Source organism: Pongo pygmaeus, chromosome 16 (assembly GCF_028885625.2).
Source record: "Pongo pygmaeus isolate AG05252 chromosome 16, NHGRI_mPonPyg2-v2.0_pri, whole genome shotgun sequence".
Classification (NCBI taxonomy): Eukaryota; Metazoa; Chordata; class Mammalia; order Primates; family Hominidae; genus Pongo; species Pongo pygmaeus.
This window is the reverse complement of record NC_072389.2, coordinates 74,534,188-74,595,135: the sequence shown is the minus strand read 5'-3', so window position 1 is coordinate 74,595,135 and position 60,948 is coordinate 74,534,188. Positions and strand designations below refer to the sequence as shown.

General features: G+C 46.5%; 1 protein-coding gene and 1 pseudogene across 2 annotated transcripts; both read right to left on the bottom strand.

Annotated features, from left to right (window-relative positions):
- Nucleotides 1-8,179: 8,179 nt before the first annotated feature.
- Nucleotides 8,180-44,324, bottom strand: NOX5 (NADPH oxidase 5). Of its 2 annotated transcripts, none has more exons than XM_054451455.1 (15): nucleotides 44,201-44,324; nucleotides 42,489-42,639; nucleotides 39,070-39,280; nucleotides 37,616-37,850; nucleotides 35,398-35,551; nucleotides 34,969-35,147; nucleotides 33,695-33,877; nucleotides 31,903-32,035; nucleotides 28,072-28,214; nucleotides 24,077-24,121; nucleotides 23,406-23,530; nucleotides 23,032-23,113; nucleotides 21,891-21,990; nucleotides 15,439-15,605; nucleotides 8,180-14,365 (listed from the first exon to the last, which is right to left on the bottom strand). In XM_054451455.1, the coding sequence occupies exons 1-15, from the start codon at nucleotides 44,318-44,320 to the stop codon at nucleotides 14,234-14,236; spliced, it is 2,160 nt and encodes a 719-aa protein (XP_054307430.1). In that variant the 5' UTR covers nucleotides 44,321-44,324; the 3' UTR covers nucleotides 8,180-14,233. The 2 variants fall into 2 exon arrangements, with proteins under 2 accessions (XP_054307430.1, XP_054307431.1); XM_054451456.1 differs by having other exon boundaries at nucleotides 13,793-14,365; nucleotides 39,070-39,364; nucleotides 44,201-44,320.
- A 2,486-nt stretch (nucleotides 44,325-46,810) lies between these two features.
- Nucleotides 46,811-48,631, bottom strand: LOC129014264 (broad substrate specificity ATP-binding cassette transporter ABCG2-like; annotated as a pseudogene).
- Nucleotides 48,632-60,948: the final 12,317 nt, after the last annotated feature.

Below are 60,948 nucleotides of genomic sequence, written 5' to 3'. Positions count from 1 at the left end.
CTCCCCCTTTGCCTTCTGCCATGAGTAAAAGCTTCCTGAGGCCTCACCAGAAGCCGAGCAGATGCCGGTGCCATGCTTATCCAGCCTGCAGAACCATGAGCTAAATAAACCTCTTTTCTTTATAAACTACCCAGTCTCAGGTATTCCTTTATAGCAATGCAACATGGACTAATACCACCCACCCCCCCATAGAAAAACTCCTGCTTTCATAAAAGATATCAGTTCTTTCTCACTGAGGTGAAAATGATTGATATAGTTTGACGCACTACTTCTGTTGCATTTACACTTTAGTGGAGAACATACTGTGTTTGGTTAAATCACAGGGATGAAAGTCTAATTATGAAATTTCAGGCATCAGCAAAGCTAAACCAGGGGCATTTGGGCCAATTGAGGGTGCTTCACTGATGCTGCTGAAATAAACATTTTTAGGGAGCTGGCCCAGTCTTCTCTTCCCTTCCCTTCCCTCTCTTCCAGTCCCTTCTTATCTCTCCTCTTCTGTCTCTGCTCCCCTGCCTCCCCTTTCTTTCTCTCCCTCCTCTACCTCCTCTCCTCTGTCTCTTCTCTGTCTTTCCCTTGCTTAAATGGCTATCTAAGTCCCTGATGATTCAATGTGATTACGTTTCCATAGGCAGGTGTGTGTCTTGTTTAGTCACATTAAAAATAAATCACTTGGCCACACACAGTCGATGCATCAATCTGTTACTTTCCTCTGCTTTCCAGGAACAGATTGCTCAAAAACCAGACGACTGTTGGGTGAAATGCGAGTGGGGAAAGGAGTGAGATGAAGGGAACAGAGCCCTTCCAAACTCGCCCTTCAGCCTTCCTACCCAATCAGAAAGGAAATCAGTCATGCCCACAATCCTGCCAATAACACAGTGTAGCGGCTGCATTCTTTGGACCAGTGACAGTGAGCTGTAGAAGAAATCTCATTTGGAGAAGAGACAGGGGGCTTGTGTTTACTGAACATCTACTACGAATCAGGCCCCGTGCTTTCTTTTGCATCTGTTCTCTTCCAAAGGGTAATCAGGATTCTGGCTGAGGGACCCTGGACTATTTCACCTTTCAGGATCTCAGTTTCTTTAGACCAAAAACATTAATTCTTTTTTTTTTTGCACTTTTTTTTAAAAGTAAACTTTAAGTTCTGGGGTACACATGCAGAACGTGCAGGTTTGTTACATAGGTATACAAGTGCCATGGTGGTTTGCTGCACCCATCAACCCATCATCTACACTAGATATTTCTACTGATGCTATCCCTCCCCTAGCCCCCCAACCCCAAGACAGGCCCCAGTGTGTGATGTTCCCTTCCCTGTGTCCATGTGTTCTCATTGTTCAGCTCCCACTTATGAGTGAGAACATGCGGTGTTTGGTTTTCTGTTAATTTGCGAAGAAAGATGGTTTCCGGCTTCATCCATGTCCCTGCAAAGGACATGAACTCATCCTTTTTAATGGCTGCATAGTATTCCATGGTGCATATATACCATATTTTCTTTATCCAGTCTATCATTGATAGGCATAATTCCTATTCTTTAAAAAAATTTTTTTTGTAGAGATGGGGTCTTGGTATGTTTCCCAGGCTGGTCTCAAACTCCTGGGCTCAAGTGATCCTCCCACCTTGGCCTCCCAAAGTTCTGGGATTATAGGTATGAGCCATCACACTAATTCATATTCTAATAATTCTTTTTGGCATCAGGGACAAGTCTTGGGGTTACTCAGACCTAGCTCCACCCTTTTGGGTAAATTACTTATTATCTCTGAGCCTCAGTTTCTTCCTCTCTAAAATGGGGATGGGAATCAAGATCAAATGAAATAATGTATTTAAGACATCTTTTTAAAATGGACAGCTAATAGTGATGGTGTTTAATCTTTCCTTCATAATATGCACATTTTCACCCTCTTAGAGATTTTTTAATATTTTTTACAGGTTGGAATGGTGGTTTTCCAGGTGGTATGAGTGTGTGTGTCTGTGTGTGTGTGTGTGTGTGTGTGTGTGTGTCTGTGTGTGTTCTTCTTATTCTTGATGAAAACAGTCTGAGGAACAGACAGCTGAGGTTTTTTATAGTAATCTCGGCACTAATGACAACCAGACCCTGGCCTCCATAAATGCTATTGGGCATTCAGCCAAGGGGTAGCAAGTATCCCAAGATGTTCCCTAGCAAATCAGACCTCCCCTAGTGAATCACATCATCTTTGTGTGATCCCCTCCCACACTGAATCTGAGCTGGCCTGTGACTTGCTTTAACCAATAAAGTGTGTTGGAAGTGACACTAAGCTGTTTGTGGTCTAAGTTTTAAAAATCCTCAAATCTTATACTTTTGCACTTTGGGGATCCTCGAGTCAATATGTAAGAAGTGTGGTCTCTCCGTGCTGGAGAGATCACATAGAACAAGTGGAGAAGGAGAGACCTTGAGAATATATGGATAGAGGAAGAGAGGGAGGAAGGGAGGCCCAACTGTCCCAGCTTCACAACTGAGCCAGGCCTCCATCCACCCCCTCAAGGCACCAGCAAAGTGAGTGACTTATCCTGGATACTTCAGCCCAGTACAGTCCCCAGATGACCACAGCCCCAGCTGCTATCATGTGCAACAGAAGAACCACCCACCTGATCCCAGTCAACCTATGGACTCACGAGAGATGATAGAATGGTTGTCTTAAGCCATTCACTTTTGCATTGGTGTATTACAAAGCAACAGATTATTGAAAAAGTCAGCAATATTTTTGAGCTTTCACTATGTACCAGATCATGGACTCTCATTAGGAGATATACAGAGGAACTGCTCGCAACTTCCCTCAGGAACTTAGTTTGGGCAAGAAGATTGTACAAAGGCAAGTATAAAGATTCTAGACATTTACTAATCCACACACAAGTGTGTGCTTGGAACTATGATGTAAACAGACTGTTTAGTGATGGGGTCATTGGGGTTGGGTTAGGGTTAGGAACACTCCTACAGGGAGAGAGTCTTGAGCTGGATTTTGAAGGAAAGGGCAGGTGACAGTTCAGACAATGGCTGGGGTTGGAAATGGGGGGCATTGACAGCAACATAGCAATAAAATAGGAGCACGTGGAGTGGGAGCGGAGAAACTCAAGTTTGATGTCAGCTGGATATAAAAATAATGGGTCTCAAAGGGGATCTTGCCAAGTCAGGTTCTAGGCCTGAAGCAGGGACCTCAGGAAAGCTGGTTATTTCATGATCTTCATTTTCTTCATTCCATTTGGTAAAAACCTACTTGTGAATGGCAGCATAATCCCTTTATAAATGCCCCTGACTGTGGAGTCTCCTGGGGGAAACTTCCTCTTCAGCACCCATTGGAGGGGGGCTCAGAAAGATGTGTTTAACCTGTTTATAGAGGACCCTTTTAGGCCTCCCCCAAAGACAGCCCCCAAGGGGTGGGGGTTATAAGAGCCCCTCTGTGTGGCAGATGAGAAGCAGAGAAATAAGCTAGGGAAGCACAGCCGAGACCAGAGCCAATTGATTGGTAGTTGGCAGGTTAATGGCTCACATCAGGGATAATGCAAGGCTGTAGCCATATGGCAGGAATGACTTCAGGGTTTTCCCTTTTTCCCTTCTTTGCTTCTCTCCCTTTCTAGTGTTTGGTGGGGCTTTGAAGCTCTCCTGCCTGGGAAGATCTGGGTCATGCTTGAATCCTCAGCTCTGGGAGTCAAGGCAAGGCCAAAAGGTGATGACCTGTACTACGAAATGTGGACTCATAGGAAAATGAGCCATTCTGCCAGTCCCTTGAGGAACAGGGGTGCAAGTGCAAGTTGGAGGGGGCAAGAGGCAAGTGGTTCCAGCTCTGGGCAGAGAAAGACTGAGGGGTCAGGAAAACAGGTGGCTCATGACAGCATCTTTCTTCAAATTTTAGGGTGGTGCCTTAGTTTGTGATTCTACCCAGTTTACTCCATTTATAAACTTAGCATATATGGTGATTATTTTTCACAGTTACTGAGTTAGGCATATGTTCAGTTGTAAGTAACAGAACTCCCAGCTGACAGTGGCCTAAGCAATGTAGACCTTCCCTCAACCCACAAAGGATGACTGAGTGGCCACCACATATCAGGTGTTGTTCTAGGAGCTGGGAAAGAGCAGAGAGAAAAACAAACTTCTTGCTCTCATAGAGCAAGAAGGCAGCCCGGATCAGGGCAGGGCCTTGTCACTGTCCTGAATGCCTGGGGCTTCTACCTCATGGGCATAGGAGACCTCAGGATGTCCAGGAATCTCAGTCAAGACAGGAAGCAGGAGAAAGAGGTGGACCAGCCTCCCTTGTTCCTTTCAGCAGAAGGGCAAAGCTTCCCCAGAATCCCCAGCAGATCCCTCCTTACCGTCACTGGAGAACCAGGCCTGTGGCTACCTCAGAATTTTCATGGTTAACTTGGTCACCGTTTATGACCTGGGGCTGCCCAGAACAAGGCAGGGTTCAGTTTGCAAGGGAGAAGGGAGAAGGAAATTGGGCAGGTAGTGAGAGTCAGGCTGTCTCTGTGTTTGCAGGGGAGGTGGACACTGGAGAAGGTAAACATTCCATGGCAAATATATCATTGCAAACAGTAAGGAAGTAGTGAAATAATTGTAAAATGGCATTGAAACAATCCAAGATAAGGCAAAAAGTCCTTATTGAGTGCTTGCTGTTTCCTACGGTCTTTTCCAAGTAGGACATGTGAAGAGGGAAGGAATGATCCAGCCTCGGGGGGCTTTCAGACTGGCAGGAGATGACATGCACACATCTGAAACAACCTATGCCCAGAGAAAGTGAAAAGGGATCTGGTGGCAACTGAATGCATAGTTCAAAGCAGTCATTGTCATAGGCACTTTCCCTGCCTGTCCTGCCCACGCTCCTAGGGAACATGCCCTGCTCACAGCTGCTAAAGGTGTTGACCCATGAGGTCCAGGCCCATCCCCATCCCACTAAAAGGTGTTAAAACAAAGAAGATCCACTAAAAGCTGTTAAAGCAAGGGTGTGTCTGGTCTCATCGCCTGATTTTAGTGCTTTTAACACTAAAAGGTGTTAAAAGCAAGGAAGATCCACTAAAAGGTGGATGGGACCAAACACGCCCTTGCTTTACACCTTTTAGTGGATCTTCCTTGCTTTCAGATTAAAGACAGACTCCTTGGCACAGCCTCGAGGTCCATCACTGTGCCTGTGCTCCTCTCTCACTGCCTCCTGACCTTGCCTCCAGCCACCCCAAGATGGGCTGATCCCACCCAGCAACTCACACTTCTGGGTCTTTTCACATGCCTGGACTCGTGTGCACAGATATACCCTCCCCCTCCCGTTTTCCAGCTGGTGAAGTCCCATTCCTCCTTCAAGACCACTGCCTGGGGTCATCTCGCCCTGACCCTGACCTTGCTTTCTCTCTCCTTCATGCTGCCCCAGCACCTCATGAAGACTGTGCTGGCATCTGCCCCTTGTATTGGCACCATGGGCCTGTGTGTTTCCTTCTCACTCTAGGGCAGGGCCTGTGCTTCATCTTGGTATCCTTGTTAACTGATACAGTGCCTGACACGAGGCAGACACTCAGCCAATGCCTGTGGGGTGAATGAATGAATGAGTGGTTCTCTAACGGTGACAGAGTAGGTCTCACCTGATTTAGTAGGGCTTTCCTCCCTGGGAGTTTAGCCTCAGTGCGGCTCTGGGTCAGGGGTCAGGTGCTTTATGGAGCCCTTCTGCCCTCTGCCCCTAAGCCAACCTTATTTCCTGCTTACTGTCACCATCATCCTCTTCTCTAGAGCCAGCATCCCCTAGGAGCATTTCCTTGTTTTCCTCCTCTGGAGAAGAGGAGCCCAGAGCCAAGGAGCAGAGGGCTGCAGAGCATGGCTCAGATTTGATAAACAGGCAGGAGATTTCAGCAGCAATCAGGAGAGGAAATCACATACATTATCCCCGGAATTCATAATGCAGCGCTAATGAGCTGGAGGGGCTGGGAGTTGATCTCCACCCACCTCTTGCAGCCCAGGATCATCAGTGTTTGGAGAAGGATGCAGGGAGGGGCAGTGCCGTAGCCTGATGGTCCTCCCAGGAAGGGAAGGCATTTATTAGGCCTCCAAATGTGGCTTGGTCACAAAGGACGTGAAGATGAGGGGCTGCAGAGACCTCCAGGGGGCAGTGGAGCTGCGGAGGGGTGCATGCAAGGTGGGGGACCCACAGCGACCTCCCTGTTGAATAACCTTTCCCTGAGAAAGTCCTAACATCTGGGAAATTTCTAAATTACATTATCATTGAATTAGTATCTATTGAGGCTTGTCATAGGCAGGAACAATGATCAGCATTTATTGAACCTTTGTGCCCCAGTGCTGATAGTTTACAGTTGTACCTTATCCAATTCTCTACCTCCTCCCCAAACGCACACACTCACACCACGTGCACTCACATACATTCTCACACACCACGCCCCCTCCCACACACATGCCCCACAGTGAGGTGGGCATTGCTGCCCTCACTTTACAGGGTACAGGGAGAACTAAAACACCAAGCATTTCATGACTTCCTGTCATCACACAACTCCTGGCATGTGCGCCCCAGTGGATTGACTCCAGGTACCCGTGCTCCTCTCTGCACTTACTCTGCTGCTTCCCTGGTTTATTTTCTGAGAGCACTTACTCTCCGCAATGTCATTGTTTATTCATCTGTTTACTTGGTTTTTGCCTGCCTGCCTCCATAGAATGTAATTGTGATGAGGATGATGACAGACAACATTGACTGAAATATACTATATGCCAGGCACTGCGTTAAGCACCTCATGTACATTCACTCATTTAATCCTTGCCGTTACTCTACCTAATAGTACCAATCTTATGATCATCCCCATTTTACAGTTGAGAATGCATTCACTGGGCTAAGGCCTGGAATACAAGAATGAGTATGGCTTGGATCCCCATCTGATCAAATGAAGCGGTGGCTTCTTCCCTCAGGGTAGCAACGCCTTGGGGAGAACAGGCTCCTGCCATGCCCCTGCCAGGCATATCTTCCTCCTCCCACTCTTGGCCCGCCCTAGAATGGGGTTTTCAGGGGGCTCTGTTGAGTAAAGCAGGTCAGTGATGCCCTCTCAGGCCTTTGGGCTAACTGTCCCCATCCAGTGTCCCTCTGGCCTCTTTCCTCTGTGGCATCTGGCAAGGGCCCCAGGCTCCTGGCCTGGTTGTTCACGCACAGAGTTATCCACAGACACCAAGTGCCAGGTCCCCCGCCTGCCCCATTCTGCTGGGTGATTGATGGGGCCACTCTTGCTCTCAGTCCCAGAGAGCTCCTTTGAATAATAACTTTGCAAAATTACCTCTCTTTTTGCTTTCCCTATCTCTGATTCATTTGCTTTTTTAAGTCATTCATCTCTTTTGAGTTAGAAGAAGAAAGAGGGAGAAGAATGAAGAAAAGAAGGAGGAGGTAGCACAAAGGAACCAGAGACTATGAGCCCCGCCTCCTCATTTTTTTTTTGAGATGAAGTCTCCCTCTGTCTGCCCCCGGCTGGAGTGCAGTGGCACTATCTCTGTTCACTGCAAGCTCCGCCTCCTGGGTTCACGCCATTCTCCTGCCTCAGCCTCCCAAGTAGCTGGGACTACAGGTGCCCGCCACCAGGCCCGGCTAATTTTTTTGTATTTTTAGTAGAGACGGGGTTTCACTGTGTTAGCCACGATGGTCTCGATCTCCTGACCTTGTGATCCGCCTGCCTCAGCCTCCAAAGTGCTGGGATTACAGGTGTGAGCCACCGTGCCCGGCCCCCACCTCCTCATTTTACCAAGGGGGAGCTGGGAGCAGCTCTGTCACCAGCCTGTCCCATCTTAGTGTGATTTTAAGGTAGAGTGCACCTCTGCCAGTGGATTTGTAGGGTTTGCAAATTCAACCTGATCCCTGGCTATGGAATGAAAGCATGTGTGGGAGATCTAGAGCTGGGGGGAGGCGAGATCTTTCTAGGGCCCCTGAAGGTGCACCTTGAAAGGCAGCCGCCTGCTCTACCCACCTGTACCACTGGTCCTGTCTGCCTGCGGGGATGGTGGGATGTTCTAACCCTTGCAGGGGAGCAGCAGAGAAGATAGGGAAAGGAATGAGATGGAGGCTCAAAGGAGTCACAGCAGCTCCCCAACACTTATTCTGATCACTAGGCACTGGGGAGACAAAGCCCACAAGGAGTTCACAGACAAGTAAGTAGGCAAATACAATACCGTCCAATACATGTGTAGGTACAAGTAGGTACGTACAGTACAATCCTACGGAGGCTGTTTATTCTGTGATGGGAGGGACCAGCAAGGAAGTCTTTATGGATAGGCTGATGATAAAGTGTTCCGAAATCTCAATCTGAAAGTGGAGAAGGGTGCTCCAAGTATCAGGCAATGCAGAAGCAAAGGCTTGGAGGTGCGAAGCTGCACAGTGTCCTGGGGGAGCACGAAATGATGTTATTTAAAGTACAAAGAGCAAGGTGGACATTGCCAAGACCTGACAGGTAGGCAAGGGCCAGGTAACACTGGCTGTAATGGTAGTGGATCTTCATCCAGGGCTTATGTGGGGGAGGGCTTGTGTACCAGACTCAGGAGTTTGATGGCTATAATAGGAGAGTCCTCCAAAAAGAAGGTGTGCAGTCAGACCCACAGCAGTGTGTGGAGGATGGATCAGAGCCAGGCTGCAGAAAGGAAGACCAGTTAGCTGGGTGGTCTTCCAAGCTTCCTTTCCTGCTAACTGGTCTTCCTTTCTCCAGCCTGTCTCTGCTGCACCAGTCCAGGCTATAGGCAATTTAAGGACTGAACCAAGGCAGGGCCAATGGGGAAGGAAATGTGCTTGAGAAGCATTTAGAATGCCATGTTGACAGGCTTGATGAATGGCTGAAGGAGGAAGATGGGGGAGATAGGGGAGTCAAGGGTACCTCATGGGGTCACCAGCTGAAACAGATCATAGCAGTGGAAACATTCATGAAACACGCCAAGCACCTACTAGGTGGTGACGCTATTCTAGTCACTGGGGACACAGAGACAAATCATTCACTGTTCTTGAACATTCTTTAGGGTTATTTAAAGACAAGCTTAATCTGTATATATAAACTCATGTCCAGCCAAATTTGGGTAAATCTCAGATTTTTTTTCCTTTACCAAAAAATGCATCCTTTTCTTTCCTGCCACACTGAAACTCACTACCTTTCTTTCTTTCTTTTTTTCTCCAGCAGGCTACACTCACACAGCTAGGGTAGTTTAAGAGGGCCCACTTGTCCCTGACTAGTATTAGGGCAGCCCTTTTGGGGCCATGGCTGGGTGGCTAAGGTTGGAGGCTGGAAGCTTCCTTGAGAGTCAAGTCTCTTTCCAGCCATCTCTGCCATTCAGCTTGAATATTTTTCCCCCGGGATGCATTTCCTCATAAAATAAATGTCTTGTCTGAATTAATCTTATTTTTAAAAGGAGAGAGTCATCACACTGTAAAGACAGATCATAAAAAGATGCATCAATCTGTCAGGAAGGCTAGTTAATATGAGTATTTGTTTAGCACAGACAGTGTGCCCTGAGGCATCTCAGCTCCCAGGCTGGGCTGGTGCTGGGCTTAGCCCCTGTGCATACAATTTCACGTGTATGCCCACGGCCTCCACAGTCCTTCTGGACTAGTTTTGGGCCTGGACAGGGCCTTTTATTTTAATACTTAGGCCATTCAGGGCCAGCAGCATATTGATAATGGGCACTATAGGAGCCTCCCTTTTTGAAGAGCCCAGGGAGTGACCCCTGACGTGGAGGGCCAGTCCCCTGGCTTAGGCCCGAAATACTTTCACTTGAAACCAAATCAATATTCAGGATCTTAGACAACACTGCAGATAATCTCTGCATTTTGTTTTACTCTTAAAAAGTAGATACAAGCCATACAAAAGTACATAAATTAAAAAGTAAAATATCACATGAGTAATACAGGAAGTGAAACCTTACTCAGGTAACACACAAATACAGGAAACAGATAAGAGGAAAACATTCAAGTCCTCCTTTGCTTCCTCCACAGTTAACCACTGTGAACTGCTTGGCATTTGGGCATCATCGGCCATCAACAAGAAAACGCATCAGGATGGCTGGCTGACTCTTCTCCTTTCACCAGATGTTAACAATGCTGTAGACACATCTGGGCCCACAACAGATAAGGGCTGTCTGGGCCCAAGACAGATTAAGGCTGGCTTCTAACTATCTTTCCGTGTATTTTTATGTATTTATCCCCATATGGTATACATATATCATTTATTTTCTGTGTTATAAATAGGATTATATCAAACACTTGGTACTTTTTTTTTCTTTTACATGACATCCTATTTTGGGTTTCTTTTTAAAATAAAACTATAATATTAATAAAAACTTAAACTTTACAGAAGGGCAAAAAGTAAAACAAAAACAAAAACACAAAATCCTTTCCTTCATTGTATCCCTCCATTCCCACTCCCCAGAGCACACAGATAAATATATTTTCATGTATCCTTTTATACACAAGTGCTTAAACACATACACACTTGATCTGTTCACTTTATAATAAGAAAGTGAGAACTCAGAGAGGTCAAATGATACACCCAAGGTCACACAGCAGACTGCGGCAGAGGCAAGTGTAGAACTCAGTGCCCTGCCTCCCAGAGGGCAAAGGTTTGTCCACTGTGTCTCCAACAGGTTGGCCCAGAACCAGTCTCGGCTAATGTTCCTCATCCCTCCCTACCTTCGACTTTGTCTGCCAGCCTGGTGACTCTCCATGTTGCCCACGCCCCCTCCCCTCCCACGAATACCCCTGGCTCAGTGTATTAATAGCCTGCACTTGTGCCGCTCGTCCGGGAGGGCCCTGCCTGATTGGTCATTTCAGGAATGCCTGCTGTCTCCGTCAGCGCTGTCCTCACAGAACAGTGCAATGGCACCTGGCAAAGTGGTTCAGTGGGCTTGTGTTTGTGCTTTTGTTCCCCAAATTACAAGTGACAATTAGGTGCAAAAGACTCTTTGTAAGGATAATTCCATTTAAGTAACCCCTTGCCCTGGGAGGAACCGACATCTGGTCTACACTCTGTGCTAGGCTTCAGGTCCCCATGTCTGGCCTTGGGGAGTTTGCAGCTTCATGGGGGAGGAGGGGCACATGTGCCGATAACTGGCCTTTGCTCCTTCTCTCTTCTCTTTGTGTGTGTCAGCCTTATCTGTCATGGGCCCAGATGTATCTACGGCATTGCCAACATCTGGTGAGAGAAGAAAAGTCAGCCAGTCATCTGGATGCATTTTCCTGTTGATGGCCGATGATGCCCATCTGCACACCTGGGAAACATCCAGATGGTCAGACCATGCGTGCCGTGCGCTCACATGTGTGGTCCTGCTGCCTTCGATGACATGTCCACTGAGGCAGACAGAACCTGGACCTGTGAACTGTCCCTGAGCCAGGCCTGTTCAGCTCAACTTGACCTCACCGATGGACATTTTGTTGCACGCAGAAAAGAGGAAAGCCCAGAACTGGACACCGGGTATGGGGAGGGTAGAATTTGGGGGGAAGGCAGCAGCAGTGAGAAGCTGCCAGCTAGAGAAACTGACCTTGAACATGAAGTCTCTTGACTTCACAGAGATGGAGCCTGGAAGTTTTGCCTCTAGTGGGGAGCTTTGGAACGGGGCGCTGTCTTCCTAGCCCCTTTCCCTTTGATTAACTGCCACTCAGGGACCAGTCTCACTTCCTGGGAAACAAACCCTCTTGAGATCCGTGATTCTGCAGCGCCCTCTCGTGGGCAACTGGAATCTGTCTGGAGAGAAAAACCTCAGGACACGGGCATATGGTCGTCACACATGTGGGCATTCATGGATTTTAGAATCGTTATGTCCAAGTCCTTCCACCTGCTCCCACCCACTATATTATTAAGTCCTAAACGAACAGCTGACTATTTGTATATGCGGGTGGGAGCCTGGTGGAAATCTGTTACGAGAGAGCAAAGGACTGAGGACAGGGCTCAAATGTGTTAAGGCAGTGTAGACAGAGACGGGAAAGAATCCAAAATGGTGACATGCATGTGTGTGTGCACTGAGTGCATGTGTGAGACATCCTGTGCTAAACAGATTCTGCCACGTTTCCAAATGATTTGGCACAGCCTGTTTACATCCTCCAACCTTAAGTCAGAAGACCCTCTTTAGTTTCCTTCTGTGTCCCAGAGAGCGTTTTGTCCAAGCCTTCCCAAGCCTGATGAAGAGGGGAAAGTACAGACTCAACAGAGGGAAAGAGGTTCCAAGAGTGTGTGGCCTCAGGCTGGTAAAACTCCAGGTGTGAGTTTCCCCGGTGAGTTGTGTGCCTCCCCAGGCTTGCTGGAAATTAAACATGATCCGGTTGGAAGGCCCCAACACCAGGTCTCCTGGCCTTGCTGACTCCCGGTCCAGGGAGATGGAGGCTCGGTGCAAGCGCGAGCCCCGCTTTCCACCCACCCAAACCGAATTAGCCTCTCCTTGACTGCAGGCCCCACTCCTCCTCTCGTATTCTTCTTCCCGCTCCTCCTCACATCTTAAAGACGACATCCTCACTCCTATCCTTCTCTGTCCCAGTCCTCAGGGTATGTTTTGCCCTCCCCTCCCCAGGGCCTGCCTCAGCTTCTTCCTCCACCATCCCCTTGCTATTGCTCCTTTCAGAAGAGAGCTTTCCCCCACCTTCATTCTTCCATCCACCCAACTAGCTCATCCCCTGCACGTCACACCCACCCCCACTGCTGCATCCCAGCCCCACCTTAGATAAGGGACATCATCGTCCAGGTTATGATCGGGCTTCTTTACCTCCCCCTTCCCAACCATGGACTTCCAACCCATGGAAAAGAAAGGTACCAGCTACAATCCCATTGGAAAGTGCCTGGTTCCAACCCCATGATGGCAGCCTTGGGGAAGGGTGCTTTACACTGTCAAGAAGAGAACCTAGCAGGACTGACTGCAAGGTGGAGGATGCCCAGGAAATGTGGGGCTCACAGGAGCTCACAGTGTGGCACAGATGGAAATGTCCAGCTCAGATGGAGGAGGTGAGGCCCACCCTGTCCTCTGCCCAGGGCCGCTCCTCCCCACAGTATGTGCTGAGAGAGCCTTTGCTGCCTCTGCTGTTCCCTCCTGCCCAGACAGGGACAGACGCAAACAGAGGCTGGAAAACAGAGACAGAGGGAGCCAGGATGAAGAGAAGTGATATAGACACACGAAAGCCTGGAGCAGCAAGGAGCTGTACTGAGGTGGAATGTCTTGAGCACTTGGCATCTCATGTCACCTCACAGCAACTGTGACTGAGGGATGGCATCAGCCCATTTCACAGATGAAAAAAACAGACATGGGGAAGCTTCCAGGGCCACACAGCCAGGGTGTGGCTGAGCTGAGCTTCCAGGCTTAGCCTGCTTCATCCCCAGGCACTTGGCCTTTCCACGACAGAGAGAGAGGCACACAAAGAGGCTGTCTCCATCCTGTTTCTCAAGCGACTCAGCACACAGAGAGAAGGAAGAGGCCAGGATACAGCCCAGAGAGGCTCTGAGGGATGGGCCAGGAGAGAGGGAGATGGGGAGACAAAGACACAAGGGGGGCAGGGAAAGACGCTGCTTATTTCTCCCTATGAAAATGGATTTGGTGGAAAATACATATTCCAGGTTTCATTCCCAGATCATCAGAATCAGAATTTCTGGTAGTGGGACCAAGGAATGTGCATTTAAAGAAGGCTCCTCCAAGTGGCAAGGTGTGCTGAGATATTTGCACCTAACTTGAAAATGCATCCAAAAAATCAGATAAATTGACAGATGGAAAGAAGGAGGAGGAAGTGATGGATACTATGTGATAAACAGAGCAAAATATTAACTGAGGAGTCTAGGAAGTAGGTAACACTCTTCACTGTATGATTCTTCTCACTTTCTGTATGTTTGAACAATTTTATAAGATGCCGGAGAAACAGGCTTCCAAATGACTGTGATGATTGGGCAGGTTTGGGACCGTGGAGGTAGGGGAAGGCTCCATCAGAAAATGTTTGGAGGAGTGGTTGCCCTCTGCCCCCTCGAACCCCACCCCCAAGCTCCCATCACCAGCCTCTGGTTTCCTGTTTCACAGAAACCCCAGAATCTATAGCAGACTGAACAAGGCACTGTCCCTTCCCCTGGGTTCTAGAGGAAGTTCATCTGCCCCTTGGGGTCTCCTGTTCTCTGTGTTGAGCAGGATTAGGGGGTCCCTAGGCTTTGTCTTATTGGGTGGGTCGTCTGAGGCTGGTCCCTGTGGGGACATTTATACTAATGCAATGAAGCAGACCCACGGTGTGGATTTGGGGCAGAGCTTGGAGAGGTGAGGCTAGAAATTCTCTTGGAAAAATCTGAAGCCGAACTTCTCACAATGGCCCTTCAGCACCTTGGCCAGAGCTGGGGAGCCACAGAAGAAGACCTGCACCTTGCCCTTCTTCTCAGCAGCCACTTTCTGGAACACCTGGAGTCAGTGGGGTTGAGGAAGAGAAGAGGGAAGATAGGTGGAGCTGCTGACTCACCAGTGACACAACTGCCTGGAGGTAACAGCATAATGGGTCGGCAGCAATAAGCATTCCCATTTTACACAGGGAGCTGCACGGCACAGCTGCTGGGTTTTACAGCAGAGTTCGACACCCAGCCGTTCAACTAAGAGCCATTTGTTCAACTGGCAACATGACCCAGAACCCCAGGTAGAGGACCAGGGCCAGAAATAAATAAGACCCAGGCCCTCCACTCAAGGATCTGCAACTGTGGGAGACAGGCACTAAATTAGACATGCAGAGAGATGCATACAGTGCTCTGGGACTCCCATGGGAGTCTGAACCTGGTGTTAGTCCCTAGCGCTGGCCACCTGCTGTGATTTAAATATCTTCCTGACGTCAGTCTTTCCCCCAGTGAGGACCCTTTTCTACCCCAAATTCTGCTTATGAATTGCCTTTTTCTGAAAGTCCTCTTTGATGCCCAAGCACTCACCACGGACATTCCCCTCCCACTCAGCTGTCGTGACCCAGGCATGGGGTCATCTGCAGCACTTTTAAAAGCATCACCTTCTGGGCCACTTCCTGCAAACTGCATACCCTGACAGGTAAGTGTTCAGGGAAGAAAAATAATAATAAAACCAATTTGAGAAATCAAATAAAAGGACTGCAAATGATTTCATGTCTCTGTGCCTCAGTTTCCCCATTTGTAACAGGAGATGATAAGATTTGGTGTTTTTCCAGGTCTTTGTCCACTCAGACCTTCTGACACTGGTCCATAGGGAGTCAAGGCTGCAAGGGTCTTTGAGGTCATAGAGACTAACTTCCTCTCTGAACAGATGGAGAAACTGAAGCTAATGACGGAACAAAGGCTAGTGATAAAGCCAGTGTAGATGCCCTGTTTACCTTTTACACCATGAGGTCCCTTCTGGACTCTGGACTTAACCTCACACTTTGCCAGTTTGCCCCTGACAGCTTGGGCCTTGTCTCCCCACCGCTGCCTCGGGATCTCAGCTTCATCCATACCTGCAAGCTGCAGGGCTCCAGTTGGCATTACCTTGCTCCAGTCAGGCCGCCCAGGCTGGGTGCGCGTCTGCAGCCCCGTGATGGAGTCTTTCTTCTCCTTGTTGGCCAGGAGGTCAAGGGCCATCTGCAGGCCAATGGCCTTCATGTCATTCTTGCCCAGTGCAGATGTCATGTACATATGCAGCTCCAGGAAGCGGCCTGTTGGGCAGGGGACGAGGGCTGCACTGAGGGTCTAGTACCCATGATGGGCACTAGTGGCAGGGCAGGATGCCAACCACTACCTTATCCTGGGGCTTGGAAGGAGACCCATAGGTCTTTTGCCCAGGATCTGTCGTGTAACCAGTGCCATGGAGAGGAAAGGCAGCCCGTTGCTTGAGCTGGGCCTACTATGTGCATGGCACACATTAGTTACTTTATATGCACTAAGGTGAGCCTCACAACCACTCCAAGAGTTAGATCTTTTATATTTATTTATTTAGTATTTTTGTGGAGATAGGATTTCACTACATTGCTCAGGCTGGTCTTGGACTCAAGCAATCCACCCGCCTCAGCCTCCCAAAGTGCTGGGATTACAGGTGCGAGCCACCGTGCCTGGCCAAGACTTTTTGTATTTATAGAAGAAATGCAACCCAGGGCAGTGAGCATGGCAGTCCCTGGGCTCCAAAGCTCATGTCCTTCCATGCCTCACATGTCTGTCCTCAGCCTGGCTGGGGACACAAGTCACACACACATGAAAAGGTAATTTGGACTAAAGGGTCAAGGGTTGAGTGAATGGATCATAGCGTGAAGGCTACTGATATGCAGGGAAGGGCCGATGCAGACAGAGCTGCTTCCCAGAAGGGATGGGGACTGGGTTAGGTCTGGGATGAGGGGTGAGAGTAAAGGCAGAGGTGAAGGGAAGGCATGCTAAGAAGGACTAGTGTGAGCACAGAGTGAGAGGCTGGAACAAATGCGATGTTTGCGGGGCAAGGTGTGGTGCCCGGCTGGAGCCGCATCCTCGGATGGCAGCAAAAGGAAATGAGACTAGAAACAGATTGAGGCCAGAATGAGAAGGGTCTTGAATGCTCAGCTAGGAGAGAGGGGAAGGTTGAGAGTAACTGAGCAGGGTGTAACATAATGAAACAGCACTTTAGGAAGGGGCATCGGAGAGCTGAAGAGACGGGGAAGGAGACTGGCACGAAGGAGCCCACAAGGCCAGAGCACCTGCAGTTCTGCGCCACAAAGTTATAGGTCTGCTGGGATACTGATCCTTCAGCACTCAGGAGCTCCCAGGTGGGCACCTCTGTGTTCCATACCCAGACATGACATACGAATGTTATCATTTTTATGTGTGCCATGATGAGAAAAAGATTGGTGAGTGCTGCCTTAGGCTTGAGCATCGGTTCAAGCCAGAGTTGGCAAGGCCTGATCTAGGATGTGGGAAGGAGCATTCCTGAGCTGACAATCACCTCATCCTTCTCCTCTCCCTCTCTTCCCCTACACCCGGACTAAAGGAGCTTTGTCATTCCAACCTGCTCTCTATTGTTTCCTAAGTCACCATCAGCTCATTTTTCATTTGGCCTAAGGTCTCAGCGGCTGTTACAATGCAAATGGCCCTAGGAGGGATAGCACATTTCATGTCACATGTCACTTAACCCCTAGTCACGCTGGATGGTGTGGGAGGGAGGGAGATGTATTATGAGATGCCCACCTGGGGGACCCCTGCTTCTTACCCTCCCTCAGAGTCACCATACCCATACCCCAGAGAGGGGGTAAGAGGAGAGAAGGGGAGACACCATGGTGGGAGGGAGAAGATAAAGGGGCTGTGGAGGATGACCTGGCATGGTTCTCACTCTCTCCATCCAGCTGTGTTTGAGATAGCCATCTCATTTCTGGGACACTTTCCTAAGAAAATCATCCAAAGCAAGGAAAAACTATGTGCACAAATATATTAATTTCAGCATTTTTATGATTATGGAGAATGAGGAATAAACAAAATGTACAGTAGTAGGAGCTTGGTTAAATAATTTATGGTATAACCACTAACTATACCATTCATTATATAGCCATTAAATACTACTACTACTTTTATTAAACAGTTATTACTACTAGTACTTCTACTACAAATAAATGTATTAAGCAGTTACTATTACCACCACCAGCACCACTAAATTTATCAAGCAGTTTATTAAGCTCCAGTCACTGTTCTATGTGTTCTGCAGATGACATCTCATCTAATTCCCATGACAATCCTATGAGGTGGGTACTAGTAGCATCCAGATTTTTCAGATAACTGCTTTCAAGGCAAACTAGTTAAATAATATGCCCAAGGTCCTATACCTATTAAGGGTAGAGTAAAGATACAAACTCAGACAGAATAATTGATGTTTAAGCTATAGAAATGAAAAATTGTAAACCAAAAATTATTTAATGCAAACCTTGATGTATAATTAAAGTTGAAATCAGAAGCCACAAGTTTCAGCTGCAGTTAATGAGAAACACTGAAAGAAATTTGATGTGATAGAGTTGTTGACTCGAGTGGCTTTGAGAATGCAAAGCACTGGATTAGCTGTTACCCTTTGTTTACACAGATTAGGAAGAAGCAAACAGCAAATATTTATGTGCCAGTAACTAGAAAATTTAAATTAAATTTAAACTTTTCCTTTAGCTTGTCATCATAAAATTGAGTTTCTCATGAATTAATATACGTAATAGCATTTAGAAAAAAGAAGTCAATCCTATATAAATATTTGCTGTAATTGTTATTTACAAGAAAGGGCAAGGAGCTTTACTGAACTAGTCTAAGCTTGAAGAGTTATCTTCCAAAGACTGTTGACTTGAACTTTAAGGCTCTGAATGTTTGTTAAACTAGATCTGTTTGGATAGTTTCTTATAGAAAACTGTGTTTGATTACTTGAATGTATAAACTGTGTTTATCAGAGGAATTTGAATTCACTCATGACAACCTTGTGATAATTAAATAGTCAAATACGATCTAGTTCTAACGAACTCAACAAGTCTAAAACACTACGCCAATTCTCTTAAAAAGTTAGAAACATATCTAAAGATATTTCTCCTTGTATAAATTATAAGGAAAACAAAACAATGACTTTAACAGATTAACATTTAAATATAGTGTAAACCCTCAGTATTCCACAAAGATGTCCCATGAAGACTATGATATGATCCAGAGAAAAATTTTATCATACTTAATAATGATGAGAGTAAATGCTTAGTAAAAAATGTAGAATACAGGAAACACTGGGGCAGTGAGAAGGGAGAGAGGTTGGACAGGTTGAGGGGAGGACATTCAAACCTTCTATTTTTTTTTTTTTTTTTTTTTTTTTTTTGAGACAGGGTCTTACTCTGTTGCCCAAGCTGGAGTGCAGTAGGGCTATCATGGCTCACTGCAGCCTCAAACTCTTGGCCTCAAGTGATCCTCCCACCTCAGCCTCCCAAGTAGCTAGGGCTACAGGTGCATGCCACCATGCCTAGCTAGTTTTTTAAAAAATATGTTTTGTAGAGACAGCATGTGCCTGTGTTGCCCAGACTGGTCTCAAACTTGACCTCAAGCAATACTCCTACCTTGGCCTCCCAAAGCACTGGGATTACAGGCGTGAGCCACCAGGCCAAACATTCATTTTTTATAAAAGTATAAAAGAAGGGACCAAACAGTTAAAGACTTCATATATGTTAAGATATTTAATCTCTTTTTTTTTAAAAAAAAAAAACAGGAATGGAAGGAAAAAGCGTGTCTAATCTTTCTTAGATCACTCTCTAAACTTTTTGATTGTCATTTCATCAGAAAAAAGGTTGAGCACTCACCCCCAATAAATATATCTCTTTATCCATGTTTGTCTCTACTCACAGCTTGTGTACATCAAAAATGTATGTTGCAGGCCAGGTGCAGTGGTGCATGCCTGTAATCCCAGCACTTTGGGAGGCCAAAGCTGGTAGATCACCTGAGCTCAGGAGTTCAAGACCAGCCTGAGTAACCTGGAGAAATCCCATCTACAAAAAAATGAGATTATCTGGGCATGGTGGTGCACACTTGTAGTCTCAGCTACTTAGGAGGCTGAGGTGGGAGGATCGCTTGAGCCCAGGAGGCAGAGGTTGCAGTGAGTGCCACTGCACTCCAGCCTGGGTGACGGAGCCAGACTCTGTCTCAAAAAAAAAGAAAAATTTACACTGCCATAAAACGAACCACATTTACCCTTCCACCTGAAACAACCAGAAAAATGGACAAAACACATGAAACAATGGTTTCCAGACATTGGTCAGCAAGTGGCACGGGACTATCATTGCTGAGAGAAGAGAAACAGATGAAGTAAGCCCTACAATAGCCCCGCTTATTGCCTGATGCAGTCTCCTGAGGAGAGGAGAGGAGAGGAGACAGAAACTGGCATTCACAGAAGCCAAGACAGCCAGAATGTTAAACACAAGACTGGAAAAGTGAACTGCAGAAAGGAAGAGAGGGAAGGAGGGAAGGAGAGAAGGAGAGATGCAGGCAGGAGGGGAGGCAGGGAGGAGGCTACTCACTCGCTCTGAAAATCTGCATAGTTTCTCCTAAGTCTCCGGCTGGGCATTAATTTGAATGTGTGAAAGAAAATGACCAGAAAAACTAGGATGAACGATACCTCGAGCTTAAACAGCTGGGAATAGTTTGTGTTCTCACTAAAAGTGAAGAGGCTTTGCCATATATAGGGCATTAGGTAGAGTCCTCAGAAGTGTATCACCTTAGTACTAGGGCTAAATTAATCCCACACTAAAGGCTGCTCTAGACTCACCCCAATAAAAGTTAAAAGTGAGCCTCAAGAAGATCCACAGTCTTACTGTGCACCAGAACAAAGTGCAGTACTATTTAAAGAAATAACACAAAATCCAGGCCAGTGGCTCACGCCTGTAATCCCAGCACTTTGGGAGGCTGAAGCGGGTGGATCACTTGAGGTCAGGAGTTTAAGACCAGCCTGGCCAACATGGTAAAACCCCTCTCTACTAAAAATACAAAATTAGCCTGGCGTGGAGGCGGGCGCTTGTAATCCCAGCTACTTGGGAGACTGAGGCAGAAGAATTGCTTGAACCTGGGAGGCGGAGGTTGCAGTGAGCCGAGATTGCACCTGGGCGACAGAGCTAAGGTGTTTGCAGTCAAAAGCCAAAAGAGTTTCTCACCAGCAGACCTGCATTACAAAGAACCATCAGTTCTTCAAGCAGAAGGAAAACTTTCCCAGATGGAAATCTCGATCCAGGCACAAAAAGTGAAAAGACCCCAGAAACAGTAAATATATGTATAAAAATAAAAAATTTGCTTTTCTGATTTTTAAATTTCTTTTTAAAAGATAATTGGACAAATGGTGGTACACCCATAAAATAGAATACCACTCAGCAATGAAAAGGAATGAATGACTTACTGATACATGCAACAACACAGATAAATCTTGAAGGTATTATGCTAAGTGAAAGAAGTCAGATGGAACAGACTACATATTATATGATTCCATTTATGTAAAATTCTGTAAAAGTCAAAATTGCAGTGATAGAAAGCAGACCAGTGGTTGCCAGGGGTTACAAGTCAGGGGAGGGTGTTGACTGCAAAACAGGAAGAGGAAATTTTCAGGAGTAATGGAAAGAAATGCTCCCTATTTTGATTGCAGTGGTGGTTACACTACTGCATGCATTTGTCAAAATGTCATTGTATTTATTGTACGCTTAAATTGGTAAATTTTATGGTATGTAAGTTATACTTCAAAAGCCAAACACAAATTAGTGTGAATAAGAATCATTTGAGGAGCATGTTAAAATGTATATCCCTGAGCCTGACTCTCAGAGAATCTATCTGATTTGAAAGATCTGGGGTGAGGCCTAGGAATTTAAATTTTCAACATGTGCCTATTCTGAATTAAAAGATATGTCATGAAAAAGATAAATTACAAAAATAAAGAAATATATTTTTATAAAATATGAATAAGAAAACAAAAATTGGAAGGGAATCATTTAAAATGCCTGATGTCATCTGGATAGCCTGGACAGCTGGATGAGATTATGAGGGCTTTTTCTTCCCCCTTCTATTTTTCAACTTTACAAAATGTTACATTTTAATAGAACCTCTCCCCCCATCCTACTTCTCCAGAAATGGAATAAACACCTCTTAAAAAGACTCTGAATTAGCCTGGGCAATATAAGGAGATTTCATCTCTACAAAAATTTAAAAAAAATTAGCGGGAGTGGTGGCCTGCACCTGTGGTTCCAGCTACTCCGGAGGCTGAGGTGGAGGATTGCTTGAACCTGGGAGGTGGAGGCTGCAGTGAGCCATAATCATGCTACTGCACTTCAGCTTGGGCGACAGAGTGAGACCTTGTCTCAAAAAAAAAAAAAAAAAGAATCTGGGTTCACTTTAATGGTTAAATGGTTCATTTTAGGTTACGTGAGTTTCATATCAATAAATTATAAAGAAGCTGAAGGCCCCTGCCCTACTCCTACTGCCCTCAGGCCCTGTCCCTCTCTTACCATATTGAGCCTCCTCAGCCTGGTCCATCTCCAGTTTAGTCAGCAGGCTCACAAACCACTCGAAAGACCGCTGGTCTCTGTTGATCCAGATAAAGTCCACCTACGGAGAGAGGCCCTTCAGCTCAGAGGCTGGGTCTCCCTCATTTGCAGGAGGCTCACATCTGTAATCCCTGGGACCCATACGACCACCCTGAAGTAAGCAGGGAACATTCAGATACCCATTTAAGGGAGGGAAAAATCAAGGCTCATAGAGGTGAGCAGCCATGCCCAGATCACAGAGCAGCATAGGACCAGAATCAGGTTTCTGACCCCAAGGCGGGGATTTTCTCTAATATCTTCTATTGTTTACAACAAACAGTGTGTTGAAATACTAGCTTAGGATAGCCAGAAAAACATAAATTACTTTTTAAGAAACTCTTCTAAGTGGCCTATACAGGATGATGAATTTTCAAAAGGCAAACATGTTTTCATTATTATTTGATTATACTATTTTAATTATTATTATTATTATTTCTTTTTTGAGACTGAGTTTCACTCTGTCACTCAGGCTGGAGTGCAGTGGTGTGACCTCAGCTCACTGCAACCTCTGCCTCCTGGGCTCAAGTGATCCTCCCACCTCAGTCTCCCAAGTAGCTCGGACCACAGGTGCTCACCACCACACCCAAGAAATTTTTGTATTTTTGTTAGAGATGGGGTTTCACCATGTTGCCCAGACTGGTCTTGAGATCTTGGGCTCAAGTGATCTGCCTGCCTTGGCCTCCCAAAGTGCTAGGATTACAGGCATGAGCCACCATGCCCAGCCAGTATGTTTTCATTCTTAAAACCACCACAGGGTCATGGACAGGTAGCATCATGGCTGTAACTGAATCCGGACTGCCTGGCTGTCAAGCTATGCAGCCTTTAATGAAATGTTCAGAACACCTCTCAGAGGTGATGGGAACGTTGAGGCAGAGGCGAGGCTCAGACATTCAGGAGGCACCAGGATAACTCATTTAAGAGAATTCAGGGTATTGTGGGGAAAGAAAGATCCCATCAGGGATCACCTATCCGCTCCCACCTTTGCACAGGAGGATGGGCTCCTATTTTAGGAGGTGTCCAGGGGAGAAGGTCTGAAGGCCTGACTGCAGGAGGTGGTACTCACCTTATGGAGCTTCATGTTGTCTTGGACACCTTCGATCCAGGAGTGCTGGCAGCTGGGGCAAGTATGCTTTCTTTTCTGGTGCCTGAGGGGAGGCAGGAGGAAGTGGTTGTAAATTTGGGGCAAGACTTTTCAGGACCCCAGAGAACAGTTCAGGGGACAGGGAGCAAGGATGGGGTGGCAGAGCCCACTCTATGAGGAAGGGGAGGGATGAGACACAAAAAGGAGAGGGGGGCAGAGCAGGAGAGGAAAGAGAGAGAAGAGCAGAGAGAGACAGGTGAAAGGAGAGGAAGGAGAAGGAATAAAGGCAGGAGGAGCGGGGAGGGTGCCTTGGGGCTCTGACCCAGGATGCAGGCAGAAGCACACTGTTCACCCACCTGTACATGATACTCTGCAGGATGGAAGCAAAGGGGGTGATGCCGATGCCTGCCCCAATGAGCACGGCGTGCTCAGAGGCAAAGATCCTGCGGGTGGGGGTCCCATAAGGCCCATCGATGTAGCACTGTGCACAAGAGGGCATCAGAGAAGAGAGATGGGGGGTGACGCTGGTCTCCCCTGCTACCAGGGGATGTCCCCAGGGCTTCAGGACCCCCTTTATACATAGAAAGACATCTCCTGGGCTGGAAGCCAGGTCTACGTGGCTCCCACTCCAGTGCTCTTTCCACATCCTGTGCTCTCAGCACCAGTCTGGAGAGAGCTCTAGGTGTTAGAATGTAGAGCTAGTGAAAACAAGGACCCAAGCCACTTCCCTGGGGTGTGTACCGTGGGTGCTCAGGAGACAGGGACAGAGAGCACGTAGCCCTGTACACTGCACACCCATCCCTGCTTCTGGTGAAGAGACAGGCCGAGGGTGAGGCTGAGCACCCTTGGATATAAAGAGCAGGGGGAGGGATGTGGTTACATGACCCGGATACCTGGGTGTCAGCCCATGGGGATTTGAGGAGCTTGAGTACCCACAACCACAACAGCCCGTCCTTAAAGGCAAAGACTTCATTTCCTTTGGTTGGGGCAGGCGTTCTTGCTCATGTCCACCCCTGCAGCCTCTCACCTTGATGTTACAGAATTTGTGTTTCTCCAAAAGTATCTCAGAGCCCTGCAGGGAGTAGAGCAGAGAGTTATGGGTCTTGGAATGGACAGTGTTAGGCATTTCTTAGAAGTTTCTTGCCCTTGCCAGTCTGAGCAACTTTATAAAAAGGGAATTGCTTTTTCTGCCCAAATGATTCAGGGAACATGAAGCCCTTCTGAAGGAGAACATCAGGGATGTGCTGGTAAACTGACCTCTGGAGAAGGAATAACAGTCTTGATTGTTAGCTTCTGCCCATTTCTGTGGTGTAAATCCTGCCCACCGTGGCTCCCACCATAACAACTGTGTTTAATAACCAGCTCACGAAATTCCTGAAAATTTAACAGTGGCTCCTATGGTCCAGCACAAGTCAGTTTCAGGGTGCGACTGGAGAGCACTCCCCTCCTAGCCTGAAATATTCTTTTCCTTCTGCCTAAAACACCCTTTCCTCTTCCCCAGCTGTCAAATTCCTTCAGTGCACACTGTATCCTTCATTGTCCAGCTCATTTGAAGTTGCTCTTCCTCTTCGAAGCTCTTCCCACCTTCTCCAAGCAGAGAAGCGAGGGCCTCCCCTGGCTCACAGCTCCCTGGGCCCTAGGGCTTTGCTCTGGGGTTCAGACAGTGTGCTCCTAGGGGAAGGGAGCAGGCCTCCTCTGTCTTCCTCAGGACTTAGAGCGTGGTAGACAGTCAGACAGCCCTGTCCGAGTCAATGCTTTTCCTTCTGGAAGGTGAAGGAAGCAGACCCCAGAACAGGCCTGAAGGAGCCTGTGCTATTTCCCGCTCTGCTGTAGGAGGCAGAGTTAGGAGTGACCTTCGCAATCATCAAGGCTGAGAGCATGGGAAGGACGTGCCCACATTCCCACAGAGCTCGGGTAGAGCCTGGGTCTCCTGCTGCCTGTCCAGGATCGTGACATCACGCTGTGTTGCTTCTTTGTCCAGAGATGACTGAAGGCTGCTCCCCTGGTGTGGCGCATGAACTCCTGGCGGTGATTTGAGAGTTATGCTGTGAGACAGCTCTTCTCCTTTCAATTTTCTTTAGTCCTTCTGATGACAACGAGAAAGCCTTCCATTCTGGCTAATGCATCGTTACCACCTCTCTAACACTTACTAATCTCTTCTCCTTTTTTCCTTCCTTTTTATAAAGTGAGAAAGGCAAGAAAGAAAAGAAAGAAAGATTGAAAGAAAGAAAGAAAGAAAGAGAGAGGGAGGGAGTGAGGGGGAGAAAGAGGGAAGGAAGGAAGGAGAGAGAGAGAAAGAAAGAAAAAGAAAGAGAGAGAGAGAGAAAGAAAGAAAGAAAGAAAGAAAGAAGGGAGGGAGGGAGGGAGGGAGGAAGAGTGTGGAGCACCACCTCTGGCTTGGAGCCTTAGCAGACAGGCCATCTAGCAAGAATTTAATAACACTGATTCTCATTGTTTTTACTTTCGGAGCTATCCTGTGTGGCATGCGATACTAGTTTTCCATTAGCGATAATAATCTTATGACTCCTTTTGAAATACAATTAAGTTTAAAGTAATGTTGGGATGTAAGAGAAATACTAAGTAGAAAGTATTACTGGGGCAGTTCTTACGCAAAAGTTAGGAAGGTAGCAGGCAGATGATTGGCTTCAGAGACATCCAAGTGATGTGTCATCCTTCCTGAACATGGCTTACCCTTAAGGCATGTTCCAAGGACCCACGATCCCTGGGAAGATAAGCCAGCTGGCCCTCCTGCCTCTAGTCCCACCTTCCTCAGCCTTACTAGGCCACTGTCTTCAGAAGAGGCTTCCCACTGTGTGTGAGTCTCCTCCTTTGTCTTCATGTACACCAGGTCTTCATCCTGCGGCCAGGGATCTCCCTTGGGCCTGTAGGATGTCAGCTCCAGTGACGTCCCTGGATGCCACAACTCCCTGTGCTGAGATGCAGGAATGGATGAGTGGGGGCTGTACACTCTGCTTTGTTTCAAAACAAATTTCTTTATTAATTAAATCACAAATTGATAATGTTAGCTTTAAAAATTCAGACATAGAAACTATTAAACAATAGTGAAAAAAGTATCAGAGCACATAACTACTCAACATTTTCTCTATGCCCTTACAGATTTTTTTCTAACACAGACATAGGCAACACTTTTACATAAATGGAGCATACTTTTTAGTAACCTGCTTTTTCCACTTACTACATCTTGACTGGTTTTCCAGGTAAATACATTTAAATTGACCAAATCATTTTTTTAGGAGATTTAATATTCTATTGTAAAGGTGATCAGCAATTTATTTAGGTATTTTCCTATTGTTGGGCATTTTGATTAGCCTCATTTTCTTATTATTGAGAACAACCACACTCTCTGAAATAGCACTTTTCCCATCCCTACCTCTTGACACTGACTTATTTATCTTTATAGCATTTATTATCACCTGACATATTATGCATATATTTTATTTCTTCATTGTCTGTCTCCCCACTAGAAGGTAAGCAGTGACTATGCCTATGTTGCTTACTGATAGATCTCCAGCATCCAGAACAGAACCTGGAAAACAGCAGACGCTGCGCTCCATAAATATTTGCTAAATGAACAAGGAAATTACTATATTTTGTTGCAGCTGTCCAATTAGCTTTTTTTTTTTAGTTGGAGCCTCACTCTGTTGCCCAGGCTGGAGTACAGTGGCGTAATCTAGGCTCACTGCAACCTCTGCCTCCTGGGTTGAAGAGATTCTCCTGCCTCAGCCTCCCAAGTAGCTGGGACTACAGGCACGCACCACCACGCCCGGCTAATTTTTGTGTTTTTAGTAGAGACGTGGTTTCACCATGTTGGCCAGGATGGTCTCAATCTCCTGACCTCATGATCCGCCAGCCTTGGCCTCCCAAAGTGCTGGGATTACAGGCGTGAGCCACCACGCCCGGCCCCCAGTTAGCTTTTAAGAATACATCTCTAAAATGGAGTTGCTGGGTATGTAGATATACATATTTAAAATGCTGACACATATGGCCAGGCTGCCTGCCAAAAAGATTATGCCAATTTATAGTGGCAGAGGTGACTGAGGTCCCAAGAAAACAGCTTTTAGTGTATCTAGCCCATTGATCCACAGTGTGCCATGACTCATCTGATTTTGAAAGTCAGCTTCCTCCTTCAGGAAGTTTCCCTGATTAACAGCCAAGAATGTTCTGCTTCTCCTACCTATCCCTGCATATCCCAGACTGTTGCTCCTGGTGTGGTCCTAGAAAGGTCCCCTGGTCTGGCCAAGCAGGATCTCACCTGGATTTCAACTCTGGACTTTAAATTCCCCAGTGGCAAGGTAGAGTTGGGCCAGGCCTGGGGACATCTCCTATGGCAGGGTTTTCATATGTTAACCTGTCTCCCAGTCATGAGGCACAGTCTACTTAGTTTGAGTTCAGCCACCCTCGGCCTCAGCGTCTATTCTTATTTCTTTAGCAGTTGCTCTGTCTCTCTCTGTTCCTCCAAAGCCTTGATGGCACCAGCAACTCATCAGCTTTATAGGTTTCATCAAGGCTCAAAAGAGAATAACATTGCTGATGGTGATGATGATGATGAGGGGCCCACCTGGACCAGGCTGCCTATTTCAAGCAATACTTTACATGCATTCATTCAGTTGGTTTTTAAAATAGTCACAGAAGAAAGGTAAGTAACAGAGGAAACTACTTCTATTTTATAGATGAACAAACCAAAGGACATGCCCAAGGCCACACAGTTAGAAAGTATTAGAGCAGAGACCTGGAGGTGGGTTTTTCTGATTTCAATTTCCACTCTCTTTCCATTGCTCTCTCCCCCTTCTAATGGGGGACATCAGACTGGGAAGGATCTGGAGTGGTCAGACTTCGAGAAGGTTCTTGGACCATGGAGTTAGCAGTTGCCTAACCCCCTTGTGCTGCCATCTGTGTACACAGCAGTTGCTCAATAATTGATGCTCACTGAGAAGAAGGAGGCAACTTGGTCTCTGTGGACTTGCCAGCAGAGTGGACCCCTTCCCTCCAGTAGCCACCTACCTTGGATGACCTTTGACTCTTTCTCATTGTCACACTCCTCGACAGCCTCTTAGAACCACGGCCCAGTGGGTCTGTTGCCTTGAAGGACTCATACAGCCTGTTTGTCCACTGGCCTTGGGACCGAATGTGCAGCCAGATAGTGTCTGAGCAAGAGAAGAGTGGGAGGGGAAAGGAGGTCCATAGCGACTGGCACCAGGGAGCAAGCCTCACCCCACTGGAGGGATTGGTGCTGGGCCTCAGCCCTCCAAGTCCTGGTTTGAATGTCCTTCCTCAGGGCCAAACTAGCAGCCATAGCCACAGGACATGGAGAGCTGATCTCTTTGGGGCAGACCTTGAGATCTTTCTTGATGAAGTCAACCTGAGCTTAATAAGGGTACAGACTCCTGTACCAAGGAAAGGATCAGAGCAGCTCACTAGGAATTTTCTAAAGGCGGGGACCCTGCCATCTTCATCAGGCCAAGGTCTCACCAAAACAGGCCCTCCTGCTATTCAATGGCTCTGCACACAGTAGGTGCTCAGTCCATGGTGGTACCAACTGCTTTCATGGTACCCATGCCTGGGATGTAGCAGGTGCTTACTAAGGTCCTCTGTTGAATGAGGTCCTCTGTTGAATAACTGATAGAAATGTGGTGTGAGGTGACATGACTCTTCTGCTGAGTGGTACCAAATAGAATCCACAACATCAGAGTGAGGAGGATGCAAGAGATCTCCTGCTTTGAACTCTTGCCCTTTTCCTTTTTTTTTTTTTTTAACCATGGATTCTTTTAGCAGTCCTGTGAAGGCAGTGGATAGTCTCCTTCTCAGAATAAGGGTCGAAATACATGAAGCAGGGATGGCCAATCTTTTGGCTTCCCTGGGTCACATTGGAAGAAGGATTGTCTTGGGCCACGCATAAAATACACTAACACTAACAATAGCTGATGAACTAAAAAGAAAAAAAAATCACATACACACACACAAATCTCATCATGTTTTAAGAAAGTTTACGAATTTGTGTTGGGCCACATTCAAAGCCGTCCCGGGCCACAAGCGGCCCAAGGGCCACAGGTTGGACAAGCTTGACCTAAAGTAACATACAGAGAAATTACATATGAATCCAGTTATAATTAGTTATCAAAATGTTAAAAAAAAAAACAAATTTGTGACTTAGGAATCCATGTGCTTCTTTGTTAATACATGAATTAATGAGCTCTAGCAGGACCCAACGAGCCCTGGGAATCAGAAGTAGTAGTGAGCATAAATACTCTTGAAGCCTTGGCCACAACTGTAACATATAGAAAGGCATCCATGGTTTTTACCGTGAAAAAGTCAGAGGTATCATTAATGCTCCTGGGGTTTGTTGCTCACATTTATCATTGAAGAAAATGCTAAATTTCAGTTAGAGGTTAGTGAAAATAAAGATGTCCCATTCAAGTTGATGAAGGAATTCATGACCTGGTATTACCCTGTATTTTACAGAGGCTTAGAGAGGTGCTTCAGTTTATGAGGAGTGGATTGAAAAGTCAGGACTGGAGCTCAAGTTCTAGGATCCTAGCTCCATCCACCTCTCTGAGGTTTCCTCCTTCGTTCAGGTATCAGCATCCCGAGTCGCTTGAAGTGCCTCAAGCAATGACTCAGACCTAGGAGGTCTCCAAGAATGGTGGTTGAATTCATTCAGCCACAGCTGCTAAACTGAGTTCCACTCCTGACTCTAGTAAACGAGCTTTGTAAACGAAGTTGGTATATTACCAGCCCCCACATGAACCCTCTCAGCTCAGGGCAGGAGATGTTCCCAGGGTCCAAGGACAGGCAGATTCCAAACTGAGACCCAGAAGAAATCCCTTCAAGTACTGGTGAAGGTCGGGCATGGTGGCTTACGCCTATAATCCCAGCACTTTGGGAAAGGCGGGTGGATCACCTGAAGTCAGGAGTTCAAGACCAGCCTGGCCAACATGGTGAAATCCAGACTCTACTAAAAATACAAAATTACAAAAAAATTAGCCATGCATGGTGGCGCATGCCTGTAATCCCAGCTACTCAGGAGGCTGAGGCAGAAGAACCCGGGAGGCGGAGGCTGCAGTGAGCTGAGATCACACCACTGCACTCCAGCTTGGGTGACAGAGTGAGACTCTAAAAAAAAAGAACTGGTGAAATGTAACAAGTTTGGAAAGTTAGGGGAGAAAAAGAATTGTTGAAATGCATGACACGCCCATATTATATTAATAATAGTCAATAACCATATTAGTATCCATACACTGGAATACCATGCAGCCACAAAAAGGAAAAGCTGTATATTCACTGATATGCAAAGATCTCCATGACATACTGTTCACTAAGAAAAAGTGTGCTGCTATGAAACACTGCCTCTAGTGTGAGCCCATGTATACAAAATCTCTCCATCTGATTAGCCATGTAGATAGATAGATAGAGAGAGCTGGAAGCCTATTCACCAAATAATTGGCAATGGTTTTCCTTGGATAAAATTATTTGAAGGATTCTCATTTTCTTCTGCACATATTTTGATATTGTCTGAGTTCTCTGAGAGCTTAGACGTTCTTTACAAAGTAGAAAAGAGAAGGAAAAAAATAGGGAGAAAATAGCCTCACCCTCTCCAACCTCTAACTTTGTTCCGAGGTACATTTAGGGCACAATTCAGGTGATTCCAAGGTAGAGGGTATGCAGCCCCACATGGGGAAACCTTGGCCTTGGGTCTACATCGTGAGCTGAGGGATCTGGGCCAAGGATCCTGCTGGGCTGGGTCTGGGAGGCATCCTGAGTGACACTAAAGCTTGTAACCAGGATGAGTCAGAGAACCCCCAGCACCCAGGACTGGGCACCCCTCATGAAGCCAAGCAAGGGTCTTACTGTAATAGATCACTCAAGGCCTTCCCTGTTGGAAATGTCAGTGCAAGCCACCCTTGCCATACTTGGAGGCACCTCTCGTGGTGGGAAGGCCAATCACTGGCTTGGCCAGAAGGGCAGGGGTCCAGGTGGCAGCTCCAAAAACAGCCTGGGACCAGAAGGAAGGCACGTGCACGGGTGAGAGTCAGAGGACAGCTGAGCAAAGCATCAGCTGAACTGTTCTATGCGTGCTGGGAACCCAAAAAGCAGTGGGAATAGTTCAGGGCTGGAGAAGGGTGTGAGGGATTCTGCTGCCTTGGGGCTCTATACAGCCCAAGTCCAGGTGGGAGTAGGGAAGCCTGGTCTCTCATCGCAGCCCTCTTAAAAATGCCTATATCCTCTACTGAGCTGGCTACTCCTCTGCTTAAGAAGCATTCCTGGCTCCCAACTGGCTGCTCCATCCATCTGGATTCCAACTTTGCTTCTGAAGTCCTCCTTAGTCCCATCCTAGCTCTAACTGGCTTTGCCAGCCACATCACCTGCCTTTCACGCTCTTCTTCTCTCTCTGTATGTCCCTCCCTTCTTTCCTTGCTACTCCACCTGCCCACCCGCCCCATCCCCACCCCCGATAGCTCTAGCTACAGGAGACTCTTCTGAGTTTCCAGGTCCTCATGTTTTTACTTCTGCTTTTCCCTCTGCCTCCTCCCCATCTCCTTCCCTATCTGGTAAACTCCTACTAACCATTCAAAGTCCAGCTGAATGCCCCTGTGTCTGCAAAGGCTTCTCCCCACCAAGCCAGGCCCTCCCTGTAAGACTTCAGTGTAGCTGGTACAGCCCTTGCCATGCCAATCGGTGTCTGCATGCCTGCTCCCACTTCAAAGAGAGCTTTTTGAGGCTGACTTTGTGTTTCTGGCCTCGTTCAGTGCTGTGTTCCGAGTTCCCAGCCTGTACTTGGCCCACGGCGGGAACTCAGTGAATATGTGCAGAGTGACTGGAGGAGGCGACCATTACCTTTCTGCTCAGGAGCACTGCTGATGGTGAAGGGGTGCCACTCATAGCGAGCGATGGTGGGGATGTTCAGATACAAGTAGTCACCAGGTCTATAGTGAAAAAAAGGGGGCCGCTTGATGAGGAGATGAGTGACCTGGGAAAGAGGAAGGAGATCTGCATCATTCCTGCAGGCCCAAAGCCACCAGGGGCTACAGGACAAGAGGGCAGAGGCTGGGCTGCCCTCCTCCTCCATAAAACAGGCATGCCCCGAGACACGACACTCTTCTGTGCTTCTGAGTGGGGGCCCACCTCAGCAGCCAACCTGCCAATCTGGAATTGGGCAACAATCCTAGAGGGGGCAGCCAGGCTGTGTCTGAATTGGGCCCCCTGGTTTTACCCCACTTCTAAGGGTGTAAGCACTGCTTTTTAGTGGACCCTCTGTGACGTATCCCCTGTGATGCCTCCCTGGCTACTCCAGCCCTTTCTTGGAACTTCAGCCAGAGCATGGCTAGCATTCTAACCATCAATGGGCATCTCTCCTTGGATAACAACATCCTTCCAGACAATTGCTTTGGAGCACTGTGTTATCTCTAGGCCTCACAGCAATTGTATGATGCGGATATTATTTTCTCTCTACTTTAGGGACAAGAAGAAGAGGCTCAGAGAGGTTAAATAACTTCCCAAGGCCACCGGGTAAGAAACCGTGGGATGTGAATGCAGCTGAGGCTGTTGGATGCCAGAGCCTAGACACACAGCAGAGCCTCATTCTTCAGCCTCCCGGGTCCTCTAATGTAGTGTGTCCAGAGCTGAGCCCACCTAGAACTGCCTGCCTTTTCTCCATAGATGGTACCACTCAGACACCTGGGAGACGTCCTAGACTCCATCCTCTCTGTTGCCGCAAAACATAACCAGTTGCTTCTTGAGTCTTTCTGTGATGTGCACCTGCCTCCATCCCATGGCCACTGCCTCAGCGTCAAGGCCCTCATGAACTCTCATCTTTGTATTTGCAAGAACCTCCTTACAAGCCCCCTCCAAGCTACCTTCCACAGAGCAACTAAAGAAATCTAACTAGAATATAAATGGTCACAGCTTAATACCACCACCTCCTCCCAGAGTGCTCAGGGGTTCCCCATGGCCTGCGGGGTTGGTCTCCCAGCTCAGGAGGCCCTTCATAATCAGGCCTTACTCACCTCTCTGGCTTCTTCCTGGCAACTTGGCTCCAGCTATGCCAAATTACCTGTGGTCCCCCAAGCACAGCATACCCTTTCACAATTCTGTGTCTTTACTGTGCTGTTCCTCCTGCCAGCAATACCCTTCCTTGTCTTCTCTATCCAACAAACTCTTATTCATCCCTCAAAACCCTGATATGGCATCTTCTCCCTTATTCTGAAGCTTTCTCTGACCTCCCAAAGACAAAGGGTTTAATACCTCCGGCAACACAGCCCCGCACTGTAATGAAAGGGCTGGCTTCCCTAGAAAGTAGGACAGTGCAGAACCTTCTCTATTTTTCTGTAACCTAGTTCAGGGCCTGGCACCCTATAGGCACTAATAAATGCTTACTGAGCTGAAGCAGATTGTTCTCCCCAAAACTGGATTTTAGAGGTGTATTGCCTGCCCTGCCATTCATCTTCCTAAAGCTTCCCTCCTGGAGGGCTGGACTGGGTCTCGCATTTTGCTTCTCTCCTCCATAGCAATGGGGCTGCAGCTACACTATTCCCTATTTCCTTGGGGGTCTGACAGGGTACCTAACTGTTCCACCCCACAAACTGTCCCTTGGGGTGAGTTGGAAAAGCCCTCCACTCCGCCTTTGTACCTTGGAGGGGAGGAGGTTGACTTCCATGATGCACACGGCTGCCATGCGGGACACTGCCAGTCCGATGGCCTTCTCCAGGAAAAACAAGATTCCAGGAACCAGCAGCCACTTCCAGAAGTTGGGCCCATGAAAGATGAGCAGAAGCCACACGAGGAGGTAGGACAGGTGAGTCCAATAGAACACCTATGGGGGTAGGGGGGCAGTCAACTTCCAGAGCTTAAGGCCTGGGGGGTGGAACAGAGCCAGGACTCAGGGTTATCCTCAAAGCCAGGACAGTGCCCAGAGCCTTGACTCTCTCCCAGAGATGGAGTTGGGTAAGATGTTGGGGCAGGGAAGCTTCTTTTTATGGGTGCTTGGCCAAAGGAGGCTGTAAGGGAAGATTCCTGATACCAGAGGCAAACATCTGAAATATCTGCCTGGGGAGGTTCTGGGCAGAGTGGAGTGCCCTCACAGGGATCATGAGCATCAGTATCGCTACCCCCGACCCATTCTCAGAAGGAAGAAAGGAAAGACATCAATGGCTTCCTGGGAGTGGAGAAGAAATAGCAGAAGACAATTTTAGCACCTTCTAAAGCTTTGGGATCTTGGGCAATTTCATTACTTTTCTGAGTGTCAAATTCCTCATCGGTCAAATGAGGATTCTAATTCCTACTTCAAAGGCTTGTTGCTGGCCCAGAGTAGGTAGGTGCTCAGTACATGTCTATTTCTGATATGGCCAGGCCACGAGACAGTCAAGCTCTCCAAACCAAGTCCTCTGTGACTTTCTGCATCTTGAGGAGGCTGGAGAGACAGAAGCAAAGATGGAACTAACATTTTCAGAGCACCTATGTGCTAGGATGTAGTTAGTGGTTTTAAATGTATTATCGCCTATAATTCCTAAAATAACATAGAGAATTACACCTCCATTTTGCAGATGAGAGAACTGAGGCTTAGAAAGGTTGAGTGACCAGTAAGCAGTGGAGTGGGGATTCAAAACCTGCTGAGCCTATGTTCCTTCCCCTCCCTGTGCTGTTTTAAGCCCAATTTAATCCAAAAAGGCTAAAGGGATAAGCCAGCAAAAAGGCAAACTCTTCCTCAGCAAAACATCTACACTTGGCAGACATAAACTACAGTCCAATGGCAGAACCCAGCGGCAGGTCCCAAATCACATGCAAATAATACGCAGACCAGCTTGGGACCTTTCTGGCCTCTGGAGTAAATCAGAGGGGACACAGAAAGAAATGGAAAGTAGGACCCTGGCCTTGGGGGAAGCAAAAGGGCAGCGACTGGGGCACCTCAAAGTGGCCACTCCTGCGGACGCAGGAACTGGAGCAGATGAACATGAGGAGGAGCAGCAGCAGCAGAGCGACACCTGTTGGGGAGGCTGAACCGTGTACCCAGCCAATGCCAGGCCTCGTGGTGAGCAGCAGCTCCCAGAACTGGAAAGGGCTGGCCTCCGCCTGAGCCTGGAGCACTGGAAACAAGCTCGGAAAGGTTGAGTGACTGCAAGACCAGCTCTTCCCACTCCACCTCCCCTTTGGGATCCCCACCCTGCACCATCAGATACTAGCACAGGCAGAAACTTTTGTCCAGAGCATTGGCTTATCCAGGGCACCCCTTCTCTGCCCTTTGGGCAGGCAGTACACACAGGGGCTGGGCCCCGCATTCTGGGCTTGAGGCTGTTCAAGTTTCTCCCCGACCCAACCCTGCCCCAGATCACTCACCAAAGTTCACAGTGTGGGCCACGGTGTGCACGAGGGACAGCCCCACCACCACGTAGCCCATAAGCTGGTGGAACTGTATGTTCTGGTCCAGTGGTAGGACTTGAGCCAGCCACGTGGCCCGCAGCCAGGTGAGGCAGCGTCTGAGCATCAGCATCTGGCCAGGCAGAGTGGGAGAGAGCCCTGCCTCACTCTCTGTCTGCCTTGTCCTCTTTTCCCAGCCACCTCCCTGCATCCTCCTGAGCTAGCTGTGCTTTCTGAACAGGACACTCACCAAAGTCCCCTGCCCCCATGCCTTGCTGCTTCCCTGGATTCACACCTGGGGTCTCTAGAGGAGGAGCTCCAGAATTGCGGTGGGAAGAGAAAGTTATAGAATGTCTCTTTGTATTAATTTTTATCTAAACACATGAGAAACATCTATGCTTTTACTAATATTTAATGTATGGGCCAGGCACAGTGGCTCACTCCACTAATCTCAGCACTTTGGGAGGCTGAGACAGTAGGATCACTGGAGCCTAGGAGTTTGAGACCAGCCTGGGCAACACAGCAAGACCCCTGTCTCTATAGAAAAAAAAAATTGTTTAATTAGCTGGGCTTGGTGGCACGCACCTGTAATCCTAGCTACTTAGGGGGCTGAGGCAGGAGGATTGCTTGAGCCCAGGACTGCTTGACCCCAGGCGTTTGAGGTTACAGCAACCTATGATCACTCCACTGCACTCCAGCCTGGGTGACAGAGACCTTGTCTCAAATAAATAAATAAAATATCTCTGTTGACTTGGTGCCCTCATTTAGTCCATATGTCAGATGGGCACGTGTTGTGTTAGTTCTCGAGGTGCCTTGCAGGAGGACCAGACTTTCCCAAATGCAGAGTGGTTGACAAGGGTTCTCTCGTTGCTCATTTGCTTTCAGTATATTTATGTTTGCCAAGGATGTGGACTTGTAGGTTACAGTATTTGACTTTACCAAAACTAAGCTAATTACCCCTCACAGGAAGGACAAGTAGCTTTAAAAGTTTCCCAGCAGAGAAACCACAGATTGACTGTGGTGTTAGTAATGCAAGAGCAAGTGACCAAGAAAATAAATCACATGTCTCCCACTCCTGGAATGAAGTCTTTGTCAGCTCGTTGAGCCGTTAAGACAAAACCCACTTTAGGGATGGGTACCCCATTTTGCAAGATGTGATTATTACACATTGCATGTATCAAAACATCCCATGTATCAAAACATCCCATGTACTCCATAAATATATACACCTACTATGTGCCCACAAAAATTAAAATTAATAATTAAAAATAATAAAAATAAATTTAAAATAAAACCTGTAAAACCCACTCTAACGAGAAGCTGATGTCGAGAAGCGTATCTGAGCTAGAGATGGGCATCCCTGCTCATCAATGATCAATCTTCCCCTGTAGTTACTTTGTGCCGTAAGTCTATTAGCTAATGACAATACGGCATGCATATAAGCATAAGATGGCTTTTGTTTTAATGGTAGGAGTTGTGTGATCAAAAACTCTTGGAGGTCAGGCGCCGTGGCTCATGCCCGTAATCCCAGCACTTTGGGAGGCCGTGGAGGGCAGATCACCTGAGGTCAGGAGTTCGAGACCAGCCTGGCCAAAATGGTGAAACCCCATCTCTCTAAAAATATAAAAATTAGTTGGGCATGGTGGCGGTCACCTGTAATCCCAGCTACTGGGGAGGCTGAGGCAGGAGGATTGCTTGAACCTGGGAGGCAAAGGTTGCAGTGAGCTGAGATCGTGCCATTCCAGCTGGGCAACAAGAGCAAAATTCCGTCTCAAAAAAAAAGAAAAAAAAAACAAAACACCTCTTAGAGACCTCATCCATGAGCCAGAGAACCACATTCCAACTCCATGGTCTGGTATTCAAGGCCTCTTCTAGGGTTTCCTCTTGAAGGTGCACCTGCACAGGGGTCCACCATAGGGGAGTTGTGAAGATCAAATGGAGCGTGCTCAGCACCGTGCCTGGTGCATAGTGCACAAAAATGCCAGTTATGTTATTATTTACTGATTGTGTGACTGTGGACAAGCTACTGTCCCTCTCTGGGCGGCATCCTCCAACTCTGAGCGTTGGCCCAGCTGATTTCTAAGGTGCCACCCTGCCCTGGCATTCCAGCTGTCCTCTGTGGGTCGCTCTGTCTAGGAGGAGCCCACCTCGGCTCCTAATTAACATTTTCAGAGCACCGTGTGCTGGCAGAGCCTACCGCGATGAAGCTGCAGTCGAAGTTGAGGCACTGGCCGCAGCCCTTGGCCACCATGACGCTGGCGCCGAGGTCCCGGTGCGCGCTGGCCGCCAGCGCGAAGAGCAGCACGTGGAGGCCTGCGTTGGCGGCCAGGCAGAACAGCTGGCTGCGGTGGTTGTGCCAGTAGGCGCGGGTCAGCTGGCGCGGCCGGCGCGGGCGTGGGCGGGGGGCTGGGGCCGTCAGCCAGTGGGCAGCGCTGCAGGAGAGGCGGGTTCCGCTCAGAGAGGAGCGGTGGGGCGGGGACCACCCGTGTCTTAACTTAAAGACCCCCCTCCAGCTATGGCCGACCAAGTCTGGCAAGCAGGCCGGCTTTCTTCACACAAGGAAACAGAGAGGTCAGGTGGCTTGGTCACAGTCGCACAGCTCCGTGGAGCTGAAAGGGGACTCCGGTCTGCCTAATGCCACAACCACCGCTATTTTTATGACTTCTCTTTACTTTCCAATTTTAAAAGTGGCAGTCGAAAAGGATGGAAGAATCTGAAATATGTTTTGGTAAGTAAGCCCCAAGAAAGTTAATAGGCAGGTGCACAGTGCGGTGGCTCACGTCTGTAATCCCAACACTTTGTGAACCCAAGGCGGGCGGATCACCTGAGGTCAGGAGTTCGAGACCAGCCTGGCCAACATGGCGAAACCCGGTCTCTACTAAAAATACAAAAACTAGCCAGGCGTGGTGGCTGGCACCTATAATCCCAGCTACACGGGAGGTCGAGTCAGGAGAATCGCTTGAACCCGGGAGGCGGAGGTTGCAGTGAGCCGAGGTCATACCACTGCACCCCAGCCTGGACGACAGAGTGAGACTCCGTCTCAGAAAAAAAAAAAGTTAATACACAGGAAGAATGAACTACAAAACCGGCTCTATTCAGAGCCTGGAGTCGGACAGACTTGGGTCTTGCTGTTACACTCTTATTTTCTCCACAGCACTTATTAATTTTGTGCTTCTCTAGTTTGTGTGTTTATTGGTGTAAATGACATGTCTCTCCGTCTGGAATGGAGCCCCAGCAGGGTGGAGACCTCATTCACTGCATTAATCAGAACAGTGCCTGGTGCATAGAAGCTGCTCAAACATTTATTGCATAAATAACTACCTTTGTTAATTATTTGTGTGATCCTAGGCAACTTAACTTCAGGCGAAGTAATTTCCTTTTGTAAAACGAGTATTGCTATAAAATGCACTGGTATATGCAAAAGTGCTCAGCACACAGTAGGTGCCTCAGACCTTGAGTATCATGATTCTGCAGAGACACTGCAGGAAGTGGAGGCAATGAAGACAGCTGCCCTGCAGGACACTCAAGAGTGGGCTAAACTGGGGAGGGGCGGGGCAGGGCGGGGCGGATCCGCGGTGAGTTCCTGCCACACTTCCGACCAGGAGTCTAACTCCGCCGCGGACAGTGCCAATGCCCGAGACCCGGCCGTACCTGATGGTCAGGTTCTCCATGACTCCGGGGAAGCGCTGCAGCTCGTCCCGGAGCTCCTCGAAGGTGATGGCCCCGTTGCCGTCCGCGTCGGCCGATTCGAACAGCGCCAGCGTCAGCTGGTCCAGCTTCTCATCGGGCAGCGAGATGGCGCTCTCGCGCAGACACGACTGCAGCACAGTGCGCAGCTCATCCGGGTCAATGGAGCCGCTGCCTGTGCCGAGTGGGGATGAAGCCCAGTGGGGGCCTGCCCCAGCACCCCATTCTGTACCTGCAGACGTCCCCTGCCATGCACACACTGCAAGAAGTGGTGGGCCTCTTCTGTTTACCCACCTCCAGCTTTCTGCCAGTCAGCTCTCCTTGGGGGTATAGACCATGGAACTGAAGGACCAAATGTCACCCTCAGCTCAGAAACCTTCCATGTTCCCGACTGCCTAGCTCAACAGCAATGGTCGCCTCCCCACGGGTGGAGAATCTTTGGCTTCAGTGGATGCCTGTCTCCAGAATCTGTAGATCCCTAAGTACTACTCAGCCTCCAAGACTATCTGCCCAGAAAATACACCTGCTTACTTATCTATAAGGGGCTGTGTTCCCACAGCCACAATTATCCAAAGGCACACTGTATGTGGGTTAGTGCTGAGGGAGTGTGCCTTGTTGTTCAACTTGGAGCAAATGCTCTGTTTATCATGTTGTCTTGAGAGGGGCCACAGCTAGGCATTCCAGCCCAGCGGTGTGGCCTTATGTAAACATGGGTGGTTGAAAGTGATGGGATAAGGAAGCCAAAACTACCAACAGAGATGAGATTTTTCTGTATTTATTTTATTCTTCCTGAGCAGCAGAGCCCGTGATTAATGATTTCTTGGCCTGCTTTGGATATGGACACACCCAGTGTGGCATCCTGCTCCCGCCCCTCCTTAACTGTGCAATAGTGGGCTCTAAGTCCTCTGGGGTAGTGGACCTCACTTTGCTCATCTCTAAAATGAGAGTAATCATTTCTCCCTCTCAGAACTGGTTCAAGGAAATTCGATAATGGTAAAACACCTAATGCAGTATCTGGAAGAAGGAAATTGCATATACATGGAAATTCTCAGTGGTGTTGTGGTCATCATTCCGGCACAAGACGAAGTCCATAATCACATTACGATGCAGAATCTATTAGAGTATATTATACCACTCTCCAGTCACACCACCTGTTCTGCTTTCCTAGTCAACAGCCACAATGGCAGCAGGTTTCTGGACTCATCCAGAGGACCAGTCTCCCCCTGGCCCCTTCATGGCCTCTTCTATCTGCTTTAATCTCTCCGTTGGCCAATTTCAAATCCAGGGTCCTCCTTCACAATAATTCTCATGTACACATTCTCCTTCCTTCTCCCTCTAACCTTCCATTCTACTGACTCTAAGAATATCGCATCCCTGGGTAAAGCCAGCTACCTGTTTTCTGCCCTCCCGCACCAGGGCAGCAAAATGAACATTGCTGAAGAAAAGCTTTTCAGAATGCAGGTCCATCCCTGCAAATCCCTTGCTCAACACTCTTTGATGGCTCCCCATTGTGCATAAGTTAACTAATTTAACCTTCATCTCAACCCCATAAGTATGAATTATTATTATCATAATTCATATTTGATAAATAGAGGTACAGAGAAGTTAAGCAACTTGTCTAAGATCATATAATAAGTGATGGAACTGAGATTTGAACTTAGGTAGCTTGTGCTTAGAGTCTTAAATACTACACGATGCTGCATGATACATGCAGTGGAGTATAATGCAGCCACTGAAAATGACACTATAAGTACAGTGAGTTACCACTTCACACCCATTAGGATGGCTATTATCAAAAAGCAGAATATAAGGCCGAGCACAGTGGCTCACACCTGTAATCCCAGCACTTTGGGAGGCCAAGGCGGGTGGATCACTTGAGGCCAGGAGTTCGAGACCAGGCTGGCCAACATGGTGAAACCCTATCTCTACGAAAAATACAAAAATTAGTGGACATAGTGGTGGGTGCCTGTAGTCTCAGCTACTCGGGAGACTGAGGCTGGAGAATCACTCGAACCTGGGAGGTGGAGGCTGCAATGAGCTGAGATCATGTCACTGCTCTCCAGCCTGGGCAACAGAGCAAGACTCCATCTCAGAAAAAAAAAAAAAAAGCAGAAAATAAGTGTTAGCAAGAATGTGGAGAACTTGGACCACCTGTACATTACTGGTAGGAATGTAAAATAATGCAGCCACTGTGGAAAACAGTATGGCGTTCCTCGAAAAATTAAAAATAGAATTACCATGCCATCCAGCAATTCGCCTTCTGGATATATACCCGGAAGAATTGAAAGCAGGAACTCAAACAGATATCTGTGCACCAATGTTCATAGCAGCATTAATCACGATAGTTAAAAGGTAGAAACAGCCCAAATGTCCACTAATTGATGAATGGATAAACAAAATATGGCATATACCTACAATGGAATATTATTCAGCCTTAAAAAGGAAGAAAATTCTGTCACATGCTATGACACGGATGAAGCTTGAGGATACTATACTAAGTGACATAAGCCAGATACAAAATGACAAATATTGTATAATCCCACTTAGATGAGGTGCCTAGAAAAGTCAGATTCTTAGAGACAGAATGTATGAATAGAATGGTGGTTGCCAGGGACTAGGGGAGGAGGCATGGGGATTCAGTGTTCAGTGGGCAAGGAGTTTCAATGGAAGGATGAAAAGGTTCTGGAGATGGAGGGTGGTGATGGCGGCACAGCAATGTGAATGTATTTAATTAATGCCACTAACCTGTACACTTAAAAATGGTTAAGATGGCAAATTTTACATTATGTATATTTTACCACAATAAAAATGACACTGTAAAGCAATATATTTTTACATTTCAAAATGTTCATTTTTGTAAGTGAAAAAGGGCAGTATGTATAGTATAATCCCATTTTGTTAACAAAAAAAAAGGTGTGTGGGGTGTGTATGTGCAACCAGTTAGAAGGCAATATAGCAAAATGTTACAGGTGATTTTTGTGTTCTTTTTTATACCACTCTGTATTGTCTAAAATGTTCATAGTGAGCTTATACTATGATGAAAAGGAAAAAACAACAGAGATTTTCTTTTTCAGACATAGAAAAGAACAGAAGAAGGTTCTGGCCTCTGGTAAGTTGAATAGAAGGCATTTGTCTCCTGTGCCAGAGTCCCTCCTTTTCTCCCTGCTGCCCCAGAAAGGGGGGCAGGGATCAGACAGAGAGACTGGGGACTAGGGGAGAGATGTGAGGAAAGGAAGTGTCAGCCTCACCTGGAGAAACCAGTCCCAGGCTGGGCTAAGGAGGCCGAGATGGCACCTCCAGGCCTGCCAAGGTTAAATTGCCAGTCCTCTCTGAGGACCCCACTGCTCTCCCCACCCCAGCCCACACCCAGGAAGAGCCCTTACCATCAATGTCATACACCTGGAAGAGGAATTTGAGTTTGTCCATGGGGCTGCCGTGGATGAGCAGGGTCAGTGCCTCCTGCAGCTCCTGGAGGGTTATGGTGCCACTTCTATCGGAGTCAAATAGAGCAAAGAATCGCTCTGCAAAGAAGGACTGTGGGCGAGAAGGGTGGAATACAGCACAGCTGTGGCCGCAGAGCCTGGGCTTTGAATTTGTTCACTGTCTCCCTGTGTCTAGGGTGCTGGCAGGGGGTGCACCACGGAGTGGCGGTATTCAGGCAGGACTCAGGTGCCTGAACACCCATCGTGATCCACTGTAGCGGAAGACTTGTTCTGATCCCTGCAGTAAGGATGGGCTTGGTTTGGGCTTCAGGCCTTCAGGCACTGGGCTTCGTAATTTGCATGGGCTGTCTGCCCGCTACATACAATCACCCCCATCAGCCTTTAAATCCCAGCCTCTAGGTGGCCCCTTAACCAACATGGGAAAGGGGCAGACAGAGGGTCCTCCTGCGGGCTCCTTTCAGCCCTGTCTCACCCCACTTGGGGTGAGCACAAGGGATGAGTGAATCTGGGAAGGACTTATAGATTCCACTGGAAGATCTGAGTCCTTTCTTTTGCTTCTTCTTAAGGCTGCCTTTGTTTTATACTTAAGTCTTGTTCTTAATCACCAGTTCACTCATTCATTCACTGAGCAGTCTTGTGCTGTGTAGCCTCTGCCTGCCAGATCTGGTGTTAGACCCTGGGAGCACAGAAATTAAGAAGACAGGCTTGGATGGGTGTCCTAAAGATGCTGTGTCCTGGGATGCTCCCCTCAAGGCAGGGGGAGGACCCTGTGGAGCTCTAGTGTCTGACTTAATAAAACTATGAGGGGTTTACAAGTATGAGGTATAGGCAGAAGTCCGCTGTGGACTGACAACCTTGCCACCTTGCCTTGGCTTTCTTCTTCTTCCCCAGGATCCCTGGGTAGTACCTTTATCACTGTCTACTGTTCCAAATGCTCTTTGTCTTAAAATGTTTTACACCCTCCCATTTGGATGGGATTGTCTCGTTAGGCAGAACGGGATTTTTTCCTTCCCCATATTTGCTATGGGAGGAGGCGTGGCATTAGAGTTCTGAGTAGCATCCCAAGGACCATCAGGGGAGGGTCCTTCTGATTCAAGCAGGGCATTCAGATGCTCATCGGCTAGTCGCTGTCAAGGACCAGGCCACTATTCAATGCCAGTCCCGAGGACAGCTGGGAGAGGCTGGCATTTCAGGCTCAGTCTTCCCTTCTCTGCTGATGTCTCCTCTGTGTGTCAGGGCATGCAGGCTGTGTGGGGAGGGCAGGGTAGCTGTGGAGCCTGGAGGACTGGGAACAGTGTGCCACGGCAGACAGGGCTTTAATGGGTATAGACCATTGACAAGCTTATCTTGAGAGGAAGCTTAAGTCAGAGCATCAGCTCTGCCCATGAGCCTAGTGGAAATTGTGAGGTTAATCGTATTGCTTAAGATTTGACAAGCTACTGACTTCCAACTTCATGTGTTGTTTTGAAGACCCAGGAGGCCATGACTATTAAGAGGAATGGGAGGGTGCCAGAAACATCCCGCCAGCCCGCTACAAGGTGGAGACCTCAGGAACCCCAGGGAGCTCCCTTTCCCTCCTTGTAAGGGCTATGCCCTGAGAACCAGGCCACATAACTATAAATGCAGGGCTTCCACCTTGGCCCAACACTTGCCTCTTTTACATGCAGAGCTGCTTTGAATTCTTGCAGGCTGATCTCCCCATCTTCTCCCGCAATGGTCTTAAACTGCTGAGTCACCCACCGGAGCCACCTGGCATCCTCCTCGGCACTCATGGTGCTGGGAGGCAAAGGAAACAGGTTTATGGGCTTGGGGTGGCCAAAGCCTTATGAGGTCTCATTGTGGTCGCAGGGCCTCTGCCTTGCTCTAACTAGGGCCCTGAGCCTCCCTGAGTTGAATCAGGTCAATCAGTTGTGGCTGTGGATTGGAGCTTCCCACAGCCGTTTCTCCTCCTCCCTATGCCTCAGTCTCTTCCTCTTATCCTGAGTTGGCCGGCCCAGGCTTGCTTCTCTTTAGGTTCTGAAATGACAGGGCCCGAGTGAGGTGGACCCACACTGTGGGGATCAGGTCAGAGAGTGGCATGCTGCGACTGCATTAATTAACATCATGACAACAATGACTTTCCATCTTGTGTTTACACAGATCTTTACTGCTTTCCAAATATTTCCCACCACCACTACTTCCTTTGGTCTCTCTGACAGCCTGGTGGGCCAGGAGATTTTGCAGAGAAGAAATAGGCTCAGAGCAATTAGGTAACTTAGCTAAATGTATTCAGCAAGTTAGAGACAGAGATAGAGTTCAAATTCAAGTCCAGCGTTTTCTTCCATTCTGCCGCAAAGCCTCCACCCTCTGCTTAAATGCTTGTAGTACAAGATGGACCAAGTCAGGATTCAGCCCTCAGGTCTTAACTCTTCAGGCCCAGGTTGTCTTCTATGATGTCACCAGGGTACTGGCTGTCTAAAACCCTCACAGATGGGCTGTCTGTACTATGATCTAAACAGAGGTGAGTGATGAAATTAGGACACTTCCGTAGCATCAGGACCCAGGAAACCAACATTGAGGCAGTGAGTGAGGAGTTACAGATTCTTGTTACTATAAATGACTCCCTGGGAGAATGGCCTTGTCTATAGCTCATGAGTGTAACATAACCCTAAATGATTTAGCTACAGTAATCCTCATTCTTTGTGGATTTTGTATTTGCAAACCTGCCTACTTCCTAAAATTGACGTGTAACCCCTGAATCAGTACTCACAGCCCATCCGTAGTCATCTGCGGACATGCACAAAGCAGTGGAAACTGAGTCACCCAATGGCTTGTTCCCCACTGAGGCTGAGCAAGGCGACAATGCCTGCCTTCTTGTTTCAGCTCTCAGACAGTAAGTGTCCTTTTCATGATCTATCTAGTACTATATTTTTCACATTTTTGTGCTTTTTGTTGGTGTTTTCACTGTTTAAAACGGCTCCCAACCATAATGTTGCAGTGCTGTCTAGCGTTTCTAAGCAAGCAAAGGCTGTACTGTGCAGTATGGAGGAAATATGTGTTAGGAAAGCTTCATTCAGGCGCAAGTGACAGTGCTGTTGGCCATGAGTTCAATGTCAACGAATCAACAATACATATTTTAAAGGTGTCTTTAAATAGAAACACACATAAAACAAGGCGACTTATTGATCGTTTGACAAAAATATTGTGCCCTGAGGCTCACATGAGCCTCTCTGTATTTCCTTCTAAGAACAATGGTTCTGAATTCACTAATTCAGTGTTTGCAGTGACTTTATAGAACATAAATGAGAATTGATTTTATTTTTAAAGACTAAATAAATATTAAAAATAAATGTAATAGTTTTCACATAAGCAACTAGACAAAGAATAAAATACATATCACACAAATGTAAGTACATACTACTAAATATAAAGTCAGAAATTAAGGTATTAGAAAACCAAGAAAAGTCAAAATGATACATTTATTTCAAGTATGGAAACGGTTTTACAGATGTATGCATATAATACTTCTCCCTTATCTGTGGGGGATACTTTTTAAGCCCCTTAGTGGATGCCTGAAACTGCAGATAGTAGCAAACCCTATACAGACTATGTGTTTCCTATATAATACATACTTATGATAATGTTTAATTTGTAAATTAGCTACAGTAAGAAATTAACAATAACTAGTAATAAAATAGAACAATTATAACAATATATAACAATATACTATAATACAAGTTATGTAAATGTGGTCTCTCTCTCTGAAAATATGTGATTTTACTGTACTCACCCTTGTTCTTCTTGAGATCTGTGGATATGATAACCGAGACAGCGACTAAGTGACTGAGGAGTGGGCAGCGTGTATAGCGTGGATTCACTGAACCAAGGTGGGACAGAGCAGAAAGGCTCGAGATTTCATCAGGCTACTCAGAATGGCTGCAATTTAAAACCTATGAATTGTTGATTCTAGAATTTTTCATTGGATATTTTTGACCTTGGTTGACCATGGGCAACAAACCATAGAAAGTGGAACCGTGTATAACAGGGGGCTATACTGTCTCTCGACACTCATCAAATTATTATTTTCCTTTTTCTTTATTTTTTAAAAATTATGGTCCTATTTTTTATGTGAGGACACATCATAGTAAATTAAAGGGAAATGTAAGAATATTTTAAAAGAAATAACAATTTTAGGTAGGCAAATCAGGAAGATAACAATCAAACAAGCCACGGCTATATGATTCTTCCACAAGCCCCAGGGTAAGACATTGATGCCTGGTTTGTCAAATATTCCTTGCCAGTACATATTGGGTAGCCACAGGTATTGTTTACTATTTCACTGAGTCCTGGGCAGAAGTTTTGTTCTAAAAATTCATTAGACAGCAAAGCTGTAAAACTGGAATGCTGAAGTACTTAAACCATAACAGCCAAGATGCAATGGTTGCGAGATTTACTAATAGACCTGAAAAAACCATCATAAACACAAAAGAGATGGTCATGAGAAGCATTGCTATGGAAACCACACTGACCTGCTGCTATGGCCAGTGCCAAATAAGTCACCATCATGAGGGTAAACATCATGATGATGAAGGTGTCCACCTTTGTCTTTAATCCTAACAAGATTAGGATTATTATACAGCATTATTTTTATAATGCATGTATTATTATAGAGGTAAATATAATACTTGGTAACATCTTCCTGGTAGTAAATTAGATAACAGTTTTCCAAAGAAATAAGATGACACTCTGTAGTATCCACTAATATATTTGTGTATAAAGAGCTTCTCTAGCACAAAGAGCTCTATGACTGACACACTGCTGAAACACCGGCTGGTGGTCAAGAAGACAACCCTGGCTCTATTCGGGATTTCAGTAGAATCATTTTTTAGCCCAAAGTAAATGGCACCTATAATCAGCCTCAGTATGGTTGTGACAATTACCTGAGCTATAGAGGCCTGGGATTTACCCAGCAAGTTTTTGAATAAATGCATGGAAACCCATCTGAGAGAAGGAAGTGGCATAGGTGATCTTGAAAGCTGAGATCCTCTTCTTTTTCTTACCCTCTGAGAGTTGATCTAATTCAGCTTTTGTTTCTCTGTTGAAGGAGGAGTTGACGTAAAACTCAGCTAATTTTTCTGTGAGTGGCTTATCTCTCTTAGTGGTCTCTACGGTCTCCGTGGCTTCACAGTCTTCTTCCTCTCTGTTTAATACCACAGCAGTGAATCTCCATTAATGACACCGAGGAAGAAGTCTGCAGGGTTATTATGGAACTCACAGTGGTAACCAGTTGATGCAAAGTACCCCAAGCCCTCCTAAGCAGGCCCATGGAACATTCCTCTTCCTGAGGCCAATAAGGTGAGGCTATCAGACAACTTGAAGTTGGAATATCGAGGCTGGTGAATGGGAAGAAGATGATTGTTCATCCCTGCTTAGACATCCTTTTCGGGAGCGAAAAGGTCAGCATTTGCTGTGCTTGAGCCCAATCCAGTTGTGGGCTCATCCAGAAACAAGATGAGAGGATCAGTAATAGGCTCCATTCCTATACTAGTCCTTTTTCTTTTTCCTTCTGACACACCACAGATAAACTGAATTCTAACCTTGAAATCTGCTGCTTTATCCAGACCTAACTCTTGAATGACCATATTTATCTATTCATTTTTTTTCACGATTCATCACAGTTGTTGGAAGCTGAAGAGCTTCTGAGAACTGTAAATGTTCTCTCACTGTTGGGGTGCTCATCATGACATCATCTTGTACCATGTAACCTTAATTACACTTGAAATTGGCAGGTTGAGGTGCTGTGTTTATCAGAACATCTCCAGATAGTCCATGTGGGTCTTTCCTTGAAACTAGGACATCTAATAATGCCTCCACTTGTGGGTCCCAGAATGGCATTGAGGCCAGGTTTCAGGATCCCATTGATATTCAATTGTATTTCTTTCTCAACTGGTTTTTGACCATGTAGAAAGCTGCTCTTCACTTTTTCTTGATAACAGATGTTATGAAAGCACAGCTCTTTCAGTAAATGCTTTCAGGTCTTTGGAGGTCATCTTGGGTAAGCCATTGATGTTTCCTTGTGACATTGGGACATTACTGGAAGACATCTGGAGAGTTTCTGCCTTTCTTTCCAGATACACACTCTCAGAGCAAATGGCTTTCACTATTTACTCACTCTGCTTAATAGCACTTGGATTTAACCAAAGTTTCCAGTCTCAGGATCCATGTGCTCAGAGGCAGAACATTGACAATCATTGATATAAATGTTGAGATGAGTCAGCTGGACCTTCCAAACAAACCCTAAAGAAGCAGCTTCCACTTAATAATGCCACCAAGCATGTGCACTGTGCTTTCTAAATCACGAAGAGCTTTCACAAATTCTCCCAGGCTCCTCTCCAGGCTGCCTCCTTCCATGTCAAAGTATCCATTTTAAATATGCAGATTATGGTACATCAATTATGCCTCAATATAGTGAAAAACAAGTTGGTTTTTTGAAAAAACTAAGAAGAAAAGCATGATTAAGGATAAAAGAGAGAACAAAACCCCCAAATATACATTAATACTGAGAAAGGCAATAGAACTACAGATAAGGAAAGGGCTACTGAAATATCAGAGTACTGTGTGCAAATGTTTGGTGGATTTAGAGAAATGAATTACCTCCCAAAGAAGGTAACAATCTGAACGGACCAATAATTATTTAAGAATTCAAAATGGCAGTTAGGCCGGGTGCGGTGGCTCACGCCTGTAATCCCAGCAATTTGGGAGGCCGAGGCAGGCGGATCATGAGGTCAAGAGATCGAGACCATACTGGCCAACATGGTGAAACCCCGTATCTACTAAAAATACAAAAATTAGCTGGGCGTGGTGGTGCATGCCTGTAGTCCCAGCTACTCGGGAGGCTGAGGCAGGAGAATCACTTAAACCCAGGAGGAAGAGGTTGCAGTGAGTCGAGATCACAGATGCCATCTCAAAAAAAAAAAAAAAAAAGAATTCAAAAGGGCAGTTAAATGTTAACCATTGAAAATAATGTCAGGGCCAGCTTGTTTTTAGAGCTGAGTTCTATCTAATCTTCAAAGAATGATAAACCCAATGGTAAACCATCTTAGATCATAGAAAGAGATAGTAAGATTCCCAATTCATCTTACAAAGCAAGCATTACCCAAATCCAATGAAAAGAGCATACAAAAAGGAAATTCTATACAAGTTTAACTTATACAAAGCTTTAACTAAAATATAACCGAATTAAATCTAGAAGTTTACTTTAAAAAAAAAAACAAACCCAACCTTAGTTTAGTTAGAACCTAATTAGTTAGTTAGAACTTAGTTTAGTAATGTAAGGATGGTTCATCATTAAGACACCTATCAGTACAACTTTTGATATCAACAGATTAAAGAAGAAAAAGTTTTTATTATGTCAATAAATGCTAAGGAAGCACCTGATAAAGTTCAACATTCATTCTTAATTAAAACTATAAGAAAAATGGGAGGAAATTACCTAAACATAGCATAGATGTTTACAAACTGGTAATTTTCTCTCTTGTTCTATGACATTCGCAATGTTTATTTAGTTTCTCTAGTTTAATGCATTAAATTCAATCTCCAAATACTAGGTATTAGTGATGGCTAGTGTCTGGGCTCAAGGGAAATAGACCAAAATCAATGATCTATATCTATCTATATTTATATGCATATAAAAATTGATATCTATATCTATATATATATTCATATTTATTTACATCTTTACCATCTATCTTTTTAGCCAAAGCAGTTACAAATGGAAATTTTTAAAAATCGTATTTACAATTGTTATTAAAAGTTGGATAATTAAATAAATGCTTTTGGCAAAATGACTGTCTACACAGAAGAAAATAATTAGATAACTACAGTATACTATTTTATTTACATTTTCTGATCAAATTATAAATACCTAAATGTAAAAATACATAAAATAATGAGAATTAGCAGAAATTATAGGAAATTGTATCATCTTTAAGTAGGGGCACAAGATGGGAATCCCAAAAACATTAAGGAAAATGATCTGTAGATCTGCATATGTAAAAATTAATTTCTGCATAATAGAAGACAATACATTCAAAAGGCAATAGGCTGAAGGAAAATATTTGCAATAAGCATGATGGAATGGTCACACCTCTTATAAAATAATAACAACTAAAAGGGCAACCATAACAGTTAATGCTTTTATTAGGTATTGATAAATTGCAGCTGTGTTAGTGTTTTTTTAACATAGAAATCCTGCAAGTTTGATAGAAGCAAAAACAAACAGAAACCAGCAATGGAAAGTAGCAAAAGAAATAAAAGGACAGTTCATAAGCGAGAACTTATATTGGTTGATAAACATTTGAAAAGATATTCAATTCACTTCTCATGCCTGGGGAAACGGGATTTATAACAATTATATCTTTTGTAGTTGGGGGAAGAGGTATCAGAATACCAAAAATTCAAAAGATTGGTAATATCCAATGTAAATAGTGCTGGTGAGAACATGAATTGTACAATCTTTCAGACAATTCAATTTTTAGGAATGTATCCTACAAAAATAAAAGTGTTATTACATAATGGCCCATATCCATCATCCACCCCTGTGTACTAGATTGCCATTGGAAACAGCTAAGCCTGCCCACGTTATCTATAATAGGTGTGAATCGATTTGAATAAATACAGTAGCATTGTGTGGAAGGGAATCACCAGGCTGTCAGCACTGGGCCTTAAAGAGGCAGGACTGGAGGGGAGAAAGAGGATTTCAGTTCCGTGTTGCTTTATGCCTCAGTATGATTGATCTGATGGTATCCATGAGCGTATACCATTCTTGTGATGATCTTTGAAAACTCTTTATTTTGAGATAATTATGGATTCACATACAGGTATGAGCAATAATGTAGAAATTCCTTTATTCTGTTTCTCCCAATTGTAATATCTCATAAAATTGTAGTACAATATCACAAAGAGGATACTGACATTGATAGAGTCAAGATACAGAACTTCCCGCCACTACAAGACTCTCTCAAGTTGCCGATTCACAGCCACACCTACATCCCTCCCTCTGCCCCCTTCCATGGCGGGTGGGCAGTGGGCAAAGTCCTCACTCTCCACTGGGCCTCCTCTGACCGTCCCAGTTGGGAGGAGAAGGGAGTACCTCGTTACTGCCAGGTACGACAATTAAAAAGCAAGCAAGGCCAGGGGTGGTGGCTCACACCTGTAATCCTAACACATTGGGAGGCTGAGGCAGGAGGACTGCTTGAGTTAAGGAGTTTGAGACCAGCCTGCGCAACTTAGTGAGACCTCATCTCTACAAAAATTTAAAAAATTAGCCAGGCATGATAGCATGCACCTATGATCCCAGCTACTCTAGAGGCTGAGGTGGGAGGATGGCTTGAGCCTAGAAGGTCGAAGCTAAAGTGAACTTTAATCGCACCACTGCACTCCAGCCTGGGCAACAGAGAACCCATCCCTTATAACATAAATAAAATAAAATAAAATAAAAAATAAAAAGCAAGCAAACAAAAAATCCCTCTCCATCCCCTGACCTTTAATCCTGCACCATCAGTGAGTTCTGGCCCGGGATGTGGCTCCCCAGGGCAGCTTCTCCAAAAGGTGATATCAAGGGTGTTACTGGCCTCTTATCCCCCAGCAAATTAATACCTTAGTAAAACAAACATTTTACACAGCACGACCTCATCCCAGAACACACCTGTGAGGCAAGTGGCTCAACAGGTACAGCCCACTGATCAGATGAGAACCCGCCCTCTGAAGCACGGTTCCCAGCTTTGGGGGTCCAGTAACACAAAAGAGTCTTGTGGGGGTGGGGGTGGGGGTGGTCTTCACTTGGTGGGAGAGGTGCACTGTCAGCCTCTCCCTAGGTTGTGTCCCAGCTAACTGTAATTCCCTATCAGAGCAGCATTTTCTAGGTTAAAATAAGGGGTTATGGAGACCAAGCTTTCATCATTCAGGTAAAGCCTCCAGGTAGCAGGCTTCAAAGACAACAGAGTGTAAATGTTTCTTATCAGACTTAAAGAGTCTGTTGCTGGCTCACACTAACTCCGCAAGCTGCCTCTCACCTGCCTGCGCAAGTCCCAGATCCCCAGGCCTGGCCTTGCAGCCTCCTTGCCCATTCTCCCTGCCAATCCCTAGGAATCCCACCTGCTGCTTGTTCCTCTTTCTCTGAAACCCAAATGGGAGTTGGAGTTTCCCTAGAATGCCTGAGCAATCGGCGCCTCTGGGGCTCCATGAGTGCGGTCCATGAACCACCCACAATTGCATCACCTCAAGAGTTGAAAGTGCACGTTCTCTGCAGCCCCAGATCTTCAGGACCAGAAGCTCTGAGGACTGGGCCCTGGGAGTGTGAATTTTAGCAAGCATTCTCAGAGCCACTGGTATTACTGAGTGAAAAGAAAGCCTCAGACAGTACTTCCATGGTTTTCTAAAGTGCCTCGTGCCTGCTGGGTGATCCTGTGCCAGTTATTTGACCTCTCTGTTTCTCTCTGTTTGACCTCTTTATAGGCATGTGTCTTATGCTATATATGTGTGGCATGTATTTGTGTGTGTGTGTGTGTGTGTGTGTGTGTGTATAAAATATACCAACAAAGAGTCAAACTATAAAATACTTGAAGATACTTAATTCTGAGCCAAATACGAGTGACCAGTGGCCTGTGACACAGCCCTCAAGATATCCTGAGAACATATACCCAAGGCTGTTGGGTCACAACTTGGTTTTGTACATTTTAGCGAGACATAAAACATCAATCAATACATGTAAGTTGTACATTGGTTCTGTCCAGAAAGGTGGGACAGCTGGAAGCAGGGGCTTCCAGGTCTTAGGTAGATTCAAAGATTTTTCTGATTGGCAACTGGTTAAAAGAATTAAGGTTTTGTCTAAAGACTTAGGAATGTCTGGTCAGCCGCAGTGGCTCACGCCTGTAATCCCAGTACTTTGGGGGGCAAGACAGATGGATCACTTGAGGTCAGGAGTTCGAGACCAGCCTGTTCAACATGGCAAAACCCCATTTCTACTAAAAATACAAAAATTAGCCTGGTGTGGTGGCATGCACCTGTAATCCCAACTACTTGGGAGGCTGAGGCATGAGAATTGCTTGAGCCCAGGAGGTGGAGGTTGTAGTGAGCCAAGATCACACCACTGCACTCCAGCCTGGGTGACAGAGTGAGGCTCTGTCTCAGAAAATAAATAAATAAATAAATAAATACTTAGGAATTTCTATGTTAAAGTAAGGGGTTATGGAGACCAAGGTTTCGTCATTCAGGTAAAGCCTCCAGGTAGCAGGCTTCAAAAACAATAGAGTGTAAATGTTTCCTATCAGACTTAAAGGGTTTGTTCTATCAGTAATCCCACAAGGGAGGAGAGTATAATGAGGCATGTCTGGTCCCTCCTTCCCATGATGGCCTGAACTCGTTTTTCAGGCTAACTTTGGAATGCCCTTTGCTGAGAGGAGGGGTCCATTCAGATGGCTGAGGGGCTTAGATTTTTATTTTTGGTTTACAAACATATATTTTAGTGTGTGTATGGATGTGTGTATATATACGCATATGTCATATATGCTTTAGTGTGTATGTGTATGTGTGTGTGTGCATGCATGCTTCAGTTTCCTCGTTTATTAAAAGCATTAGTGATAGCTCACCTTGCAGAGTTGTGACAGGGCATAGGACATCTGTCTAGCGCATGATGATTAGGTATGTACACCTTTCTTCTCTTTTTCATGCCTATTAACTCACTTCACTTTCCAAGTCAGCAAGTCCTAGATGGATTCCCATTTCCCAGAGGGAGCACAGACAGATGTCCTCCTAGGGCCCCTGCATTGACTTGGGGCAGAGCCAGGCCTAAGTCCCAGGCTTCAGACTCCTCAGGTTCTTCGTGCGGACCACCTGTCCAGGTCCTCACTCTCTCCTCACCTATAAATGTGTGGTCCTAGAGAGTCACTGGAACTGCAGGCAGCAAGGAGGGTGCTCCAGGCAGCCCCTGCCAGAGGCCAGTCCAAAGCCCCCAGGGCCCAGCTCGCTGTGGAGGAGGCGGGTGAGATGAGGCATTGAGAGAACCTGTAGCTGGGAGTGTCAAAGGCCAGGGCAATGCCCCCGCCCAGCCTCCCACTGAGATAGGCCAGCTCCTGCATGCTCCCAGGCAGGGGCTCCAAGCCCTCCAGTGTGCCAGGCACTTTATTTAGTGTATTGGCCCCTTCTGTCTTTGGTGCAGTCCAGTGAGGTAGGTATTATTACTATCCCTGTGTACCAGAAGCAGCCCACAGCTGGAAAGGAGGAAGGGAGCTTCCCACCAGACCTTCTCATCCCTCGTGGCTTCAACATCAGCCAAGGAGCCTCTTTTAAGAGCTTCCTAGTTTTTTTCACACCAGCCCCAGAGAACTACTGTCCCGGGCCCAGCCCCACACACTTCTCCCCACCACCCCCCAACAATGACTCTGCTTCAACCTTCACTGATGGGCGCTCACTGCCTGTGCAGACACCAAGCTTCGAGTGCCTGCTTCTCATGTTCCTGAGCTGAAGCCGGCTTCCCATCACTGCTCCCCAAGACACTCATGCCTCCCACTGACTTCTAGCCACCCTTTAGTGGTTTCAAGACAGCCCTCCGCAGCCCAAAAGGGCACTCACCTAACGACTAGTGGTTTGCAAACTGCAATATGTTCTTGCCAGAAACATGAGAGCTTGTAAAAATGTGCATTCTGATTCACCAACCTTGAGGGGGGGCAGGAATCTGCACATTTCACCTGCACCCCAGATCTTGTGACCTAGATCTTGTGACCCAGATGGGTGACCCACCCATGCACCTGGAGAAATGCTGCCCTGGGGGTTAAACAGCCTCCACTTTCTTCACCTCTCGGGACCCTCAGGAAGGCATTCCACAAAGCAGAGAGAATTCTGGAAAAAAAGGCTGCATGCAAGTGCTAACGCAGGGAAGGCAGGGAGGAGGTATCTGCTGTTCACCTCCCACTTCTCAGAAACAAGATCAGTGTGGTGGGCCTGTGCAAGGGGACAGGTAACTCTGGGAAGGGGCTGAGAAGAGACTGGGAGAGCCAGGGTGATCTAGGTGGTGAGGGAAGAGGGAGGGAAGGAAGGGGAACAATGTGCTCACCAGAGGCCAGAAGTTACCCCAGGAGACCAGGATTTTAGGTCCAGCCTCTCTTTGCACCAGCTGAATTACCAGCCCACAAGCATCTCTCCAACAAAGGGCTATGACAACCAAATGAGATGCTGTTTGGAAAAGTACAACTGGAAAGCATTGTACAAATGCTGGGTATTGCTATTACACTGACTTGACCAGTTCTTTATTTTAGGCAATAATAGAGCTCAGATCTTCTGACTTCTGCCCAAGGCAGACACAGTCACCTTTTGTAGATCCCACAAAGGCAAATAACCCCACCGTCCCTTGTCCCTGGCATGGAAAGCTGGACTAATGAGCCACTCACCCTCTACAGCCTTCTGTCTGGGCTGGGTCTCCAGACGTGTTCATCTTCTCCTGTCTTCTAGATCACAGGTCCCAGAAAGACTGCTGTCCACAGAGCTGTCTGCACTGTGTAGCCACCTCCCTGACTCCTCCTCTTCCTGACTCCTAAAGACATGCTCACACCCACAGTCCCTCATAAAACTGGTGGCTGAGTTGGTCTAGAAAAATCCCAACCAGGAAGCATAGAATGCAATGGGGCAAGAGTTTTATTAGGAAGGATGAGCTGTCTTCCATCCGGCCCAGTATCTTCTCTTTCCTTTCCTCAAAAATACTATAGTGAAGCTAGGTTATCTAGGAACATACTGTGAAAAAAATCACCAACAACTCCAGGCAGGCCCTGCTTATAAGTCAAGCAAGACTTCGCCAATAACAATAATATCAATTATCAACAAAAATGTTTAAGCACTTACTCTGAGCCATGCACTGTGCTAAGAACTACTGCTCAGTTTAATTCGTAACACAGCCCTGTCTGGTGGTTGTTGGCATCATTCTATTGATTAGGGAAGTGAAACAGAGAGGTGAAGTAATGTGTCCAGTTGGCTCAGCACAAATTTTACAACTACATTGGGCGGACTGTGGAGATTGTACAGTTAACCACCCATGGAGCTATACTCAGTCTCAACATATTGTGTAAAACTATATTGAAACAGTCACCTGCAGAGGTTCCTAGCCCATAGAGCCTGGGAAAAAAAGTGGGACCTGCAAGCTATTTTGTTTTAAACTTAAGGGAAATTGTATAATTACTTAGGTAATACTGCTCTGCGATTAAAATTCAAAGTGTTTATACTTTTTCTTTTGCCTGGAAAGAGATCAGCTCTGGCTGATAACCCTGGTCATCTGGTGCAGATTGAGATGTCCTAGTGGTGATTTTAGATGTCTCTGGTTAATTTCCAAAATCAGGGAAATGATTAGTTATCATTATGGTTTTGTTTTAAAGCAGAGTGCTACAAGAAATTTCTCCCAGTATGTGGCTCATGGTGGGGGTACCCTAAAGGGATCCTTTGGTGCTGGCCATGTCAAGTCTTCTGAACCAGCAGGGCTCACTGGAAGCCCCTTTGCTGTCACTCACATATTTTTCTACCCACAGGCTCAGCCAGTTCTCATTTGTTTGGGGCCAGTCCCAAGACAAGTTCTACAGAATTTCAGTGATCTTTTGGTTATCTCTGGAAATGGGGTGCTCCCATGCCTGGATAGCAGCAATTTTGGAGGCTACTTTGACTGTTTCACTAGTTTCCCCGGCAAAGTAAAGAGAGAAACACAAACACATTCCATTAAATCAGTTCAGGAATAATATGTAGGAAATAGAAAATTCTTTTGAGGAAATAAGCCAAGCAGTAAATATGAATTATACTTTCAAGTTATGGCCAGTTAAGGGAAAAAAGCAAGAATGAGAAGATGTGAGACAGAGCTGCTGGTACCCACTGTAATTGTAACTATCTGTGTGTGTCTCTTTCTGTCCCTCTGGACTGTGAGCCCCTAAAGGCAAGATCTGTGCCTCATTAGTTTTGAATCCCAGGAAACTAGCACAGTGCCCACTATATCATGGGCATTCCATGTATGTTTGTGGAATGAATAAACCTGCCTCAATTCAACAAATACTTAGGAAACACTATATGCCAGGCCCTGATTGTATATACAGAGACAAGTAAGATAATCCAGCATGGTAAATGAAGATACAGAAGTGTGTTGTGAGACAGCACTGGGAAGGGAGAACCGAGAAGACTTCCCAGTGAAAGTGACTGATCTGTAGTGGGTTTTAGAACATGAGTAGGAGTTTGCCAGGTGGAAACGGAAAAGGACATTCTGGGCAGCTGGAAGATAGTATAGAAAGGCATGAAATGAGAATGCATTCTGTGTCCTGGGAACTATAAGCAGTTCAGGTAATGACCTGGAGATGCACACATTTGAAAGCAGAACTGGAGCAGGGAGCAGGAGTCAGGTCATAACAAATTTGGCAGGAAGAGAGCTAAAGGCCTAGGATTACCTAGGAGCTAGGAAGCCAGTAAGCAATGCTAAGCAATGGAGCAACACATCAATACTTGCCGAAGTTCTGACAACAATCTAGTTCATATCCCAGTATCTGGACAAAATGCAAGTTTTTACAAGGGAAGTAATACACATGAAAAAAAAATTTTTTTTTGAGACGAAGTCTCACTCTGTTGCCCAGGCTGGAGTGCAGTGGCATGATCTTGGCTTACTGCAACCTCCGTGTCCTGGACTCAAGCGATTTTCCTGCTTCAGCCTCCCTAGTAGCTGGGATTACAGGAATGCACCACCAGGCCCAGCCAATTTTTGTATTTTTAGTAGAGGTGGGGTTTTACCATGTTGGGCAGACCGGTCTCGAACTCCTGACCTCAAGTGATCCACCTGCCTCAGCCTCCCAAAGTGCTGGGACTACAGGCGTAAGCCACCGCACCTAGCCAGAAAATGTATTTTTAAAAGCGTCTTTTTTCTAACAAAACTTTTGGAAGGAGAGATTTTTTTCTCTCAATGACACTTTTTTATAATTACACAAATTATAAACATTAATTATTAGGCCAAGGCTTGTGGATCGCTTGAGCTCAGGAATTCGAGACCAGCCTGGGCAACATGGCAAAAACCCATCTCCACCAAAAATACAAAAACATTAGCTGGGTGTGGTGGTGTGCACCTATAGTTCCAGCTACTCAGGAGGCTGAGATGGGAGGATCGCTTGAGCCCAGGAGGCAGAGGCTGCAGTGAGCCAAGATCACACCACTGCACTCCAGCCTGGGTGACAGAGTGAGACCCCATCTTGATTTTAAAAAATAATAATTATTATTAATATTTAAAAATTAGAAAAAAAGCCTAAAAGCACAAAAAAAAAGAGTAAAAATCGGTGTAATCCACTCACCCAGATTAAAATCACTGCTAAAATGGAATGTTTGTTTATTTCTAGTTGCGTGCAGAAGGTAGCCCAGCATGGGATTCAGAGTGGGGTTGTGTCTGACGAGCTCACTTGCCTGAGCTAGTTTGCCTTGTTGAGGCCTATTTGCCACTGATGAGGAAGCTGGATTGGGGGGCTTCAGATGGTTCCTGGGGAGCAAGGGAGAGTGTGGGTCTCTTCTCCAGCTTTGCCCTGTAACTCTGATCTGAGACCCTGAAGAAAGAAGGTGGGGGGCTCTCCCTAATTTTGCAGGGAATTTGGTGTGGTTCTGGTATTATTTGGCTATTCAGGGGTCGTGAATTTTGGAGGCCCAGGAGAGGGCCCCTGCACTGGGAGGTGCTTTCCAAAGAGACACAAACTATGGGGCAATGGAAGAAGAGATCCCCTCCAAAGGCTGTCAGAATGACCGGATGTGAGTGGCCGGCTTGTGAGTGCCTGTGAGGTGCCTACCCAAGAAACAGCTGGGGAGAACTGGGAGTTGGCTGAGGGAGCCTGAGACCCTGCAGTCAGCCAAAGGGGTGCTAATGTCCCTTCCTTCACACCCACAAGCTGGAGCCAGAAAAGTAAGAAGTGATCACTTGGGACTTCTGGTTGAGATGCATCAAGTTTACTCTTTGAGTTCACCTTTTGAGACCTCCCCATCTGTGCCACACACAAAGCGATGAGAGATAGTCTTTTTTTCTTTTTTCAGATGGAGTTTGGCTCTTGTTGCCCAGGCTGGAGTGCAGTGATGTGATCTCGGCTCACTGCAACCTCCACTTCTGGGGTTCAAACGACTCTCCTGCCTCAGCCTCCTGAGTAGCTGGGATTACAGGTGCCTGCCACCACTCTCGGCTAATTTTTCGAATTTTTAGTAGAGATTGGGTTTCATCATATTGGCCAGGCTGGTCTCTAACTCCTGACCTCAGGTGATCCACCTGCCTCGGCTTCCCAAAGTGCTGGGATTACAGGTGTGAACCACCACACCTGGTTTAAAAGACTGCCTGCTCTTGAAAAACAGATAAACATCTCTATTGACCAGAGATAAGGCAGAAATATGCAATGGCAAGTGAAACTGAAGCTACAGTCCTGCGCAGCTCCAAGTCCAGAGGCAAGTAGAGGCTGCTGCAGGTGAAGGGATGTGAACCCCTCATCTAAGGGTGCAGCAGGTGGCTGCAGTGAGAGCCAAGAATGAAGTACTCAGACAATTCCAGCTGAGCAGGGCAGGGAGCAGCTCCTCTGATAGTGCCGCTCCAAGATCTGTCCACCAAATATTTATTGAGAGAGCTTGTTTAAACTACAATTCGAACAAAAGGCATCCACCAGGCGGCTCTTTGCAGTTGGGCCATGAGGCACATATGGCCTTGGAAATACACATAGACCATAGTCTCAGGAGGCTGTTTTCAGTGCTCCTTACTACACATTCCTTTCCTTGCCCTGTTTTCAGGGTCAGGGAGCTTCAGTCGCATGCACAAACAACATGCACACAGTGCCTCGGTACTTTTCCATGCTTCAACCTCAAATGCCTTGTACATAAGTTTGAATATATTGCCATGCACCTTCCACAGAGGGGACCCTGCCTATGGCACAGCACTGAAAAGAGCTAGGACTGGCCATTGTTGGGACAATGATTTATATCTTGTATTCGGGAGAGAAGAAGAAATTGACATAGCCTGATAGTGAAGAAGTAGACTGGGCCAACTGCTCCTTGGTGATTGGACCCACAATAGCCTCAGGATTTCCATGGACAGGAGCCTTGAGACACCAATACAAGGCCAGAATTGAACTAGGGAGCCCAGGAAGTGGGGTGAAAGCTACCACAAAACTTTTAGATGAGGACTGAACACTAACATGCACATGCCTCCACACATGCACGCACGCATGCATACCCACACACGTACTCACACAATTACCATTCAAGGTGAACCAGTAAGCTGGCATTCCAAAAGATCTGAAAAAGAATATCAAGAATGCTAAGAAAGATAGCCAATCAAACCAAAAATAGGGAGAAGAACTCATACTTTAAGAAGTGAAAATCATAGACTTTAAGCATG

What these genes read in the sequence shown, in the direction of transcription:
- NOX5 (XM_054451456.1), bottom strand. Translation starts at nt 44,320, where the DNA reads ATGAGTGCCGAGGAGGATGCCAGGTGGCTCCGGTGGGTGACTCAGCAG. An exon ending in CAGCTCTGCATGTAAAAGAG is followed by an intron (nt 42,640 to 44,200) that starts GCAAGTGTTGGG and finishes TCTCGCCCACAG; the next exon opens with TCCTTCTTTGCAGAGCGATT. An exon ending in TCGACTGCAGCTTCATCGCG is followed by an intron (nt 35,552 to 37,615) that starts GTAGGCTCTGCC and finishes CTGCCTGGCCAG; the next exon opens with ATGCTGATGCTCAGACGCTG.